The 72,089-nt window shown below is 40.5% G+C and overlaps 1 protein-coding gene and 1 pseudogene across 1 annotated transcript; one reads left to right on the forward strand and one right to left on the reverse strand.

The window, feature by feature from the left end:
* Positions 1 to 200: 200 nt before the first annotated feature.
* C7H4orf17 (chromosome 7 C4orf17 homolog) lies at positions 201 to 18,966 on the reverse strand. Its single transcript, XM_068975752.1, has 8 exons — positions 18,840 to 18,966; positions 17,217 to 17,417; positions 13,504 to 13,568; positions 7,939 to 8,082; positions 5,562 to 5,643; positions 3,787 to 3,976; positions 2,767 to 2,810; positions 201 to 397 (listed from the first exon to the last, which is right to left on the reverse strand). Exons 1-8 carry the CDS (start codon positions 18,964 to 18,966, stop codon positions 201 to 203), a joined length of 1,050 nt encoding a protein of 349 aa, XP_068831853.1.
* Positions 18,967 to 69,553: 50,587 nt separating this feature from the next.
* Positions 69,554 to 72,089, forward strand: part of LOC138082042 (all-trans-retinol dehydrogenase [NAD(+)] ADH7-like) — a 17,759-nt pseudogene continuing 15,223 nt past the window's right edge.

Genomic DNA, 72,089 nt, shown 5'->3' on the forward strand with positions numbered 1-72,089 from the left:
TTACACAAGGTACTAATTAACTACAAATAGAAATTTTTCCACTAATATTAGTAGCTTTATATACAGTTGCTATGAGATTTACATGTACCACCATATAGAGGAGCTGTTGATTCCTCCATACCAAAAATGTGTTTTTCATAATTGATGTCATAACAAAGTGAAACTTGTGTTTCTGAAAGGTTTAGCCCAGTCTAACATTTCTACCTTTGGTATGTTATAGGATAAAATGCTCTTTGGGCAGAGGGATTGTATCCTTGTTGTATACTCCTTGCTGACACTGGCTTTGTTAATGTGCTCTCCTGAGTTTTAGGCCTGGGAAGAGATTTTGGCTTGCTGAAATATTCTGCAACAGGTATTTTCGTCTGATTTCTTCTTATAAACAATGGAGGCTTGCCCTCTGAAATAGAAAAAGTCTCAATAAGACCATAATTGAGACATCCAAATATAGTAACTTCTGTCATATCTTAGTAGCAAATGACATACAAAAAAAAAATGAAGTTTAGGTGATTCAGATATACCCAAATTTCATAAAATTATTTATTCTCATCTTTATTACCACCTGCTCATCTTTAATGAGCTTTTTGTACTACAACATGCAGGATATGTTCTTTCAGTTAGAATCAAACATTATTTTGGTAGGAACCATTTAGAGCTGGTGATGGGCAAAGGATGGGGCCAGTGAGAGAAAGGTGAAGTATCTACAGTCCTGACAGACAAAAAGACAAAGCAGACAAGCAGGTTAAAACAACTGCACTGATAAGGCCTTCCCAAGGCCTACATCCAAGTAGAAAGGAGGGTTTGAGGAGACACTGAATACCAGATCGGGAAAGGAGTACGTCAAGGCCGTATATTGTCACCTTGCTTACTTAACTTATATGCGGAGTACATCATGAGAAACGCTGGACTAGATGAAGCACAAGCTGGAATCAAGATTGCTGGGAGAAATATCAATAACCTCAGATATGCAGATGACACCACCCTTATGGCAGACAGTGAAGAAGAATTAAAGAGCCTCTTGATGAAAGTGAAAGAGGAGAGTGAAAAAGTTGGCTTAAAACTCAACATTCAGAAAACTAAGGTCATGGCATCTGGACCCATCACTTCATGGCAAATAGATGCGGAAACAGTGGTGGAAATAGTGGCTGACGTTATTTTGGGGAGCTCCAAAATCACTGCAGATGGTGATTGCAGCCATGAAATTAAAAGACGTTTACTCCTTGGAAGAAAAGTTAGGACCAACCTAAACAGCTTATTAAAAAGCAGAGACATTACTTTGTCAACAAAGGTCCGTCTAGTCAAGGCTGTGGTTTTTCCAGTGGTCATGTATGGATGTGAGAGTTGGACTATAAAGAAAGCTGAGCACCAAAGAATTGATGCTTTTGAACTGTGGTGCTGGAGAAGACTCATGAGAGTCCCTTGGACTGCAGGGAGATCCACCAGTCCATCCTAGAGGAAATCACTCCTAAATATTCATTGGAAGTACTGAAGCTGAAACTCCAATACTTTGGCCACCTGATGTGAAAAGCTGACTTATTTGAAAAGACCATGATGCTGGGAAAGATTGAAGGCAAGAGGAGAAGGGGACAACATAGGAAGAGATGGTTGGATGGCATCACCATCAATGGACATGATCTCGGGTAAACTCCGGGATTTGGTGATGGACAGGGAGGCCTGGCATACTGCAGTTCATGGGGTTGCAAAGAATCAGACATGACTGAGCAACTGAACTGAATACCTATACCAAAGACTTTAAGGGGTATGATTTGGGGGGTTGTATATAAGTATCTAGACACGGTAAAATATATTTGAGACCTACACATAAGACATGAATAATAGAAGTCATCACTGTCAGGATTTTATGGTCCTAGGGTAAAGAATTTGTTAGGAAGAGTCAGATACAATAGACCATCCTTGGAGTGTCAGAGTAAGCAAATGTTTTCTAATTTCTAAACTATACTTATTATTGCCTCATATTAGCAAATAGCACTTTTTTGGGGGTTTGATTAACCCCAACAGAAACTGCTGGGGTCTAGAGTGACCTCTTGGATCTCTTAATAGATTGTTGTATCATTCCTGATGTAAGAGGGACTTCTTGTAAGACAATTTGAGGCTTGTAGACATGCTTCATAGCGGCTGCTCTGTAGTCACTGTTGCTATGTTTGTTTTAAAGCTAGGAGTTGGCGGAACCCACAGGGATATTTCGATTGGGCTGTTTGGGACCAAACTAGGGCTTTCCACAGTTCTTGATATGTCTTGGTCCTGACTCCAGGCTGGAGCTGGGCTTCTGACAGGGACACAAAGCTGCTGCTCTGCTGCTACTGTATTCAAGCTGTGTCTCAGGCACATGTTGTGGCTGGTTGCCAAAATGTTACTGTTTTCTCTGGCTGACTTTGTTTCAAGTGAAGATCATTTAGTTCAATGACAGTTAAGCTGTGAAAAACCCAAACTGATATCACTGTTTTTTTTTGTTAGGTCAGTGCAGGTCTTCTCCAGTCACTGGATTGAAATGACCAAACTGAGTTCCTGCTGTCTTGCTTCTCAAATAGTGTGATGAGGCACTTTGCCTTTCAAAACAAAGTCAAAAACAGGTCAGATTTACCTCTACGAGAAATTCAGCAGATGCTGTCCCTTAAGAGTAGCTGTAAATCACTATTGCATTATACTCCCTTTAAAACCATAGATCCATAATACCTGTGTCTCCCAACTAATTAGATACTCACTGGTTTCCTTATATCAATTCAGTAATTATCACAAACTGTACTTAACCTTTCAGTACTTCGTTATTTTCTTCAGATCCTTGACTTGACACTCTAAATCAATTGGAGAAACAAAATGAAATTCACAGATACAAATATTTTCTATAGACTGAACCATCATCATCAAGCTAAGAAATGTATGTTTCTTAAATAAACATCTCTGTTTTTTGATGCAGATAGCATTAAATGTACTTTCTGATGAAAAATTCTTCTGACTTGGAGTAAACATATGAACAGTACATCAGATATTACTCACTAAGGGTCAATTTCTCTACCCATCTCCCAGTCTCCAATGTAAAATTCTCCTCCATCTTAGTGCTTTTTAAAGAGACATATTACTTGTTTTGAATATTTATTTTCCCCAAATTTAAGATTTACCCAACTTTTGCTTTTAAAGCAAAATTATTTTCTCTCCCAGCTTAAATAACTTCTTACCACATTCTTTCACTATGATGTTACACATAAATATGTATTTTCTTCTGTCATTAAAATTATAAGGCTTGAGAAAAGTTCCCTGTAATAATTCCTAGTTCCCTAAATAGTTATTTTTCCCTCTGGTAGCCCCCAGGCATATGTCAGGGGAAATTAGTTTAAGCAATATATTTTAATCCTGCATTGTTCTAGACAGAAAGAAAAAGTGATACCTCTGTGATATGCATTCTTGCAATGTATACAGTAACAATGAAGTTTTGGTTTTCTTTATTACTTCTGTTTTCAGTAAACTGAGAACTACTACATTTTCTTAGATTTCTGGGTGGCTCGTCTGAGTGGAAAGGGAACTTTTCTCAAAAAGATAGATTGTTGAGTAAGGAAGACATGGCCTCTGCCAACATGCTCTAAATAGTAGAATTTAGAATGATTTCTTTCATTTTCATAAATGTAATATGAAAAAACAAGTACATTGTTGTCATTTACTGAATAAGGAGGATATTAAAACTTCAGCAATTTTAGTGTTTTGAAAGATAACCAAAAGGGAATTTAAAGTCTGTATGAACCACATGCCCCGTAACTGGCCATCAAGCCTGATTACCTCCTCTGTTGATGTCCTTCCCTAGAACTGGTTAGCACCTTTGATTTTGCTGATGAATTTGAGGGTGACTTGACTTTGGGTGGCCTCCCAGTCTCTGCTGCTGGTTCATCTGAGGTGTTTCTTCTGAGACGAGTTAACAAGTTTATCTCAGCCAGTTCAGCATGAATCAAAGCTGAGACCCACTCCTTTTCTGATTTAAAAAAGAGAGGGGTCATGAATGTTATACTTATCACGTTGGCTAGAAACACAGGATTAGTTCTTTTACCCAGCACTCCAAGGTAGCCTGTTTTCTGGGTAGGCACCTTTGTGTGAGTTAAGGTTTGTGTAGAAAAGGTGTTTTAGGGAGAGGGTGGGATGATTTGGGAGAATGGCATTCTATCATGTATACTATCATGTAAGAATTGAATCGCCAGTCTATGTCTGACGCAGGATACAGCATGCTTGGGGTTGGTGCATGGGGATGACCCACTGAGATGTTATGGGGAGGGAGGTGGGAGGGGGGTTCATGTTTGGGAACACATGTAAGAATTAAAGATTTTAAAATTTTAAAAAAATAAAAAAAAATAAAATTAAAAAAAAAAAAAAAAAGAAAAGGTGTTTTACATCAACCTAGTTTCTCTCCACCTGTGATATAACAGACTACTCAGAATAGTTAACTTAATGGGGGTACTTGTCCCTGAGTGGCAGTGGAATAGATTTTAAATACTGAGTACAGAATCCAGCCTTACAGGCCACTGCCAGATAAAAACAAAGATACCTATAAAAAATACTAAGTACAGGATGAGCTCATGAAAATTAAAACTAATATTTTAAATAATAGTTATAAGCATCTCTGAAAAGATACACATCAAAGCATTACTAAAATGGTGTCTGTGATAATTTTATTTTTCTTCTTTTTTTTGGTCTGGCTCACCTTTTTTTTTTTTTGCCCAACAGTAAGCACTCATTATTTGTATAAATTTTTAAAAGTTATATTCTTAAAAAGGAAAAAAAAAAAACCGTAAAAACTCCTTACCCCCAAATACTTCTCAGTTGCCTGCCAAGTAATCTTGAATTCCTGAGGTAAGGTATTCCAAATGCCTCTAATTCCATTTAAAATTATTAATCTGTCCCTAACACATGGGTATCTCCTAACTCTGATTACTACACTGATTTTCAAAGGGTGCTCCCCGGACCAGGCTTATCAGTATCACTTGGGAACTTGTTAGAAATGCATATTCTCAGTCCCCACCCACCTCAGAAGTTTTGCCTCAATCAGTCAGATGACTGGCTAGGTTTGAGGATAGCTGCTCTGTGTTATTTATGGTTATCCCACTTGGGACTGGCATATATTTTTCATGGAACAGGCCAGAAAGAGCCTAAAGGAGGCTGGGAGATGACTGACTTGATGGTTTTGGTGAGGAACTGGCAGAGGTGTTAGAATCTGGAACTTGAAAGGCTGTGCTCCTGCCATCCACATTGAAGAGGAGAAACAGGCTGTGTTGAGGGCTCCCAGCAGGCCAGAGATATGCTCAGGGAGAGCCTAGGTGCATGGGCCTGGGGGAGAAGCACAAACCAGCTCTGGACACAAGTGTTTCACGTCACCCACAGAAGTTCAGTTTGGGGCATGACCAGCTTGTGTGCAGTTGCATATACAGGACTCTGATGCTGAACACTAGGGAAATAAAATTGCAGCATTGTCTTTGCAAATCCAAGGTAGAAAACTTCAGACTTTGGCACATTTCCTAGTTTCTGGCCATAAATTGAGCTCAGTGTTCACAAATACATAATCTCACCTTTTGGACTTGCATGGAGCAGCCACTGAAGAACTTCTGCCAGAGAATCAGTGTGTAAACTGTTACAGAGCTTTTCCAGAATCTGACAGAGAATATTAGGGTTACATAGTGAGCAAAGTGTATAAGGTTTCCTTTACTCTCTCCACAATCTTGTCTTCCCAAATGTCACTCTGTACACAGTATTAAAGTCAATTGGGATTTTAACTTGGAAGCCAGATTTCAAATAGGAAAAAAAACATCTTCAGTACAAATACAGTTGACTCTTGAGCAAGGCAAGGTTAGTCTACTGCCAACCCTCCAGGCAGTCAAAAATCCAGCTCTAACTTAGAGTCAGCCCTCTATAGGTGGCTCCTCCATATTCTAAATTCCACATCCATAGATGCAACCAACCATGGATCATGTAGCACTGTCGTATTTACTACTGAAAAAAATCCATGTATAAGTGGACCCATGCAGTTCAACCTCATATTGTTCAAGGGTCAACTGCAATAGTTTAGGTTAAGCCATGCAGTTTTCTCTTGTTTTGTCTGTTCAGGACCAACATCTTATGGAGGAGTGATTCACTTTTCTTCTCTTTGGGAACTGACCCTTTACTACTGCACCATGGGATTCTCTGGTCACAGAACTGCCCCATCAGTTTTGCTCCTCTCTCTAGTGAGTGAACCTAGCTGGATTCATCATTGTTCCTCAGGCCCCAGAACACAGTGATTGGCCCAATCGGATAGGAATATAATTCTCTTTAGTCAATCAGAATCCTTCATTGACCTCTTTTTCATTTGGAAGCTAACTGCTGTGTTGGTGATAGAGGAAATAATAAAAATGGACTATAAAAAGTTCAAAATATTAAGCATATGTAATGTTTCCAGATTTACCCTAAATTGTATCTGCTTTTGGAATTTAGACATACCTGAAATTTAAACCTGTGTCCTGAACTTCAGTCCATCTGCAACCATAGACATACTATAGGTAATTTGAACCCCAAATACCTAAAACTCCACCCATCTTTTTCTTTATAAAACCTGCTCCAAACTTGCTGTCCCTTCTGGTTCCCCATCTCAGTGGATGGCACCTGCATACTTTGAATATATGTCTAAGAAAGACCCTGGGATTCACCCTAGATGACTCCCTTGTCCTTTTCTATGTCACACTGCCAAACAAGTTCAGTAAATTCTTTCTTGTAAATGTGTCTCAAATCTCCATTTCTCTTTATCCCCACAGCCTTGATTGACAGTGTAAACCATCAATTCTTGCTTGAGCTACTGAAACATTTTTTTCCTAGACTTTCTGCCTGAAAACTTTTATTAAAATACTATTAATTCAACAGATATCAATATTTGTGTCTATCATTGATTTAGGTGCTGGAAATACAGAATTTAAAGGGCAGAAAAATCCGCTGTCCTGTATTCAGCTTTGCTTTTTTATTAAGATTCCTGTCCTTGATGCCTTATCCTAGAAGAAAACAAGTTATATTTGTTTGTAATTTCATGGCAAATCAATGGAAATGGCAAAAGTAGAAGAATAGCCCTGTGGTATTCTCCAGGCCACTCTGCCTCTCACGGTTTTGTCATCAATATAGTGATTGGATGTCACCCCTGGCTTCTTCTAACTCATAGGTCATTTACTGATCAGCTCTGAAAGAATGTAATTAATCATTTCAGTGAAAGAAAATAGATGTCTTCCTCAGAACCCTGCTTTCTCTTCATTTTTATTCTGGAAAGCAGTTATAATAAGTGGTGATAAATAAAGTGGGTGAGTTTGATCTACTGAAATTTGATTTTAGGATTTGAGAGTGTAGATCTAGATTAGCCACAAATGTGGGCCAGAGCCCCCTATTCTTTTTCTAAGGTGTGACCTTTCTGGTGTCTCAGCTGTATCCTTGGTGTGTTGAGCAAGGTCTCTCCAGTCTAGCAGATCACAACTCCAGTATCTTTAAGCAGCACGTTCCCTCCCATTAGCTCTCTTCTGCCATGTCTCAGACTCCCATCCTATGCAGGTGCAGTCTGTATTGGGCTAAAGACTCAGGCAATCTTGTACAGATTTCTGAAGCTCATTCTTTGCACAGGTACTTCTTCAGTATCTTAATTTGCAAATTCCAGCCACTTCAGCATCCCCAAACTCAACTCTCTTTTCTCTATCTAGTGAAGCTCTTACTCCCTTTTTGGCCTCCACTTCTCTGTGCCATGATTTAGGAGTGTGTCCCAGGAAGAAATCTGCAAGTAAAAAAACAAGAGCCGACCTTGGATTTCAGGCTGAGTAGTTTTAACTCAATTCAGTTGTCAATGGGAACCATTAAAGAGTTTTAAGGATGCTAGTGATGTGATTTTCTTGTATATTCATGGTGTTCCCAAGTTATGGATTTAATAAACCTGCCTCTTACTTTGATTTCCTGATCCAGATAGTTTGGTATGCAGATGGTGTTCTCTTTGATGGCAGTCTTGGTACTCGTCACCTCTGAAGAAGAAGAACTAGCAATAGAACATGGCTTTGGAGTCAATGGTGGATTTTTTACCTTCATTTCATCCTAAAGCATAGGTATAATATAATCAGTATGCATCTGCATCCACTTATATTGTCTATGAAAATTGAATGTAAAATGAATGAGAAATGTTGTAACTGAGACACATACATGAAAGTAAGAAGAGGTTAGTTTTAATCCTCCCTTAAAAAGCTCGTTATCAAATATTTACATTTGAAGATGGAACAAATTAGTGATATGTTATTTACTTTTTATAAAACCATTTTAAACCTTTGGTTTAAAAGCTAATTCTGTAATGTTTAATATGCAACCATCATTTATCTTGCTGCTTCTGGTAACAGCCAACTCACGACACGAGATTTTCTATTGAGATTGTTCTTTTATGACTGGAAAAAGTCAGCCAAGAGTTTTTATGCTCTCTGTGAAGAAACTACATGGTATGAACCAGTGCTTCCTGGCTCTGCTAAATGACAGCTGAGAGCTAGAGAATTGGAGGAGTAAACTCAGTTATTTCCCTCGGTTAGGTGGAAAAGGAAATAGAAATGCTATTTTTTTTGTTCTGGGACGTGAATATATTGTTTGCAGTTTTTTTAAAAAACTGTATTGTCTATTCCAAGAGAGGCTTTTTCATCTTCAGAAGTGAGCAATACATAAAGGTACACAGAAGCTGGTAGCTGAATGTGTCAGCTAGGGACTGCAGTGATTACAATCTCTAGAGCAGTATTCAGTTGTTGATGTTTAATGAAAGTAAGGGCTTCCCAGGTGGCTCAGTGGTAAAGAATCTGTCTGCCAAGCAGGAGACATGGGTTTGATCCCTGAGTTGGGAAGATCCCTTGAAGAAGGAAATGGCAACCCATTCCAGTATTCTTGCCTGGGAATCCCATGGACAGAGGAACCTGGTTGGCTACAGTCCATGGGGTCACAAAAGAGTTGGACATGATTGAGCAAGTAAAAAACACAAGAGAAAATACAGCTATATTGTATATACATATTGTATATGCACTCTTCTGTTAAGGTTTATTACGCAGACTTCTTGTTTAGGGGAATAGAAACATTATATTTATATATGTATGTATGTATGTATATATACACACACATATTTACATAATATATATATGTGTGTATGTGCATGTATATATTTATGTTCAACCCTGCACTGAACACAGCTAAAATGGTAGATTAAAATATTTTTTAAGTTTAAACTGTTGAGGCATGAATAACTTAGGAATTAATGGGTCAAAAAATAAAATAGAAATGAGACACTTGAGGTGTAGGGTGTACAGTAGCCATTTTTTCCCTGAGATCATTGTCTAACTCCAGAAAATGAAAACTTTCCTTTTGACAGTCTTAAAGTTCCTGAAAGACAGGACCCAAATAAAGGCCAACAAAGGTATACACCCTCAAGGTCAAGGTGACCTAGAAATGCAAAATCCTTGAAGAAATATAGCGTTAGATCAAGGCTTGAACTTGGGTAAATTGGTTGAGGCTGGTAGGGCCTCAGGGTTCCTACAGAAGCAAACACCAATTCTCTGGAAGAAAGTGCATTTATCATAATCTTCAGATTCCTACAAATGATTTTTCATACATAATGTCTAATAATTAAATCATTAGTCAAAGAAGAAATTATAATGTGAATTAGAAAAAGGACTTGTCATCAAGATGGCTCCTTCTTACAAAAACACCAGAATCATAACTGCCAAACAACCATCAAAAAAAAAAAAAAAAGAAAGGGTATACCCCAAAAAATACCCTGTACACAAAGATAAAGAAGAAACCGCAACAAGACAGTAGGAGGGACATGTGTGATAAAATCAAATCTCATATCCACAAGGTGGATGATCCACAAACTGAAAAATAATTATACCATGGAAGTTCTCCCACAGGAGTGAAAGTCCTGAGCCCCACGTCAGTATTCCCAGCCTGGTGGTCTGGCAACAGTAGGAGAAGGCTCCAGAGAATCTGGCTTGGAAGGCCAGTGGTATTTGATTGCAAAAATTCCACAGGACTGGAGGAAACAGAAAATCTATTCTTGGAGGGTACATACAAGGTCTAGTGCGCACCAGGACCCAGGGAAAAAAGCAATAACTGATAGAAAAAGACAACCTAGGAGGGTGGGATTGTGTGTGGGGGGAAGTGAGGGGCTTGATGGGAGGAAGGGTTAAGAGGGTGAGGATATTATAGCTGATTCATGTTTTACAGCAGAAAATAACATTGTAAAGGAATTATACTCCAGTTAAGAAGTAAATTTAAAAAATGAAAACCATAATGTGATGGAAAAAAGAAAATCAGTAAGGTTATCGAAGACTTGAATGACATTATTAACCAACTTGACCTAATATTTATATAGCACTCTCCCAAGAACCAACGTGAACCTTCTTTTTATAGACATATGGAAAATTTATCAAGGTTGGGCAAAATTTATCAAGGTTGGGCATATAACATCTCAATAAATAAAAAGTTTCAAAGTAAAGGATGTTCTCTGACCATAATGGAGTTAAATTGGAAATCAGTCACATAAATATAACTTTAAAATCCCCAAATATTTGGAAATTAATGTAATTTTAAGTAACCCATGAGACAAGAGGTTTAAAAGAAAGTAGGTAGTATGTTGAGCAGAATGAAAAGGAAACCTCAGCAAGTAAAATTTGGAGGATGCAGCCAAAGCAGTGTTGTAGAAAAATTATAGGAAGACTCTGATGCTGGGAGGGATTGGGGGCAGGAGGAGAAGGGGACGACCGAGGATGAGATGGCTGGATGGCATCACGGACTCGATGGATGTGAGTCTGAGTGAACTCCGGGAGTTGGTGATGGACAGGGAGGCCTGGCGTGCTGCGATTCATGGGGTCGCAGAGTCAGACACGACTGAGCAACTGAACTGAACTGATGCCTATATTAGAAAGGGAAAATGTCTCAATTCAACACATAAGTTTTCACCTTATATAAAGACATGAATCAAGGTCAGTGAAATAGAAACAAAAAATAGAGATCATCAATGAAATGAAAAGCTGATTCTTTAAGAATCAATAAAACTAATAAACCTCTAACTAGGAGCATCAGGAAAAAAAGACAAGTTATATACCAATATCAAGAATTGAGAGACAGAACATCTGCAGATTATATAATAATTTAAAGAATATTTTATGAATGACTCATCAGTAAATTCAACAACTTAGATGAAATGGACACATTTTTTGAAAAACATAACCAAAATCTTGATTTAAAGGAAACTCCAGGTTCAGATGGTTTCACTGAAGAATTCTAAGTTTAAAAAAATAATAATACTAATTATACATAAAATTGCCTAACCTATTAAAAAAGAGTTTCCAACTGATTTTATGAAGCCATTTACCAAAACTAGGAAAGACATTCATTACCAGTAAACTACAAATATCCCTTACATAGACACAAAAATGCTAAACACTGTTTTATGAAATTAAATATATAAAAAGAATAATACATCATAATCAAGTGGAGTTTTCTCGCAGCAATGCAGTCTAGTTTAACATTTGGTTAACCAATGCAATTCATTATTAACAGACTAAAAAAGAAAAATCACATGATCGTTTCAAACAGATGCCGAAAAAGCATTTGGCAAAATCCTATCTCCATTTCTGGAAAAAACTCTCAGAACGCTAGAAATAGAAACTTCTTCAGCCATGTAAAGGGCACCTCTGGATGAAGTAAACTAATACCACAGTGGGAAAAGTCTGAATGTTTTCCCCCTGTGATTAGGTACTAGGCAAGAATGTCTGCTGTCCTCACTTTAATTCAACATTGTACTAGAGGTTAGCCATTGCGGTAAGGCACAAGAAACATAAACAGCATGTGAATTTGAAACCATAGGAGAAAGATTTTCAATTTGGGATTTATAAAAATTGCACATTTTGATTATTCAAAAGACACTATTACCAAAAAAAAAAAAAGTAAGCCTCAATTGGAAGAAAATATTTGCTAATTGTATGTGTGACAAAAAAATTATCTAGAATATATAACAAATGTTTAAAACTTCATGATAAAGAAACCAACACCCCAGTTAAAAAAAACTGACAAAATATTTGAACATATACTTTACATTAAAAAAATACATGGATGGCAAGTAAGAACATGAAAACATGTCATTGGACAAATGAAAATCAAGACCACACTGAGATACCGTTGCACACCCACTAGATTGGCCACATAAAAATATTGGTCATATTAAGTCCCTTGGACTGCAAGGAGATCCAACCAGTCCATTCTAAAGGAGATCAGCCCTGGGATTTCTTTGGAAGGAATGATGCTAAAGCTGAAACTCCAGTACTTCGGCCACCTCACGCGAAGAGTTGACTCATTGGAAAAGACTCTGATGCTGGGAGGGATTGGGGGCAGGAGGAGAAGGGGACGACCGAGGATGAGATGGCTGGATGGCATCACTGACTCGATGGACATGAATCTGAGTGAACTCCGGGAGTTGGTGAGGGACAGGGAGGCCTGGTGTGCTGCGATTCATGGGGTTGCAAAGAGTTGGACATGACTGAGCGACTGAACTGAACTGAACTGAACTGAAGTTTTAACAGGATATGCAGGAAAGGAAACCATTATATATAACTGGTGAGAATGTAAAATCCTACAACCACTTTGGAAACTTTGGCAGTTTCTTAAAAATTTAAACACATTTGCTGTAAGACCTGGCCTCCCTGGTGGTTCAGACAGTAAAGAATCTGCCTGCAATGCAGGAGACCCAGGTTTGATCCCTGGGTTGGGAAGATCCTCTGGAGGAGGAAATGGCAATCCACTCCAGTATTCTTGCCTGGAGAATCCTGTCGACAGAGGAGCCTGGCAGACTACAGTCCATGAGGTTGCAGAGTCAGACACGACTGAATGACTAACACACACACTACTGTGAGACCCAGTCATTCCACTCCTACTTATGTACCCAAGAGAAAAGAAAATATATATCCATACAAAGATTTGTACACAATGTTCATATCAGCTTTGTTAAAAACTGGAAACAACATAAGTCCATCAACAGGTGAACATATTAAAAAATTGTGAGATACCAATTTAATTGAATACTACTCAGCAATATAAAAAGGAATGATACATATAACAAGATGAGTCTTAAACATGCTGAGTTAAAGAAACCAGATTTTTTAAAAGATCACTGTAAATTCATTTACCTAAAATCCTAAAAAATGCATGATAATCTTTAGTGACAGCAGATAAATGTTTGCCTGTGGGAAGGCCAGGGTCATGAGAAAACTTCGGGGAGTTTTTATTTTCTTGATTTCAGTTTGTGAATATGTATGTCAAAATTCCTCAAGCTGAACTCTTTAAAAATGTGCATTTTATATCATGTTAATTATACTTAAAGCTGTAGAAAAAAATATTGTGAAAAACTCTTTTCCAGAAAGATATGTGAAGAAAAGGAGAGGAAATGATAGAAGTCAAAACCAAATAGGTAGCTATAAATAGTTGTTTCTTTACCTTTTTAATTACTAAGGGATTATCACTGGAGGTTTTGAAGCACTCCTTGACTTTTCGACAGGGCTCTGAAATGACAGGAAAAATATATTTATTTAGATCAAACTGAAAAATAATTTCTACCACATGATACATCCATCACTTGCTGAAATGAATGAGAGTACATCTGAATTTCAATTAAAGTCAACCCAGGGATCTGTTTATAAATACTAGAAAACCTGGAGGTAGAATTGTCAACAACATAATAAAAGTATATTTATAAAACAAATTCTAGACCCATGAAAAAGTGATAAATACTACAAGAACTTCCTTGATGTGGGTAAACTGGTTCTTAAAAAGTATGTATTTCAGTATAAGACATGTTTTCTGTCCATATGACTGTCACTTTCTCTAACTAAAGAGATTACATGTGTACTCTTTGCCCTGTAGACAAAAAGAGATGTGTTGAGTTATAATTACATTCTTTATTCTATGTACTTCATCTGTCTTGCAACCCTGCCAATTTCACATAGCCATCTAATTAAATTACACTTAAGTATTTGCTTAATTTCCCTTTGCATTCATTTAAAGATACATTCTGTGTGATGCTGTTTTTTTTTTTTACTGAAGCCATAGTTAACAAAACAATTTTTTAAAAGCTGAAAAGATTTTATGCATATACACAGTAGTAACAATTCATTAGTTCTAGCTGAGGAAAGATTTTTTTATTTCTAAATATAAAGTTACCTCTCTCCAAATAATGAGAAGGAAGTTATGGGTAGTGATTCTGCTTAGTGTCCACTTGTGGGAAACAGAAACTTCTCATCTATTTTAAGCAAAAATGTAAATAATACATAGAATTTAGCTCTTTGTAATATCATTAGAAGAGTTGGAGCAGTGAACTCTTTTTATATAGATTTTTCTTAATTGGTGGAAAATTGCTTTACAATGTTGTGTTGGTTTCTGCTGTACAACAATGTGAACTGTCATATGTATATAAATTATTACATATATAAAAATTATATATATCCCCTTTTATATAAATATATATATCCCCTGTATAGTCACAACAGCATGAATTGTCATTAATATATATACATTATTATAATATATATATAAATTATTATATATGTATATCCCCTTCCTGTTGAGCCTCCCTCCCCTCCCCTCTCCCCACCCCTCTAGGTCATCACAAAGCACCAGGCTGGGTTCCCTGTGTTATATAGCAACTTCTCACTATCTATTTTACACATGATAGTGTATATATGTCAATGCTAGTAGAGAATAGACTTATGGACATAGTGGGGGAAGGTGAGAGTGAACTCTGTCTTGATCTTCACAAATCATTTCAAGAACAACACCATGTGCCTGACCCACCTATGCTGGCACAGCCTTTATCACAATTGGAGGAAGGAGACTTGGGAGGCCATGGCCATGTCAATTGCTGTCACAATGTCCATGAGGCTAAATCTTAGGCATTGGATCACTGTTGCAATCAGAAGATCACCACATCTGCTGACTTTGCCTTTTAACACTCATAAATCCAGTATCTGAACACTGAGATGCTGTCTTAGGAAAACTCCATGTCTCCAGCCACACTTGATAGCAAACAGCAGCCAAAAAGATGACTAGCCCTACGTCTGCAGTATAAGTCTTCAGTTCAGTTCAGTTCAGTCACTCAGTCGTGTCTGACTCTCTGACCCCATGAATCGCAGCACGCCAGGCCTCTGTCCATCACCAACTCCCGGAGTTCACTCAAACTCACGTCCATCGAGTCAGTGATGCCATCCAGCCATCTCATCCTTGGTCCCCTTCTCCTCCTGCCCCCAATCCCTCCCAGCATCAAAGTCTTTTCTAATGAGTCAACTCTTCTCATGAGGTGGCCAAAGTACTGGAGTTTCAGCTTTAGCATCAGTCCTTCCAAAGAACACCCAGGGCTGATCTCCTTCAGAATGGACTGGTTGGATCTCCTTGCAGTCCAAGGGACTCTCAAGAGTCTTCTCCAACACCACACTTCAAAAGCATCAATTCTTTGGTGCTCAGCCTTCTTCACAGTCCAACTCTCACATCCATACGTGACTACTGGAAAAACCATAGACTTGACTAGACGGACCTTAGTCGGCAAAGTAATGTCTCTGCTTTTGAATATGCTATCTAGGTTGCTCATAGCTTTCCTTCCAAGGAGCAAGCGTCTTTTAATTTCATGGCTGCAATCCCCATCTGCAGTGATTTTGGAGCCCCCAAAAAATAAAGTCTGACACTGTTTCCACTGTTTCCCCATCTATTTCCCATGGAGTGATGGGACCGGATGCCATTATCTTTGTTTTCTGAATGTTGAGCTTTAAGCCAACTCTTTCACTCTCCTCTTTCACTTTCATCAGGAGGCTTTTTAGTTCCTCTTCACGTTCTGCCATAAGGGTGGTGTCATCTGCATATCTGAGGTTATTGATATTTCTCCTGGCAATCTTGATTCCAGCTTATGTTTCTTCCAGTCCAGCGTTTCTCATGATGTACTCTGCATAGAAGTTAAATAAGCAGGGTGACAATATACAGCCTTGACGTACTCCTTTTCCTATTTGGAACCAGTCTGTTGTTCCATGTCCAGTTCTAACTGTTGTTTCCTGGCCTGCATACAGATTTCTCAAGAGGCAGGTCAGGTGGTCTGGTATTCCCATCTCTTTCAGAATTTTCCAGTTTATTGAGGGTATAAGTCTTACCAGATGGCAACTCCTCATTCTCATCAAGGGACTCTTGCAAAAGTAATTTATAGGTTTCTAGGTTCTACAATATAAGAAGGGACACTAGAAAGATGGTGGAATAAGTGGGTTTTAATTCTTAATTACTGGTCAAAAGGATGAAATAACTCATGTGAAGACTCTAGAATAGAATCTATTCCTCTTACTGTTACCTTTTAGAAGATAGATGTGTTTTACCACATTATACCAAAAAAATTTTCATGTGCCCTGAAAGTGTTAGTAATAGTTTGTAATTATAAAGGGCAGAGGGAAAAGTACTGGATATACTTTCTACCATCTAGAACTCCTTGTATGACATAATGATTTAATATATGTATATTGTAAACTGATTATCAGTTTAGTTAACATCCATCACCAATTGTTCCATGTTTTTTCTTGTAATGAGAAATTTAAAAATCTACTGTGTTAACTTTCAAATATATGATATAGTATTACTAACTACAGTCATCATGCTGTAGTTTTGAGTAATCATTTTAAATTTAACTTAATAAGCATGAATTAATTGAATTAAATGTTTGCTAAAGATCAGGTCCTGTTCCAAGACCCGGGAGAACAGTAAAACTGGGCCCTGACTTTAAGGAGTGACCATCCAGTGAGGAAAAGGTAAACATGTCATTCCATCCTTACTGCATTTCCCTGACTCAGTTTTGGTCTGGAGTAGTTTCTCTACCAGTGTTGGCTAGCATTCGTTTTTGGTCTTTTTCAGCTACTTTTGTAGGGCTTAGAGACTAGAACCATGCCAAATTTGGCTTGGGCACAATTAATAATAATCATATTTTAAAATCATATTTATTAACAGTATTGAACTGAATTGAGATTAGGTGAGTGGAAATTTTTATAATGAATAACTATTTCACAGTGGGAAAATTTCATGACTGTTTAAAAATGACTGCAGCTATGTGAGCAATTATATAGATATTTTCCCTCCTGATAGTTGGCAGGAAGCCTCAGGAAAGATTTCATGAATTGAGAGGGACTCACCAGAATCAGGCCGTGGGGGCACTTTGACCCCATTAAGGGCTGGCGAGACAGGGCTCTCCGTGGCCACAGCACTGGGTGGGTAGCTGCATCTGGCATATGGTATCTCATCTTTCTGTGAGTGGTGGGACTGGCCAACACCCCACAATGTTCTGAATGAGTTCTCATCATCATTCACATTACAGATTGGAATGTTATTCAAACCTAAGTGAGTACGGATAAGAAGAACAAACCACCAGATTAGGTTTTTGGCAGGTTTTCTTTGAATGCCCAGCCGTTTTCCAACCAGATATTATAAAATGTATGTAAAGATGTCAGACTTCAGATTTTATGAACCAGTGCTGGGTGGACAATCTTTAAAAGTCAGTATATCAAATTAGGTTTGCAACACATCCCTTCTTAAAATGTCCTGCCATCTTGTCAGCTTTGAGAACCAAGGCCCACATCTTTGATCTTTGGTCTGGGAGTTAAGTGGAGTAGATTTGCTGCTATCCCAGACAGACCTCTCATTTCCCATGTCTTAATAATGACTAAGAGGGACTATGTTAGCCCTCTTCAGGAATATCAGATTTAGATTTCTGAAAGCATCCAGAACTTAACAAGGCCCCATAAAAGACATACATTGGCTCTTCTGTGCTGGCAGAAGAGAGTCATTAGAGTGAGGAACAGGAGGCAGGACAAGGTAAGTTGTGTGGGAAGGAGGGGAAGGAAAACCTGGAAAAAAAGGAACTTCCTTCCTCAGAGCCTTCTGGGTTCATTCATTCTCCTATAATAGCTATTTGCTCTTGGCTCAAATATTGAATTATATCCAGGCCCTCTTTTTAGTATCAATGCTGTGTTATATAAAACTGGGCAGCTTAGGAAGCGTACGTGTGCAGGACACAGCTCTGTTAATAAGTGAATTATGAGAGACAGTAATAGATGGCTGCTTTGTTTCCCAAGAAATTGCACAAGAAGCTTCTGGATAATGTTTTGCAGTGGGAATTAGTAAATTTGACTAGGATTATGGTATAGACTATAAAGAGAAAATGGCCAAGGACTTACCTGTGAAGGGATTCCAACATTTACTGCAGAATTAAAAAAAAAAAAATAGAAACTACAGGAATAGGCAAAAATTTTTAGGAGTATATGGTGTGACTGAAACTAAATTTTCAAAATGATGAAGAAAGAGAGGGAAAGGTGGAGAGAGGAAGGAAAGGGGGAAAGGGAGGGAGAGGAGAAAAAAGAAAGGATTGAGAGAAAATGAAAGAGTGAATGACATGCATGGTTCTCCAGGCTGGTATTTAACATGCAGACGTTATCATGACTGTACACGTCGTCAAAAATTGAGATGCTTTCATACCACTGGGTCAGTTGCTGCCCTGAGCTTCCTGAGTGGCCCCTTTGGCACCTCTCCAGGTCCCTTTCCTATCAACAAGTAATCCAGGGGTACGTGCCTGCACAGGAGTTATCTGCAGGCCTCTTCTGCCCTAGCTCCGGTGCTGGCCTCTGGTCCCAACAGTCAGTGCCTGTGCCTCACCAGTGGTTCAGTATTTTGAATAACACCCCCATGTTTACCCACTAGAATCATCAAGTAGTCCGAATGTAGAAGAGAGAGATACATTCTAGGACTCTGAATTACCTCACCTTTGATGTGGCAGACCCTTCTGGGATGAGGAGTGTGCCTGACTAGAAAACAGCTTCCATTTCTAGCTGAAATATGGCTGCCTTTGCTCTCAAACCGAGGAGCAGATATCGGGGATTTGAGGCTCATGTTCACAGAGTGTTGGTTTCCTCCTCTCCACTCTTTCCACACAAGGTCTTGGAGAGAACCTTGTTAACCTCACTTCCAGAGGTGCTCACACCCTGAAATCACAGCATGACAATCGTTCAGACCAGGGGTTCTAGACATTTTCTTGCACATCAAACATTTCTCCATCATCTTTGTTTGCCCTGAGTAGTCTCTCATGTCAGAAGAGAGACAACAAATAAGAATTTGTTAATGTGAGGCTAATTTTACTTTAAGACCAAATTTTTATAAACATTAAAATCAAGATAGACATAAGTGGAACAGATAAAAATTTTTCCCTGGAAAAATCGAAGCACTTGTGAGAAACGTAAAACATTACAAACATAAAATATATGGCATGGTTATCAATCAATTTTGATATAATAAAATGTTAGCTTTAAAATACAACACCCACAAATGTACTTTACATTCAGTTTACTGTAAATGAGGACTTTTCATATTTACTCTTAAGAAAACCAACATCATAAATTTGTATCTTCTGAAAGGATGGTAAAACTTGAAGGAGAAAAAACATCCAATAGCAAAAGAATGATATTGCATCTACAGATAATAAACTGGAGAGTTTTGTTATTTGCAGTGTTCAGTAATATTTAATGGTTTTTCTTCAGCCACTCAACAGTTGTTTATTAGACCCAGTGTCATAGGCCCATGGATGGAGGAGCCTGGTAGGCTGCAGTCCACGGGGTCGCACAGAGTCGGACACGACTGAAGCGACTTAGCAGTCATAGGCCTAAGAGGTAAAAGATAAAGAAATAGCCCAATTAAAAACTGGGCAAAAGATCTGAACACCTCATCAAAGAAGATTCTGCCCATGGGATTCTCCAGGCAAGGATACCGGAGTGGGTTGCCATTTCTTTCTTCAGGGGTCTTCCCGATCTGGGGATCAAACCTAGGTCTCCTTCACTGCATGCAGATTCTTTACCATCTGAGCCACCAGGGAAGCCCATCAAAGAAGATTATCAGATGGCAAATAAGCATTCATATGAAAAGACATTCAACATCATTTGTCATTAGAGAATTGCAAATTGAAACAACAATATGATACTGCTATACCTGTTAAAAATGGCTAGAATCCAAAACACTGACAACACCAAATTCTGGTGAGGATGTAGAGCAACAGGAATGCCCATTCATCACTGATGGGAATGCAAAATGATACAACCACTTTAGACAACAGTTTATAAGTTTCTTACAAAGCTAAATATACCCATCACAGGATCCAGCAACTGCATTCCAAGTTTACTCAAAGAGAGTTGAAAATACATCCACACAGAAACCTACAAATAATGTTTATTCATAATTGCCAAAAATTAGAAGTAATCAAGGTGTCCTTCAGTAGGAATGGATAAACAAAGTGTCTACCTCCATACACTGGAATACTGTTCAGTGCTAAAAAGAAATGAGTTTTCAAGCCCTGAAAAGACAGGTTTAAGGAAACTTAAACAGGCTTCCCAGGTAGCTCAGCTGGTAAAGAATCCACCTATAATGCAGGAAACCCCGGTTCAATTTCTGGATTGGGAAGTTCTCCTGGAGGAGGGCTAGCCTACCGACTCCAGTATTCTTTCCTGGAGAATCCCCATGGACAGAAGACCCTGGTGGACTACTGTCCATGGAGTCTCAGAGAGTTGGACATGACTGAGCTACTAAGCACAGCACAGCAAGCACATATTGCTAAGTGAGATCAATTTGAAAATGCTACATACTGTGTAACTTTAAATATGTTACATTCCAGAGAAAGGAGAACTAGAGATTATTAAAAGATCAGCAGTTCCCAGGGGTTTCAGAGGGGGAGTGGAGGAGTAATGAATAGGTAGAGCGTAGGGGATTTGAGGGGCAGTGAAACCTCTACACTGTTCAATACCATGATAATGGATACATGACATTATGCATTTTGTCAAAACCCATAGAACTATACAACAGAGAGTGAACTCTAATGTAAACTATAGACTTTAGTTAATAATGTATAGTATTGGTTCATCAGTTGTAACATGTACCACACTACTGCAAGATTAATAATAGGAGAAGCTGGGCAGAGGGATATGGAACTCCTTGTACTTTCTGCTCAGTTTTTCCATAAGCTTGAAAACTGCTCTAAAAATATTAGCATTGAAAAACAACTACCTCACTAGAGCTTCCCTGGTGGATCAGTCCATAAAGAATCTGCCTGCAGTGCAGGAGACCCCAGAGATGCAGGTTCAGTCCCTGAGTCAGGAAGGTCCCCTGAAGAAGGAAAAAGCAACCCACTCCAGTACGCTTGCCTGGAGATTTCCATGAACAGAGGAGCCTGGCAGGCTACAGGCCACAGGGTCGCTCACAATCAGACACGACTTAGTGACTAAACCACCACCACCTCAAACTAGCAACATTTTGTTGCTATTAATAATGGCCCGCATTTACTCTCCTTCCTATTGCCTATGTTGATTTCAGCACTTTTTAACTGACTGATAATTAATTGCTCAGTGATTTTAGTGGAAAGCTTTCAAGTCCATTAATTGGCTTGGAATAATATTTAGCTATTAAAGATTTCTCTTTATAACAAGAATTGATTTTGGACTGTAACTTTTTAAGACACAAATCCAGAAGAAATGAAATGATCATTCAATCTCATAAAGGGTGGATTTTTTTCCTCGCAAAACAAGAGAAAAAAGAGAACATATTACTAAAGTAAGGAATTAATAGAAGTAGAGACAAGGAAATATATAACTTACTTATTCTTTATTATCTTTATTAGAGAAACTGATTTTTTAATGAAGTGACTAAAAGTTTCCCTAAACCAATATTAGAGAAATCCATCAAGGGAAAACACATATATACGATGGACGGATTCAGTGGACTAAATCAGCTATAGTTACTTCTACAAATTTTCCATGGATTATTTACTAGGGACCAAACTCCTGCTGGAGAAGGGATAGGCTACCCTTCCAGTATTCTTGGGCTTCCCTTGTGGCTCAGCTGGTAAAGAATCTGCCTGCAATGCAGGAAACCAGGGGTTTGATCCCTGGGTTGGGAAGATCCCATGGAGAAGGGAAAGGCTACCCACTCCAGTATTCTGGCCTGGAGAATTCCATGGACTGTATAGTCCATGGGGTTGCAGAGAGTCAGACACAACTGAGTGACTTTCACTTTCAAATACAGTTATATGATAAATAGTAGACATATTTTAAAAGCCAAAACAGTTTAAAAAACAACACAAGATGGGGGTGGGGGAAACACACTTTCTAGTAGTCTAGCTTCATAGGTATTTGCTATATAATAGACAGTAGGAGTTGTCAGCCTCTTCCCCACCATGCTACACGTGACAGTAATGTTCACATGGAAGACACATTCCCATCACATGTTCAGATTTTAAAGACCACATCCCAAAATTGTGGGAAACGAAGTACTAGAAACATGTTTTACTCACCTAACTGTGGGTGTCAGTAACTGCTGCTCAGCAGAGCTGTATAAATAGGCTCGAACTCCAAGCTTTCCACTCAGGTAAGAATAGGACATTGCAACTAAATGCCAGCGATAGTGGTAGGAAACTTACCCTTCTTTATATTAATCTCTTTTAAAAACTAAACAATTTGCAAATGTGAACATTTTAACTATTGTTACTAAATATCTTGGGTCTTGCCTGACTCAGTTCAGTTCAGTCACTTTGCTCAGTCATGTCTGACTCTTTGTGACCCCATGGACTGCAGCATGCCAGGCCTCCCTGTCAATCACCAACTCCCGGAAGTTACTCAAACTCATGTCCATTGAGTAGGTGATGCCACCCAACCATCTCATCCTTTGTCGTCCCCTTCTCCTTCCATCTTCAATCGTTCCCAGCATCAGGGTCTTTTCAAACGGGTCAGTTCTTCACATCAGGTAGCCAAAGTACTGGAATTTGAGATTCAGCATCAGTCCTTCCAATGAATATTTAGGACTGATTTCCTTTAGGATGGACTGGTTGGATCTTCCTGCAGTCCAAGGGACTCTCAAGAGTCTTCTGCAACACCACAGTTCAAAAGCATCAATTCTTCGGTGCTCAGCTTTCTTTATAGTCCAACTCTCACATCCATACAGGACTACTGGAAAAACCATAGCCTTGACTAGACAGACCTTTGTTGGCAAAGTGTGTCTCTGCTTTAATATGCTGTCTAGTTTGGTCATAACTTTCCTTCCAGGGAGTAAGCATCTTTTAATTTCACGGCTGCAGTCACCATCTGCAGTGATTTTGGAGCCCAAAAAAATAAAGTCTGTCACTGCTTCCACAGTTTCCCCATCTATTTGCCATGAAGTGATGGGACCAGATGCCATGCTCTTCATTTTCTGAATGTTGAGTTTTTAAGCCAACTTTTTCACTCTCCTCTTTCACTTCCATCAAGAGGTTCTTTAGTTCTTCTTTAATTTCTGCCATGAGTGGTGTCATCTGCATATCAGAGGTTATTGCTATTTCTCCCGGCAATCTTGATTCCAGCTTGTGCTTCACCCAGTCCAGCATTTCTCATGATGTACTCTGCATATAAGTTAAATAAGCAGGGTGACAATATATAGCCTTGACATACTCCTTTCCCGACTTTGAACCAGTCTGTTGTTCCATGTCCAGTTCTAACTGTTGCTTCCTGACCTGCATACACATTTCTCAAGATGCAGGTAAGGTGGTATGGTATCCCCATCTCTTTAAGAATTTTCCACAGTTTATTGTGATCCACACAGTCAATGGGTTTGGCATAGTCAATAGAGCAGAAGTAGATGTTTTTCTGGAACTCTCTTGCTTTTTCAATGATCCAGTGGATGTTGGCAATTTTATCTCTGGTTCCTCTGCCTTTTCTAAAACCAGCTTGAACATCTGGAAGTTCATGGTTCACATACTGTTGAAGTCTGGCTTGGAGAATTTTGAGCATTACTTTACTAGTGTGTGCCAATCAGGAAGCAACAGTTAGAACTGGGCATGGAACAACAGACTGGTTCCAAATAGGAAAAGGAGTATGTCAAGGCTGTATATTGTCACCCTGCTTATTTAACTTATATGCATAGTACATCATGAGAAATGCTGGGCTGGAAGAAGCACAAGCTGGAATCAAGATTGCTGGGAGAAATAGCAATAATCTCAGATATGCAGATAACACCACTCTGATGGCAGAAAGTGAAGAGGAACTAAAAAGCCTCCTGATGAAAGTGAAAGAGGAGAGTGAAAAAGTTGGCTTAAAAACTCTACATTCAGAAAACGAAGATCATGGCATCTGGTCCCATCACTTCATGGCAAATAGATGGGGAAACAGTGGAAACAGTGGCAGACTTTATTTTTTTGGGCTCCAAAATCACTGCAGATGGTGATTGCAGCCATGAAATTAAAAGACACTTACTCCTTGGAAGGAAAGTTATGACCAACCTAGATAATGTATTCAAAAGCAGAGACGTTACTTTGCCAACAAAGGTCCATCTAATCAAGGCTATGGTTTTTCCAGTAGTCCTGTATGGATGTGAGAGTTGGACTGTGAAGAAAGCTGAGTGCCGAATAATTGATGCTTTTGAACTGTGGTGTTGGAGAAGACTCTTGAGAGTCCCTTGGACTGCAAGGAGATCCAACCAGTCCATTCTGAAGGAGATCAGTCCTGGGTGTTCATTGGAAGGACTGGTGCTAAAGCTGAAACTCCAATACTTTGGCGACTTCATGTGAAGAGTTGACTCATTGGAAAAGACCCTGATGCTGGGAAGGATTGAGGGCAGGAGATGAAGGGGACGACAGAGGATGAGATGGTTGGATGGCATGACTGACTCGATGGGCATGAGTTTCGGTGAACTCCGGGAGTTGGTGATGGACAGGGAGGCCTGGCATGCTGTGGTTCATGGAGTCGTGGAAAGTTGGACACAACTGAGCGACTGAACTGAACCGAAGTGAAGTTACTAGTGTGTGAGATGAGTGCAGTTGTGCAGTAGTTTGAGCGTTCTTTGGCATTGCCTTTCTTTGGGACTGGAATGAAAACTGACCTTTTCCAGTCCTGTGGCAACTGCTGAGTTTTCCAAGTTTGCTGGCATATTGAGTGCAGCACTTTGACAGCATCATCATTTAGGATTTGAAACAGCTCAACTGGACTTCCTTCACTTCAACTGGAATTCCATCACCACTAGCCTGACTGCCTTACTATAAAACCTAGGCTAAAATGTCTTAAGAGGATACATCCAAAAGATTTGCTGAGTCAAAGTAGCCAAGTTCTGTTTATAATTCCATTTTAATTGTGATGCTAAAACTGTGCCTTCATCCTGAAGAACAGAAGAAAAACCTGTATACAGGTAACTCTGTGGGAAAATCTAATTAAAATTACCATTCACCACTCAGAATCATGTAAGTACTGGTAAAAATATTTCCTTTTCTAAAGCCTCTAAAATCTACCTATATATTAGTAAATTATTGAATTTTATCTAGACCACATGACACAAAATCCTCAGAATAGGTAGTTTTAAAAACATTATTAAATAATCTAGTCCTGGCCATTTACTTGGAAAATACCATGCAGATGTGTATTAAATACAGATTTAATTTAGTCCAAAATAGCACATATGCAAAATGCATGCTTACAAAAGCAGACACTAGCTGATTAATGAGCAGCTACGTTGCTCTGAATTCCTTGAGATGTGAAGACTGTTATTTAGGTGATGAATGCAGAACCATTTTACATTCTCAGAGCCCCTGGCCACCCAGGTCTTCCCATCGCTTCCTCCCTCACCTTGTTCATGGCTTTGTCTGGATAAGACTTTCTCCAAAAGGCTTTCTGTGTATGTCTGTGTGCTCAGTCATGTCCAGCTCTTTGCAACCCTATGGACTGCAGCCCATCAGGCTCCTTTGTCCATGCAATTTTCCAGGCAAGAATACTGGAGTGGGTTGCCATTTCCTTCTCCGAGGGCTTCCTACCCCTCTCCAAAGTCGTTTCTACCATTATCCCATTCTCTTTCCCTCAACCCTCTTTAAACTGTCTTCATAACTCATAATGTATGTCACCCTGACTTTTTTTTTTTTACATTTCTGTGTTTATTTTTTGCTTCTCTCAGTAGGATGTATCAAGCAGGCAGTGATCTAGTCCAATTTTCCACCTGTCACATAGTTTATGCTCAATAAATATTTATTAAGTAAACCTTTTCAAAGAATAAATGTTCTTATCCCACAAATTCAGCATTTTTATTTGTTGATCTCTCAAAAATAGGTGGTTTACTTTAAAAGGTAATGGCCCATTTCCTCAAAACAGACTTAACTGGCTTTTATGTAGTCTTGAAAAGGTCAGGTCAACTGTGGTCCATCAACTAAATCAAACCTAAAACTTTAAAAAATTATTTTAATGATGAATTTAAAATTATACCTGAGGTCAATTTTAAAGGAAGGTGATCTGGCTGACAGGAACTCAAGGCTTGTGATACCCTTCAAGCCTTGTAATGGGTCTATCTTGAGTTGTCATTGATTTCCTGAAATCTTTGTACTTGAGCTGGGAATCCTTTATTGGCAGAGACAGCCTAATGTCCAAGGCATCCAAATGAATGTCACTGTCTCCCTCTGGTTTCTCCCACTCTTGCTCCAAGGAGCCCTATGTGGCTCCCTGGTTGTTAAGATACTCTATATAGCTTAGCAACCTGGTAGGTAACATTCCTTGGGGAAATCTGAGTTCCAGAACCTCTCCACTTATCATTCTTCTTAGAGTTCTACCTGCCCACAGCTTGACAGAGCCACTTGGCAGCAGTGACTTTTCTCATCTTTGAATGTAAAATAGAGCTGAATCAAATGCAAGAGAAAGAACAACAGAGAGTGGGGGAAGAATTTCAATCATGTAGATAATTCTCTGCAGAATTTTGCTTAAAGAACTCATACCATGCAGATGTAATCAAACTTAGCTCATCAAAAACCATGTAGGGAGAAAGTCTGAATGACTAAAGAATCCCAGTCATCCTGCTCGAATAATCAGGATGACCATGCTGATGACTGTTCAACAGCCTTGAAAAAGAATTGATATGTTAATTAAAAATCATAAAGATATATTAAGTAATACAGTTAAAGTCATAAAGTTCTCTATGAAAATTAAAGACGGAATTACTATGCACACACACAAATGTACAAACATATATGTTGCTGTCAACTGTCGGGATTATATATACTGGTGCTTCCCAGTATTTTTCTTTTCAGACCACACATGACTTTTGATAGCTGAATTACTGTCTCTGAAAGCAATGTAGCTAATTCCTGAAGGACAAACACTTAATTTACAACAATACAAGGATAGAATTTAATACAATCTTGTTTTCTTGACTGGCCCCAAGAACTAAAGGCTCAGCATCTCTCTGCACCTATAACCCATTCAGGATTTACATATTATTTATGGGGGGTTTAAAGGATTTTCCAAGGTAATTTTTTCATTTTGAGACTTACTTTCTACCAGTTAGGAATTGGCTTTATGCAGCTAGTAGCAGAGATTATTTCTCCCTCATGTGAAAGGGTTCCGTGGTTGATAACAGCAGTTCTATAGTGTTATTATGGACCTAGACTTGTTCCACATTTAGGTCCATCTTGCTTATCGTGAGGCTTCTCTTCTGGAGTTTAACTCTTATCCCAGATGGTGCCTGAAGTTCTAACCATCCAAATGGCTACTCTGTTGCCAGACATCACATCAATAATCCAGGAAGAAAAGAGGAAAGGCAGAGGGTGGGGAAGGACAGACAGGGGCATGAGCTAGCCATGTGCCCCTCCTGTAAGAGCCTTTCCATGAATCCCAGGCAATAATCTGGATGTGCTGATCACTTGTAGCTGGAGCAGGGGGGGGGGGGGGGCACAGAAAATGTAGCTTCCTCACAGAGTACATTCCCACCCCTTTCTAAAACAGAGGCTTAGAAAACATACTTTAGGTTTATAAGCAGTAATCTCTACCACAGAGCCTGCCATACCTAACCCATGTGTGAGAGGTGTTTATATTCTTGTGGTTTACACCTTTCCTTAGGGAGAGACAAGCATCATCCATTAGAAGACATACTTCTGGCATGTAACCATAATTCTGCTGTATTCCCTTTATGAGGACCTCTCTTCTCTCATTACCAGAAAAAATGATACATCTCACTGGGTTGGGCACAGTTTGCAGTAATTCTGTCAGAACCATGGACTGAGATGGCTCTGAGGCACTGTTCAGGGCAGCTTGTGTTTCCTCGTTGCCTTGGTAACAGACGACCAGTCCAAGACACTGTTATTTTCAGCAAAGGTAGAAAACAGATGGAGAGATTTCTTGGGATATATGCATGAATCTATGAATGGTGAATAGTAATTTCTAAAACACAGGTAATCAACAGCAGGAAACTCCACAGGTTGTTCATTGTCCACGGATACTTTTGAGTATTGCCGTGGTGTGTGGCCCCCAGATTCCTGTGTTGAAGCACTCACCCCCAGCATGACTGTGTGTGGAGACAGGACCTAGAAGGAGGTAAAGTTACATGAGGTCATAAGAGTGGGTCCTAAACAGCTAGGACTGACATCCTTAGAAAAGAAGAAAGAAGCACCAGAGCACTCTCTCTTTTTCTCTCTGCACATACAGAAGAAAAGTCATGTGAGGACACAGCAAGGAGGCATCCATCTACTCATCAGGAAGCGTGGTTTAACCAGGAACCAACCCAGCCGGCAACCTAATCTTAGACTTCCAGCCACTACAATGCTGAAAAAATAAACTTCTGTTGTTTAAGCCACATAATGTCAGTGGCATTATGTTATGGCAGCCATAGCAGATTCACACAGGTGTGAATATGTAGGTAACTCTTAGGTCCATTTTCTCCATGCGCAAGTTCCAAGTGGCCGCATCTTGGAGCTATGAATGGATCAGGCCTATTCATTTTTATCCTCATTTTGCATTTACTATAAAAATGTCATCAGTGTCTGATTAACTTATAAGAAGGTAATGCAAATAATTTATGAAAGGCAAAAATGCTCATTTAAAACAATACAAAAATAAAAATTTCATCTGGTGTCTTACCCATCCAGTACTCTCTTCTGTCCATTTTGAAAGCACTGATTCAACACAATCTGCATCAAGTATCTGCAATCCCAGAAAATAGTACATATGCAAGTGTCTATAAACTGGCCCCCAAATTCTCTCTCCCTGGTGTCCATACCCTGTGGAATCTCCTTTGCTTGACTGTGGGAGCACCTGTGAATAGAATGAAGGTCACTCCTGTGATTATATTCTATGAGCCAGATGAGATTTAGAAGAAATAATTAAGATCTAAAATCAGAATTGCTAAGTTGCTTCAGTCATGTCCAACTCTGTGTGACCCCATAGACGGCAGCCCACCGTCCCTGGGATTCTCCAGGCAAGAACACTGGAGTGGGTTGCCATTTCCTTCTCCAAAATCAAAATTACTTAGAGTTTATTAAAGTCTGTTCATCAAAAGGAGATTATTTGGGATGGTTCTGACCTAATCAGGTGAGCCCTTTAAAAGAGATTTAGGTTGAGGTACAGAGAAGGCAATGGCACCCTACTCCAGTACTCTTGCCTAGAAAATCCCTTGGGCGGAGGAGCCTGGTAGGCTGCAGTCCATGGGGTCGCTGAGGGTTGGACATGACTCAGCAACTTCCCTTTCACTTTTCACTTTCATGCATTGGAGAAGGAAATGGCAACCCACTCCAGTGTTCTTGCCTGGAGAATCCCAGGGACGGGGGAGCCTGGTGGGCTGCTGTCTATGGGGTCACACAGAGTCGGATACGACTGAAGTGACTTAGCAGGTTGAGGTAGCTCAGCTGGTAAAGAATCCGCCTGCAACACAGGAGACCCTGGTTCGACTCCTAGGTCAAGAAGATTCCCTGGAGGAGGGCATGGCAACCCACTCCAGTATTCTTGTCTGGAGAATCCCCGTGGACAGAGGAGCCTGGCAGGCTGCAGTCCATGGGGTCACAAAGAGTTGGACATGACTGAGCGACTAAGCATGTACACACAAGAACAGACAGCTCACCTGCTGGCCTTAAAGAAGCAAGCAGTCATGAGGTCTACAGCTGCCAGGAAGTAAGTCAGCCAACAACCACAAGAGCTTGAAGAGGACCCCAAGCCACAGATGAAAGCCCAGCCCCAGCTGGCCCCTGGGTTGCAGTCTTATGAGACCCTGATCTGGAGATCCAGCTCAAGTTAAGCCATGCCCACACTCCCCACCCACTGTGAGGTAACAAGAAATGTGTTAAACCAATGTCTGTCAGACCCTGAATCCAGGGCTTTTACCTGTGACTAGTGAACACTGAGTTGCTGGCAGGCCAGGGGTCTGGACTCTTCTCAGGCTGTAAGAATCACAAGTACAAGTTCTTTTGATAAGAATGCATTTGCTAAAACACAAAAGACCCCAAATAACCAGAGCAATCTTGAGAAAGAAGAATAGAGCTGGAGGAATCAACCTTCCTGAATTCAGACTATACTACAAAGCTACCATTAGCAAGACAGTATATGATATTGGCATGAAAACAGACATAAAGACCAATGGAACAAGATAGAAAGCCCATAAATAAACCCATGGGTACCTTATTTTTGACAAAGGAGGTAAGAATATACAACAGAGCAAAGATAGCCTCTTCAATAAGTGGTGCTGGGAAAACTGGACAGCTACTTGTTAAAAAATGAGATTAGAACCCTTGCTAACACCATACACAAAGATAAACTCAAAATGGATTAAAGACCTAAATGTAAGACCAGAAACTATAAAACTCTTAGAGGAAAACATAGGCAGAACTCTCAATGACATATATCAAAACAAGATCTTCTATGACCCACCTTCTAGAATAATGGAAATAAAAATGAAAATAAACAAGTGGGACCTAATAAAACTTAAAAGCTTTTGCATAGCAAAGGAAACTATAAACAAGGTGAAAAGACAACCCTCCAATGGAGAAAATAATAGCAAGTGAAACAACTGACATAGGATTAATTTCAAAAACATACAAGCAGTTCATATGACTCAATAGCAGAAAGACAATCAGTGCAATCAAAAGTGGGAAAAAGACCTAAACAGAAATTTCTCCAAAGAAAATATACAGATGGCTAACAAACATGAAAAGATGCTCAACATTGTTCACTATTAGAGAAATGCAAATCGAAACTACAGTGAAATATAATCCCACACCAGTCAGAATGGCTATCATCAAAAAGTCTACAAACAGTAAATGCTGGAGAGGGTATGGAGAAAAAGGAACCCTCTTGCACTGTTGGTGGGAATGTAAATTGATACAGCTACAATGGAAGACAATATGGAGATTCCTTTAAAAACTAGGATTAAACCACCATATGACCCAGCAATCCCACTCCTAGGCATATACCCTGAGGAAACCAAAATTGAAAAAGACACATGTACCCCAGTGTTCATTGCAGCACTATTTACAATAGCTAGAACATGGAAGCAAACTAGATGTCCATCGACAGATGAATGGATAAAGAAGCTGTGGTACATATACACAATGGACTATTACACAGCCATAAAAAGGAACACATCTCTCAGTTTTAATGAGGTGGATGAACCTGAAACCTATTATACAGAGTGAAGTAAGTCAAAAAGGGAAAGAAAAATATTGTATGCTCACACATATATATGGAATCTATACAGATGGTACTGGTGAAATTTTCAGGGCAGCACTGGAGACACAGACATAGAGAACAGATTTATGGACATGACTGGCAAGGGAGGAAGGAGAGGGTGAGGTGTATGGAGAGAGTAACGTGAAAACTTACATTACCATATGTAAAACAGATAGCCTATGGGAATTTGCTGTATGACTTAGGGAGGTCAAATAGGGGCTCTGTAACAACCTAGAGGGGTGGGATGGGGAGGGAGATGGGAGGGGAGGTTCAAGAGGGAGAGGGTATATATGTATATCTGTGGCTGATTCATGTTGATGTTTGGAAGAAAACAACAAAATTCTGTAAAGCAATTATCCTTCAATTAAAAAATAAAAAAAAATTTAAGGGATGTATTTGCTAGCATTTGACTTTGCCGCTTACTAACTCACCACCTTCTAGCCTATACTGGGACTCAGCTCTGTCTTAACCATGCACTCTCTACCCATTGTTTACCTACCAGTGTTTTCCTTATTGAAAAGACGTGGGAAAATTCAAGTAATTCTGCTTTCTTTATCTGCTCTTTCCCTCTAGTCTTGTTTAAGGCATACCATTAAAAAAAAGCCTTATTATTTGCTCTTAGCACTTTTTTTCAGAAAACAAGTCTGACATTATTATTTTCCCCTTTAGCTTTAAGGCACTATTCTTTTTTTTTTTTTTTTTTTTACTTTATTTTACTTCACAATACTGTATTGGTTTTGCCATACATTGACATGAATCCACCATGGGTGTACATGCATTCCCAAACATGAACCCCCCTCCCACCTCCCTCCCCATAACATCTCTCTGGGTCATCACCGTGCACCAGCCCCAAGCATGCTGTATCCTGCATCGGACATAGACAGGCGATTCGTTTCTTACATGATAGTATACATGTTTCAATGCCATTCTCCCAAATCATCCCACCCTCTCCCTCTCCCTCTGAGTCCAAAAGTTCGCTCTACACATCTGTGTCTCTTTTGCTGTCTTGCATACAGGGTCATCATTGCCATCTTTCTAAATTTCATAAGGCACTATTCTTATAGGTCCTGAGACTTTCTTTTATGAACTTTGATTACAGGGCTTCCCTTTCCCTGGTTGTTCAAGCAGCAGTGTTTACAGCAGGACCAGTTTAATAGCCCAATGGGAAGCGACCCAAATGCCCAACAAAAATCAAGTGAATACATAAATTGGGGTGTAGCCACACAATGGAATACCACGTGGCAGTGAGAATGAATGATCTGATTACACACAACAATACTGACGAACCTCATAAACATAGTGTTGAGTGAGAGAAGACAGAATCGAAGAGTGTCAAGTGCACAATCCTGTTTCCATGAAATACAGAAACAGACGAAACGAACCTCTGGAGTCCTAGTGCGCATCATGTCCTCCTTGTGACGGGAGAGTGAGAGGACAGAGCACCGGAAGGCTCTGGGTGCCAGGAGATTCTGTTTCTGGAACTGGGTGCTGGCTACATGTGTGGGTTCAGTTTGTGAGAAGTCACTGAGCTCCACACCAATGATGTGGACACCCTGCTGATGGAATATTCAGTTCAGTTCAGTCGCTCAGTCGTGTCCGACTCTGCAACCCCATGAACCACAGCACGCCAGGCCTCCCTGTCCATCACCAACTCACACTCTATTAAAAGTTTTTTAACATGTAGTTTCCTGGTTCCACCCCTTAGACTTATTGAGTTAAAATTCCTGGGAAGAGAACTTAGATATTGACTTTTAGGCAGTATCCCCAATCCCAGGCAATTTTAACGCCTTGTGACACCTGAGAGCCACCTGTCTAGAAACCTTTAAAACAAAGGCAGAAATGTAATTCAAATTATTTTTCTAACTTAAGTGTTTATAAAATTAAGAACATCTTATTAATAGCCTTGCTAGTAACTAGTCTTCCTGGTAACATAAAAAATGTAACCCAACAAAAAGTCCCAGATTGTGGCACATGTTTTGATTTCATTTGTTTCAGGTTTCAGGAGCAGAGATATGGCTTTAAATTTGTGTCTGATTTTATGGCCAAAAAATGATTAATATGGATCATTAATAACTCATGTGTTGCACAGAGAACAAATTCAGGAAGGAATTGACTTGCATCATTCAGGAAAGAGCTGAGTGTTAATATAATGCTCTCCACCAACAAAGAAAGGGGGGCTTCAATTTGAACTAAAATTGAAGTAACAATATATATCAGTGTTACTTTCTTAGATGACTTCTATTATAAATTATCACAATAGCTTGTTTTATTCCCATTTTATACAAAAATAAAACATTTTTCTTTCCTATAGATTTATGTATTCCTGATACAGAATGTTCAAATGAGGGGGTCCAGACTAATAAATCTTCAGGTGAATATATATGTCTTCACCACATGCACCATAAAATTATATAAGCAGTGATTGCACTCTTCTAATCACTCACTTCTTTGGTGCCTTCAGATGTTCCCTTCATAGTTCTCTTAACCAGACAGAAAAAAAAATAATTAGAATGCAGATAAGTTCTCATGTCTAGGCAAATCTTCTGAACCATAGCTCCAAAGATTTTTAATCTGCATTTAAACTTAAGAGAACCCATTTTGAAAATTTCCATAGCTGATCTGACATGTAAGAACACCTTCAAAGCTCTTTTGAGTGATGAGTGCTGGGAGAGGAGGAGGGTCAAAGACGAGGAGTCAGTACCCATTTCAGTTCTTAAACACAGGAACTATTAGTTTTGCAATTACTGTAATAGTCTTGGGGCTTCCCTAGTGGCTCAGAAAGTAAAGAATTTGCCTGCAAAGGTGGAGACCCTGGTTTGATCTCTGGGTCAGGAACATCCCCTGGAAAAGGAAGTGACAACCCACTCCAGTATTCTTGCCTGGGAAATTCCATGGACAGAAGAGCCTGGCAGGTTACAGTCCATGGGTCACAAAGAATCGTAGCAGCCAAGAAAAGTATTATAAAGTAAGACATGGAAAATCTGTATTTATTTCTACCTTGAGATTTTTCCGCTTATTCTGACTTGGTTGCAGTTACATGGGAGGACGACATGCAGTGAAGACAGACAAGCAGATCCGGGATGCATATCTCAGTATGAAAGCTAGAGAGTTACAAGGTTCAGCTCAGTTCAGTTCAGTTGCTCAGTCGTGTCTGACTCTACAACCCCATGAATTGCAGTGCGTCAGGCCTCCCTGTCCATCACCATCTCGTGGAGTTCACTCAGACTCACATCCATTGAGTCAGTGATGCCATCCAGACATCTCATCCTCTGTAATCCCCTTCTCCTCCTGCCCCAGTACCCCCCCCCCCCAGCATCAGAGTCTTTTCCAATGAGGCAACTGTTCGCATGAAGTGGCCAAAGTACTAAGAGTTTTAGCTTTAGCATCAGTCCTTTCAAAGAACACCCAGGACTGATCTCCTTTAGAATGGACTGGTTGGATCTCCTTGCAGTCCAAGGGACTCTCAAGAGTCTTCTCCAACACCACAGTTCAAAAGCATCAATTATTCGGCACTCAGCTTTCTTCACAGTCCAACTCTCACATCCATACATGACCTTTGACTAGAGGGACCTTTGTTGGCAAAGTAATGCCTCTGCTTTTGAATATGCTATCTAGGTTGGTCATAACTTTCCTTCCAAGGAGTAAGTGTCTTTTAATTTCATGGCAGCAATCACCATCTGCAGTGATTTTGGAGCCCAGAAAAATAAAATCTGACACTGTTTCCACTGTTTCCCCATCTATTTGCCATGAAGGGATGGGACCGGATGCCATGATCTTCATTTTCTGAATGTTGAGCTTTAAGCCAACTTTTTCACTCTCCTCTTTCACTTTCGTCAAGAGACTTTTTAGTTCCTCTTCACTTTCTACCATAAGGGTGGTGTCATCTGCATATCTGAGGTTATTGATATTTCTCCTGGCAATCTTGATTCCAGCTTGTATTTCTTCCAGCCCAGTGTTTCTCATGATGTACTCTGCATATAAGTTAAATAAGCAGGATGACAATATACAGCCTTGATGTACTCCTTTTCCTATTTGGAACAGGTCTGTTGTTCCATGTCCAGTTCTAACTGCTGCTTCCTGACCTGCATATAGTTTTCTCAAGAGGCAGGTCAGGTGGTCTGGTATTCCCATCTCTCTCAGAATTTTCCACAGTTTATTGTGATCCACACAGTCAAAGGCTTTGGCATAGTCAATAAAGCAGAAATAGATGTTCTTTTGGAACTCTCTTGCTTTTTCAATGATCCAACTGATGTTGTCAATTTGATCTCTGGTTCCTCTGCCTTTTCTAAAACCAGCTTGAGCATCTGGAAGTTTACGGTTCACGTATTGCTGAAGCCTGGCTTGGAGAATTTTGAGCATTACTTTACTAGCGTGTGAGATGAGTGCAATTGTACAGAAGTTTGCGCATTCTTTGGCACTGCCTTTCTTTGGGATGGGAATGAAAACTGACCTTTTCCAGTCCTGTGGCCACTGCTGAGTTTTCCAAATTTGCTGGCATATTGAGTGCAGCACTTTCACAGCATCATCTTTCAGGATTTGAAATAGCTCAACTGGAATTCCATCACCTCCACTAGCTTTATTCATAGCGATGCTTTCTAAGGCCCACTTGACTTCACACTCCAGGATGTCTGGCTCTAGGTGAGTGATCACACCATCGTGATTATCTTGGTTGTGAAGATCTTTTTTGTACAGTTCTTCTGGGTATTCTTGCCACCTCTTAATATCTTCTGCTTCTGTTAGGTCCATACCATTTCTGTCCTTTATCGAGCCCATCTTTGCATGAAATGTTCCCTTGGTATCTCTAATTTTCTTGAAGAGATCTCTAGTCTTTCCCATTCTGTTGTTTTCCTCTATTTCTTTGCATTGGTTGCTGAAGAAGGCTTTCTTATCTCTTCTTGCTATTCTCTGGAACTCTGCATTCAGATGCGTATATCTTTCCTTTTCTCCTCTGATTTTCTCGTCTCTTCTTTTCAAAGCTATTTGTAAGGCCTCCCCATATAGCCATTTTGCTTTTTTGCATTTCTTTTCCATGAGGATGGTCTTGATCCCTGTCTCCTGTACAATGTCATGAACCTCATTCCATAGTTCATCAGGCACTCTATCTATCAGATCTAGGCCCTTAAATCTATTTCTCACTTCCACTGTATAATCATAAGGGATTTGATTTAGGTCATACCTGAATGGTCTAGCTGTTTTCCCTACTTTCTTCAATTTAAGTCTGAATTTGGCAATAAGGAGTTCGTGATCTGAGCCACAGTCAGCTCCTGGTCTTGTTTTTGTTGACTGTCTAGAGCTTCTCCATCTTTGGCTGCAAAGAATATAATCAATCTGATTTCAGTGTTGACCATCTGGTGATGTCCATATGTAGGGTCTTCTCTTGTGTTGTTGGAAGAGGGTGTTTGCTATGACGAGTGCATTCTCTTGGCAAAATTCTATTAGCTTTTGCCCTGCTTCCTTCCCTATTCCAAGGCCAAATTTGCCTATTACTCCAGGTGTTTCTTGACTTCCTACTTTTGCATTCCAATCCCTATAATGAAAAGGACATCTTTTTGGGTCTTAGTTCTAAAAGGTCTTGTAGGTCTTCATAGAATCGTTCAACTTCAGCTTCTTCAGTGTTACTGGCTGGGGCATAGACTTGGATTACTGTGATATTGAATGGTTTGCTTTGGAAATGAACAGAGATCATTCTGTCATTTTTGAGATTGCATCCAAGTACTGCATTTCAGACTCTTTTGTTGACCATGATGGCTACTCCATTTTTTCTAAGGGATTCTTGCCCACAGTAGTAGATATAATGGTCATCTGAGTTAAATTCACCCATTTCAGTCTATTTTAGTTTGCTGATTCTTAGAATGTCGATGTTCACTCTTGCTATCTCCTGTTTGACCACTTCCAATTTGCCTTGACTCATGGACCTAACATTCCAGGTTCCTATGCAATATTGCTCTTTACAGTATCGGACCTTGCTTCTATCACCAGTCACATCCACAACTGGGTATTGTTTTTGCTTTGGCTCCATCCCTTCATTCTTTCTGGAGTTATTTTCCCACTGATCTCCAGGAGCATATTGGGCACCTAATGACCTGGGGAGTTCCTCTTTCGGTATCCTCATTTTGCCTTTTCATACTGTTCATGGGGTTCTCAAGGCAAGAATACTGAAGTGGCTTGCCATTCCCTTCTCCAGTGGACCACATTCTGTTAGACCTCTCCACCATGACCCGCCCATCTTGGGTGGACCCACAGGGGCCCAAGTTACAAGGTACTCACGTTCAAACAGCCAGTGACTGCATCTCTGAATTGAAGAGACTCATGGAAATAACAGAAGCCAGAATTCTCCTTTGGTCCTGCTCCAATGCATAAATAATGATCAATTAATTATGTGTGTTGGGGGATAGGTATATGTATGTGTATATGACCCAGAGACATACAAATATAAACATTTAAAAATGCTATGAAAAGATAAAGTGATCAAGAACAATAAATGTTCAGTTCAGTTCAGTCGCTCAGTCATGTCTGACTCTTTGCGACCCCTTGAATCGCAGCACACCAGGCCTCCCTGTCCATCAGGAACTCCCGGAGTTGACTCAGATTCACGTCCATCGAGTCTGTGATGCCATTAGCCATCTCATCCTCTGTCGTTCCCTTCTCCTCCTGCCTCCAATCCCTCCCATCAGAGTCTTTTCTAATGAGTCAACTCTTCACATGAGATGGCCAAAGTACTGGAGTTTCAGCTTTAGCATCATTCCCTCCAAAGAAATCCCAGGGTTGATATCCTTCAAAATGGACTGGATGATTTTATAAGTATCTGAAATTTTAATTAAATTTAATTAAATTTAATCTTATTAAATTTATTTTAATAAGGTCTGTCTAGTCAAGGCTATGGTTTTCAGTGGTCTTGTATGGATGTGAGAGTTGGACTATGAAGAAAGCTGAGAACTGAAGAATTGATGCTTTTGAACTGTGGTGTTGGAGAAGACTCTTGAGAGTCCCTTGGACTGCAAGGAGATCCAACCAGTCCATCCTAAAGGAAATCAGTCCTGAATATTCATTGGAAGGACTGATGCTAGAGCTGAAACTCCAATTCTTTGGCCACATGATGTGAAGAACTGCCTCATTAGAAAAGACCCTGATGCTGAGAAAGATTGAAAGCGGGAGGAGAAGGGGACGACAGAGGATGAGATGGTTGGATGGCATCACCGACTCAATGGACATGGGTTTGGGTGGACTCCGGGAGTTGGTGATGGACAGGGAGGCCTGGTGTGCTGCCGCCCATGGGGTCACAAAGAGTCAGACAGAACTGAGCGACTGAACTGAACTAAGCAGCAGGAGGAAACAAACTACAAGTGTCTGATCTTTTTCTCTTAAAATTCTGTGTTGCTATGACAACACCTGGTTCCACCTGAACTTAACTTTTCTCAAACCTTGAGCTGACCAATTCGTTTTTTTAATGGAAATAGTTTTCTTAAGCTATGTTAATGAAATTATATATTTGCTTTGGAACTTACCTTTCTTCAAAATGGTTCCACCTAAGACTAACTTTTGGCTGATAGTCGCTCAACAAACCAGTATTCATATCAATTGTTTTATGGTTGGGGGATGACACACCTCCTGCCACCCTATCTCAAAAATGCATTTTGTGGGTGAGGGCCTGGTGAAACTCCCTCAGCCTGGAGGTGTCGCTCTTATCTGATCAATAACGGTCTAACAGACATAAAATAGCTTGCTAAAGACTAGCAAGGAGGCATTCTCCATTCCCCTTCTGATGTCTATGTCAGAATCTTTCTCTGTCCCTTTTCACTTTAATGAAACTCTGCTACACAAAAGCTCTTGAGTGATCAAGTCTTTGGTCCTGAAGCTAAATCTTCTTCCTTACAGATCACGAATCCAACACCTTTCACCATAAGCTATCATGGTGATGGTTGTGTGATGTGAACTATTTAATGCCACTAAATTGTATATTTCAAAATGGTTAAGGTAGTAAATTTTGTTATATGTATTTTATCACAATTAAAAAATGTTTTACAATAATGACTAGAAAATGCTTTCATTGTGGTATACATAGAAAGTGCCCCCCAAATAATAAACTTTATGCCTGCTATGTCATTAAATTTCCTGACTGGAGGCCCATAATGGTCCCATTATGTCATGAGTTCCTTTCTGGGGAAAAGAAAGCATGTGGTGATATGAAATCGTCACAATTTTTACAAAAGGAAAAATCTGGAATGTTTGAATCATTGTGGCTTTGTTTTCCAACTATAATTTTTTTCTCTATTCTTCCATTTAACCAAATCTGAACTATTCTCAGTAGGAGTCAAGACAACTCAAATTGTTAGCTGCATCCTGACCTTACAAACTTTCTACTTAATCTGAGCCCATGTGTAGCCACATCCCTCAATGCCATATTTACCACATCCAAAAATTTTCTCCAATCACTGGCAGCTTCAGACTGCAATATTTCTCCAAACTTGATCACCCTTAGATTTTTTTCTCTGTATGACATCTCTAGCTAGTGTTTACCTCTGAAAAATAATATATTTTAATTGAGTTCACTAAATAAAATGATTTGTTGAATTGTATCATGCTATTAATACCTGTGGTTGTACATTACACATTTCTTTGCAGCATTCAGAAAATGACAATAAAAGTGAAAATTTGTGAAGAGAGGAAAGATGGAAAAAAGAAATGTATCTCACAGATTAAGCATATTCATTTTGGCTGTCTATAATTTATTTTCTACATGGCTTCTGATCTCTGTCTTAAGAGTAGAGTTCTTTATAAGTCATTAAGGAAGAATTCTAAAATCTGGAGATGTAAAATTATTAATATGCAGCTGAAGTTTTCAGCTATATCACACTGCAAGATATGCAATTATAAACTAATTATTCATTAATTCAACAAACATTTATTGAGTGTGTACTGTGCCTCCTCTGAACCAAGTTACTTCTTTCTTATAAGGTAGCACATAGGGACAGCACATTCTTGGTTTAAAAGCAAGTAGCTTTCTATAAAAGATTTCTTAGGTGCTAATTTATGCAGCAGACAGATTGTAAAACCAAATGATTTTGAGCCTGGGTCAAAATAGGCTTATGTTTCAGCTTCAATACTCCCTGTGTGATTCCGGGTCAGTTTACTTCACTGCCCAGGCTTCAGTCTCCTTATCTGTTCATTGTACACAATAAAACTCTCAGCCTCAGAAATCTTTAGAATGGAATGTGACCATGCACAACGTCTGGAACATGGCAAACATGCTAGAATTGTTTTTTGTGTTTTTTTTGTAAACACTTAAGAGTACTTTCAGTTCAGTTCAGTCCCTCAGTCGTGTTCGACTCTTTGCGACCCCATGAACTGCAGCATTCCAGGCTTCTCTATCCATCACCAACACCCGGAGTTCACTCAGACTCACGCCCATCGAGTCAGTGATGCCATCCAGCCATCTCATCTTCTGTCATCCCCTTTTCCTCCTGCCCCTAACCGCCACCCCCCCCGCCAGCATCAGAGTTTTTTCCAATGAGTCAACTGTTCGCATGAAGTGGCCAAAGTACTGGAGTTTCAGCTTTAGCATCAGTCCTTCCAAAGAACACCCAGGGCTGATCTCCTTTAGAATGGACTGGTTGGATCTCCTTGCAGTCCAAAGGATTCTCAAGAGTCTTCTCCAACACCACAGTTCAAAAACATCAATTTTTTGGCACTCAGCTTTCTTCACAGTCCAACTCTCACATCCATACATGACTATTGGAAAAACCATAGCCTTGACTAGACGGACCTTTGTTGGCAAAGTAATGTCTCTGCTTTTGAATATGCTATCTAGGTTGGTCATAACTTTCCTTCCAAGGAGTAAGTGTCTTTTAATTTCATGGCTGCAATCACCATCTGCAGTGATTTTGGAGCCCCCAAAAATAAAGTCTGCCACTGTTTCCACTGTTTCCCCATCTATTTGCCATGAAGTGAAGTGATGGGACCAGATGCCATGATCTTCATTTTCTGTTGTTGAGCTTTACGCCAACTTTTTCACTCTCCTCTTTCACTTTCATCAAGAGGCTTTTTAGTTCCTCTTCACTTTCTGCCATAAGGGTGGTGTCATCTGCATATCTGAGGTTATCGATATTTCTCCCAGTAATCTTGATTCCAGCTTGTGCTTCCTCCAGCCCAGTGTTTCTCATGATGTACTCCGCATATAAGTTAAATAAGCAGGGTGACAATATATAGCCTTGACGTACTTCTTTTCCTATTTGGAACCAGTCTGTTATTCCATGTCCAGTTCTAACTGTTGCTTCCTAACCTGCATACAGGTTTCTCAAGAGGCTTTGCTCAAAGCACAAAGTGCCGTGCACAAGCTCTGAACGTGCTGGTCATGGCTGGGAGAGGAGAGCTTAGCGCCAGCCCTGAAATCCAGTTCCCTACCCTGCTCTGAGGCTCATCCATTTCAAACAGCCAAAAGATACTGCAGGGACATGTTGGACCTGGAGGGTATTATGTCAAGTGAAATACATCAGGCAGAGAAAGAAAAGTACTGCATGTTACCACTTATATGTGGAATTTAGAAGATAAAGCAAGCAAATGAATTTTTAAATAAGTAATAAAGTAATAAAATTAAAAATAAGCCTAAGGATCTCACAGTGATTCTGTTCTGGATTCCAGACTTCCCATCTCACCCCCAATATAATTACCTGGAAAACATTCTTCCTCTAGTGTGTCCAGCTGAAATGCAGCTGATATGCACAAGTTCCCCAGGATCACACAGACAGCCGGCGGCAAAACCAGTACCACATTGAGAAGAACTGAGCGAAGAGCCGCATCAGCCTGAGAATGCTGACAGCGCCACAAAAGTCAGACTTAAATGCGTGAGTGATTTCTCTCTCACACTTCTAGTCCCTCATCTGAGTAAGGGAGAAAAAAAATGAGAAATGTTTTCTGAGTTCCTTGGGGAAATTCAGGATGGACGAGCTTACATCAGATCACCAACCAACAAAATAGCAAAGGGGAGGTGATACCATGACTTCTTCCAGTTTGTAAATCTAATTACTATCAATTCCTATCAAGTGATCTCTCTGAAGGTGATTCATCTCTGTTAGAACTCAAAACCAAGTGCTTCTCAACTGCTCTCCTGGCTCTGAGAAGAGACATTTCATTCATCAGAAGTGCTATGCATTTGATATTTAAGTGTTCATTAAAAAGGTTGAAAGAGCATTGTCTGTCACTGGTATATCCGCATTAGATATTTTACAAATATTAAGAAGTTAGGGTGATAGTTTATTTCTTATTTTTTTAATTAAGGAAAAATTACTATAGTGTGTGAATAGAGAAAAGAGGGGAAATGATTATAGCTTTTTTTTTTTAAAGACAGCTAGTTATAGAATATCTAAATTTGTCAAAGGGATATATTGGGTGGGTTTTATTTATTTACTGGAAGGTAATAGAGGATTCAACATTGTTTTAAAAATGATGTTGCTAATCCAGCTCTCCCAATTCTCTCCTAAAAAGAGAAGTGAAATGAAGTGAAAGTTGCTCAGTCTTACAAACTCTTTGCGACCCCATATAGTCCATGGAATTCTTCAGGCCAGAATACTGGAGAGGGTAGCCTTTCCCTTCTCCAGGGGATCTTCCCAACCCAGGAATCAAACCCAGGTCTCCCACATCGCAGGCGGATTCTTTACCAGCTGAGCCACCCAGGAAACCCAATTTTCCTCTGAAGAGATTTTTATTCCCGTCACAAAGTTAAAGTGCCACATTCACCACTAGGTGGCGGCAACATGCTATTCACAGACTTGCCCATGCTCCGGTCAGCTAGGGCAGGAAGAGCTGGAATGGAAGCCTTCAGAAAGAGGAACTGCTGTGGCCATTCTATTTCCTAAACTAATAAACCATTTAGAAGGGTAAAACTCAGTGAAGACTTATGTATAGCCCTTTTGATAAGATACTCTTGATAAATTGGAACATTTGCAATAGATTGCTTCCACTAGCAAAACTGACCTTCTACATCTTGGCCTAACTGACCATGTCAGAAGTCAGTAGGCTGAAAAAACACATTCAAAAAAAGAAGTCAGTAGGCTGAGACTCCCCTCTCCCCCACCAGAGAATACTGAGTTTATTAATATCTGGCACTAGGACTCTATATCGGAATTGAAGAAACAACTCCCACTTATAGTCTATGGCTGGTTCGGTTCAGTTCAGCTCATTTCAGTTCAGTGGCTCAGTCGTGTCCGACTCTTTGCGACCCCATGAATTGCAGCACACCAAGCCTCCCTGTCCATCACCATCTCCCGGAGTTCACTCAGACTCACGTCCGTCGAGTCCGTGATGCCATCCAGCCATCTCATCCTCTGTCGTCCCCTTCTCTTCCTGTCCCCAATCCCTCCCAGCATCAGAGTCTTTTCCAATGAGTCAACTCTTCACATGAGGTGGCCAGAGTACTGGAGTTACAGCTTTAGCATCATTCCTTCCAAAGAAATCCCAGGGCTGATCTCCTTCAGAAATCCTAGGGTAAATCCTAGCCCTAAAATTGTCTAATTATTTGCTTTCTTTGAAGACTGATACGATTGGTCCCTGTGTGGCTATGGAGCAGAGGAGAGTCACAGAGTAGAGTACAGCAGGGGGGGACCTCTACTCATGGTAATACCTTGCTCCTTGAGGTGAGGCTGATAGCCCAGGCTGAATATCAGAAGCACTTGAGTAGCTTTGTGAAAATTCTAAAGCTCTGTAATACAGCCTACAGTTTGTTTTAAAAAACCTTTCCTGGTAGGTTGATGCACAGTCTGGGTTGGAAAAAAAAAAAAAAATAGCAGTGGAGCCAGGCTTCCTACAAGATTTGTTCTGTAGCCAGAGGGTGCTAACTGTTCTTCCAGCCATCTGGTTCCTGTTCACACTGGGTTCACACAAGTCCTGAGTTTTACACACCTCCACCTTGGCCTGAAATGTTACAGTATTGAAGACAGACTTGACAGCTCCACTGCTGATTCATGACCAGCTGGATATTCTTTTCTTATTTTTGGCATAATAATAGTAACATAACACTTGACATTAATTGAACAGTTACATGTATTCTAACCATCCCATGAGATAGGAACTACTATTATCCCTATTTCACAGATGAAAGAACTGAGGCTTAGACAGAAGTCTGGGATACACTACAGAGTTCAGAAATGCAGAATCATGACCGGAACCCAGTTGTTTAAAACCAAAGCTTCTGTCCAGCCAAACCTTCATAATGCGTTTCTGTTAACTATGATGGAAGGCCTCATGGAAGAACCTGATTGATGACTATAACTATACACACACATTAAACAAAATCTAATGAAATTTGGAAGTAATAATAGTGGGAGTGTAATAACCCTTGTATTATTTCTAGCTCTAGCAGGAAATGAGCTTCCCAGGTGGCACTAATGGTAAACAACCTGCTACAAATGCAGGAGACATAAGAGATGTGGGTTTGATCCCTGGATCAGAAGATCCCCCGGAGGATCTTGGATCATGGCAACCCACTCCAGTATTCTTGCCTAGAGAATCCTGTGGAGAGCAACAGTCCGTGCGGTCACAAAGAATCAGAGACTGCAAAATCAAGTTAGCATGCACATATGCACACTAGCAGGAAACAGATGCTACCTCCAAGCTGAATTACTGAGAAGACTTCATAGATTATAAAGTTGTGGACAGCAATTTTTTTTTTTTTTTAAGCAGCCAACAAGAAGTGGTCTAGTACTCTGGAGTTAGTAGGGGGAAGAGATGGGGAGTGTTTATGGAACTGAGAAAGAGAGAGGGGTGGCTACACAGAGGGGCTTCCCAACGGTAGCTCTGGCCTTTGGTAGCAGGACCCATAGGGAGGCACCTGGGGGATCAACCCTCAACCTGGCTCTGCCTTTCTTCTGCTTATGATCCCCACTTGGCCAAATCCCAACCAGAGGGCAAGAGAGTCCTTCAACTAAACCAGCTAGTGAGCCTTCCCTGAGGACAGAGCAGGAGGAGGGGGAACCTTGGAGAGTAAACAGTTTATACCTGGAAGATTTGTATGCACTTAAACTATGTCTGTAGGCAGTCGGTTGACAAATAAGTATTACACTCCAAAATAATGATTAGCAATCAAAAATAAACAGAACTACCCTAATAACTACCTATTACAAGGTACATATTAATTGCATTATCTTTAAAACACTCCTTCAAGACATGCCTCATTTCCTGGAGCTCAGAAAACTGTGGTAACTAGGTCAAGGTTTATGGCTAGTGCCCAGCCAAGCTCAGTCACTAATCCCAAAGCTATGATTTGCTTTTCCCTCTAAAACACTGAAAATGAACCAAACTGAAAATGGAGAAGGCAATGGCAAACCACTTCAGTATTCTTGCCTTTAGACTCCCATGAACAGTATGAAAAGGCAAAAAGATAAGACACAAAAGATGAACTCTCCAGATCAGTAAGTGCCCAGCATGCTACTGGAGAAGACTGGAGAAATAACACCAGAAAGAATGAAGAGATGAAACCAAAGTGAATACAATGCCCAGTTGTTGATGTGACTGCTGATGGAAGTAAAGTCTGATGCTGTAAAGAACATCGCACAGGAACCTGGAATGTTAGGTCCACGAATCAAAGTAAATAGGAAGTGGTCAAACAGGAGAAGGCAAAAGTGAACATTGACATTTTAGGAATCAGGGAACTAAAATGGACTGGAATGGGTGAATTTAACTCAGATGACCATTATATCTACTACTGTGGGCAAGAATCCCTTAGAAGAAATGGAGTAGCCATCATGGTCAACAAGAGAGTCCAAAATTCAGTACTTAGGTGCAGTCTCAAAAACAACAGAATGATCTCTGTTCGATTCCAAGGCAAACCATTCAATATCACAGTAATTCAAGTCTATGCCCCAATCAGTAATGCTGAAGGAGCTGAAGTTGAATGGTTCTATGAGTCCCTACAAGACCTTCTAGAACTAACACCCCAAAAAGATGTCCTTTTCACTATAGGGAACTGGAATGCAAAAGTAGGAAGTCAAGAGATACCTGGAATAACAGGCAAATTTGGCCTTGGAATATGGAATGAAGCAGGGCAAAGGCTAACAGAGTTTTGCCAAGAGAATGCACTGGTCATAACTAACACTCTCTTCCAACAACACAAGAGAAGACTCTACACATGGACATCACCAGATAGTCAATACCAAAATCAGAATGATTATATTTTTTGCAGTCAAAGATGGAGAAGCTCTGTATAGTCACAAAAACAAGACCAGGAGCTGACTGTGGCTCAGGCCATGAACACCTTATTGCAAAATTCAGCTTAAATTACAGAAAGAAAGGAAAACCACTAGACCATTCAGGTATGACCTAAATCAAATCCCTTATGATTATACAGTGGAAGTAACAAATAGATTCAAGGGATTAGATCTGACAGACAGAGTGACTGAAGAACTATGGATGGAGGTTCGTAACATTGTACAGCAGGTAGAGATCAAAACCATCCCCAAGAAAAAGAAATGCAAAAAGGCAAAATGATTGTCTGAGGAGGCCTTACAAATAGCTGAGAAAAGAAGAGAAGCAAAAGGTAAAGGAGAAAAGAAAAGATATATCCATTTGAATGCAGAGTTCCAAAGACTAGCAAGGAGAGATAAGAAAGCCTTCCTCAGTGATCAATGCAAAGAAACAGAGGGAAAGAATAGAATGAGAAAGACTAGAGATCTTGTCAAGAAAATTAGCGATACCAAGGAAACATTTCATGAAAGATGGGCACAATAAAGGACAGAAATGGTATGGACCCAACAGAAGCAGAAGATATCAGGAAGAGGTGGCAAGAATACACAGAAGAACCATATAAAAAAGATCTTCATGACCCAGAAAACCATAATGGTGTGATCACTCACCTAGAGCCAGACATCCTGGAATGTGAGGTAAAGTGGGCCTTAGGAAGCATCACTGCAAATAAAACTAGTGGAGGTGATGGAATTCCAGTTGAGCTATTTCAAATCCTAAAAGATGATGCTGTGAAAGTGCTGCACTCAATATGTCAGAAAATTTGGAAAACTCAGGAATGGCCACAGGGCTGGAAAAGGTCAGTTTTCATTGCAATGCCAAAGGATGTTCAAACTACTGCACAATTGCACTCTTCTCACATGCTAGCAAAGTAATGCTCAAAATTCTCCAAGCAAGGCTTCAACAGTACATGAACCATGAACTTCCAGATGTTCAAGCTGGATTTAGAAAAGGCAGAGGAACCAGAGATCAAATTGCCAGCATCCACTGAATCATTGATAAAGCAAGAGAGTTCCAGAAAAACGTCTATTTCTGCTTTATTGACTATGTCAAAGGCTTTGACTGTGTGGATCACAACAAACTGTAGAAAATTCTTCAAGAGATGAGAATACCAGACTACTTTACCTGCCTCCTGAGAAATCTGTACGCACTTAAGAAGCAGCAGTTAGAACTGGACATGGAACAACAGACTGCTTCCAAATAGGGAAAGGAGTACATCAAGGCTGTATATTGTCACCCTGCTTGTTTAACTTATATGCAGAGTATATCTTCTGAAACACTGGGCTGGATGAAGCACAAGCTGGAATCAAGATTGATGAGAGAAATATCAATCACCTCAGATATGCAGATGACACCACCCTTATGGCAGAAAGCTAAGAACTAAACAGCCTCTTGATGAAAGAGAAGAGTGAAAAAGTTGGCTTAAAACTCAACATTCAGAAGACTAAGATCATGGTATCTGGTCCCATAACTTCATGGCAAATAGACGGGGAAACCATGGAAACAGTGTCAGACTTTATTTTGGGGGGCTCCAAAATCACTGAGGATGGTGACTGCAGCCATGAAATTAAAAGATGCTTACTCCTTGGAAGAAAAGCTATGACCAACCTAGACAGTATATTAAAAAGCAGAGACATCGCTTTGCCAACAAAGGACCATCTAGTCAAGGCTATGGTTTTTCTATTAGTCATGTATGGATGTGAGAGTTGGACTATAAAGAAAGCTGAACACCAAAGAATTGATGCTTTTGAACTGTGGTTTTGGAGAAGACTCTTGAATGTCCCTTGGACTCCAAGGAGATCCAACCAGTCAATCCTAAAGGAAATCAGTACTCAGTATTCATTGGAAGGACTGATGCTGAAGCGGAAGCTCCAATAATTTGGCCTCCTGATGTGAAGAACTGACTCATTGGAAAAGACCTTAATGCTAAGAAAGAGAGAAGGCAAGAGGAGAAGGAGACAAGAGAAGATGAGATGGTTCAATGGACATGAGTTTTTGCAAACTCATAGAGAGGGTGAAGGACAGGGAAGCCTGTTGTGCTGCAGTCCATGGGATCACAAAGTCAGACATAACTGAGCAACTGAACAACAAAAAGGATAGGAGGAAGGAAATATAGTTAATATTTTCAGATGAATTCTTAAGTTTTTAGAATGGATCATTGAAATATATGACTTCCCATGTGGCACTAGGGGTAAAGAACTCACCTGCCAATGGGGGAGACCTAAGATACACAGGTTTGATCCCCAGGTTGGGAAGATTTCCCTGGAAGAGAGCATGGCAACCCACTCCAGTATTCTTACCTGGAGAATCCCATGGACAGAGGAGTCTGGCAGGCTACAGTCCATAGGGTTGCAGAGTCAGACACGACTGAAGCGACTTAGCACATGTGCATTCAAATATAAAATTAATTTATGTTGCTTAGTCTAATTCCATTTTTCTCTTTAAAAGGAACTATTCCAACTTCATGGTGCACTTGAAAAAGTTGATAATTTGTTTATCCTGATGAATAATTTTATATCACCTAATTTGTTTTGTTGACTTTCACATTTCTAGTGGGGTGCATGGAGAGGGGAGGAGCAGAATCTGCATTTCCATGGTGGCTGTGCTCAGTTCAGTTCAGTCACTCAGTCGTGTCCGACTCTTTGGGACCCCTTGAATCGCAGCACGCCAGGCCTCCCTATCCATCACCAACTCCTGGAGTTCACTCAGACTCACATCCATCGAGTCAGTGATGCCATCCAGCCATCTCATCCTCGGTCGTCCCCTTCTCCTCCTGCCCCCAATCCTTCCCAGCATCACAATCTTTTCCAATGAGTCAACTCTTTACATGAGGTGGCCAAAGCACTGGAGTTTCAGCTTTAGCATCATTCCTTCCAAAGAAATCCCAGGGCTGATCTCCTTCAGAATGGACTGATTGGAGATCTCCTTGCAGTCCAAGGGACTCTCAAGAGTCTTCTCCAATACCACAGTTCAAAAGCATCAATTCTTCGGTGCTCAGCCTTCTTCACAGTCCAAATCTCACATCCATACATGACCACAGGAAAAACCATAGCCTTGACTAGATGGACTTTAGTCGGCAAAGTAATGTCTCTGCTTTTTAATATACTATCTAGGTTGGTCATAACTTTTCTTCCAAGGAGTAAGTGTCTTTTAATTTCATGGCTGCAGTCACCATCTGCAGTGATTTTGGAGCCCCCAAAAATAAAGTGTGCCACTGTTTCCACTGTTTCCTCATCTATTTCCCATGAAGTGATGGGACTGGATGCCATGATCTTCGTTTTCTGAAGGTTTAGCTTTACACCAACTTTTTCACTCTCCTCTTTCACTTTCGTCAAGAGGCTTTTTAGTTCCTCTTCACTTTCTGCCATAAGGGTGGTGTCATCTGCATATCTGAGGTTATTGATATTTCTCTCGGCAATCTTGAGTCCAGCTTGTGTTTCTTCCAGTCCAGCGTTTCTCATGATGTACTCTGCATAGAAGTTAAATAAGCAGGGTGACAATATACAGCCTTGACGTACTCCTTTTCCTATTTGGAACCAGTCTGTTGTTCCATGTCCAGTTCTAACTGTTGCTTCCTGACCTGCATACATATTTCTCAAGAGTCAGGTCAGGTGGTCTGGTATTCCCATCTCTTTCAGAATTTTCCACAGTTTCTTGTGATCCACACAGTCAAAGGCTTTGGCATAGTCAATAAAGGAGAAATAGATGTTTTTCTGGAACTCTCTTGCTTTTTCCATGATCCAGCGGATGTTGTCAATTTTATCTCTGGTTCCTCTGCCTTTTCTAAAACCAGCTTGAACATCTGAAAGTTCATGGTTCACATATTGCTGAAGCCTGGCTTGGAGAATTTTGAGCATTACTTTACTAGCATGTGAGATGAGTGCAACTGTGCGGTAGTTTGAGCATTCTTTGGCATTGCCTTTCTTTGGGATTGGAATGAAAACCGACATTTTCCAGTCCTGTGGCCACTGCTGAGTTTTCCAAATTTGCTGGCATATTGAGTGCAGCACTTTCACAGCATCATCTTTCAGGATTTGAAACAGCTCAACTGGAATTCCATCACCTCCACTAGCTTTGTTCATAGTGATGCTTTCTAAGGCCCACTTGACTTCACATTCCAGGATGTCTGGCTCTAGATTAGTGATGACATCATCATGATTATCTGGGTTGTGAAGATCTTTTGTGTACAGTTCTTCTGTGTATTCTTGCCACCTCTTCTTAATATCTTCTGCTTCTGTTAGGTCCATACCATTTCTGTCCTTTATCAAGCCCATCTTTGCATGAAATGTTCCCTTGGTATCTCTAATTTTCTTGACGAGATCTCTCGTCTTTCCCATTCTGTTGTTTTCCTCTATTTCTTTGCATTGATCGCTGAGGAAGGCTTTCTTACCTCTTCTTGCTATTCTTTGGAACTCTGCATTCAGATGCTTATATCTTTCCTTTTCTCCTTTGCTTTTTGCCTCTCTTCTTGTCACAGCTATTTGTAAGGCCTCCCCAGACAGCCATTTTGCTTTTTGGCATTTCTTTTCCATGGGGATGATCTTGATCCCTGTCTCCTGTACAATGTCATGAATCTCATTCCATAGTTCATCAGGCACTCTATCTATCAGATCTAGGCCCTTAGATCTATTTCTCACTTTCACTGTATAATCATAAGGGATTTGATGTAGGTCATACCTGAATGGTCTAGCAGTTTTCCCTATTTTCTTCAATTTGAATCTGAATTTGGTAATAAGGAGTTCATGATCTGAGCCACAGTCAGCTCCTGGTCATGTTTTTGTTGACTGTATAGAGCTTCTCCATCTGTGGCTGCAAAGAATATAATCAATCTGATTTTGGTGTTGACCATCTGGTGATGTCCATGTGTAGAGTCTTCTCTTCTGTTGTTGGAAGAGGGTGTTTGCTATGACCAGTGCATTTTCTTGACAAAACTCTATTAGCCTTTGCCCTGCTTCATTCCGTATTCCAAGGCCAAATCTGCCTGTTACTCCAGGTGTTTCTTGACTTCCTACTTTTGCATGTCAGTCCCCTATAATGAAAAGGACATCTCTTTTGGGTGTTAGTTCTAAAAGGTCTTGTAGGTCTTCATAAAACTGTTCAACTTCAGTTTCTTTAGCGTTACTGGTGGGGGCATAGACTTGGATAACTGTGATATTGAATGGTTTGCCTTGGAAACGAACAGAGATTATTCTGTCATTTTTGAGATTGCATCCAAGTACTGCATTTCAGACTCTTTTGTTGACCATGATGGCTACTCCATTTCTTCTGAGGGATTCCTGCCCGCAGTAGTAGATATAATGGTCATCTGAGTTAAATTCACCCATTCCAGTCCATTTTAGTTCGCTGATTCCTAGAATGTCGACGTTCACCCTTGCCATCTCTTGTTTGACCACTTCCAATTTGCCTTGATTCATGGACCTGACATTCCAAGTTCCTATGCAATATTGCTCTTTACAGTATTGGACCTTGCTTCTATCACCAGTCACATCCACAACTGGGTATTGTTTTTGCTTTGGCTCCATCCCTTCATTCTTTCTGGAGTTATTTCTCCACTGATCTCCAGTAGCATACTGGGTACCTAATGACCTGGGGAGTTCCTCTTTTGGTATCCTATCATTTTGCCTTTTCATACTGTTCATGGGGTTCTCAAGGCAAGAATACTGAAGTGGCTTGCCATTCCCTTCTCCAGTGGACCACATAGAGTGTGAACTCAGGTTGGGCTTCTGGAAGCCAAGATTTAAAACAAAAACAAAAAACAAAATCAGCAGAATATGGTGTGACTATGGCATGATTGAGGCTATCCCCAAACTTGATTACCTTTTTGAAAGGTATCAAGTAGTAGAAGAAATCTGGAGCCAGCACATTTCCTTTAATTCCTGCACCTAAATTCATTTCTTAGATGGGTTGGTGAGTCCTGTCCTTGCACAGAACAAAGACAGGCAGGAAGGAAGAGAATTTTTCTGGGGAGTTAGATGTAGGAAAGCCTCAGACCCCAAAACATGTAAAGAAGGGAACTCTACTTGGGGGACCCAAGTTGTATGATGCAATTAATGTGGAGACAAGGCAAAGACTGATGAAATGGAGGAGATGTGTGAATAAATCCGAATAATTGTATCTGGGAGTAGCCATAGGCAAAAGCCATTCTGTGGGATTGCTTGTCTCTGAGGCTGTGTTAAACTGTGCCCCTGTCCCCTGAATTAATGCAAAACTCCTTGTTTAACATTCTTAGTACATTTTTTATGTGACTATGCCTTTTTTTTTTGACCATACTTAACATGTGTCTTTTATTTTGCATGTAGTGTGATGAGAATGAATATCTAAATGAATGAGTGCAATGAAGGGATGATGAAGCATCTTTGCAGACAAGGGCAGAGTGGGAAGAGGTGTGAAGGGGAGTCTGAAGCAGTGATCATGTTTCACTTCACAGCATGATTGTTCATCAGCCAACTCCAGCTTTCTGGTTTTCTTCTTCTGGCTTAAATGCATGTAACTCTTCTCTCAGAGCCTGCTCCTTGGAAGAAATTCCTCTTCCTCAATCACTGTCCTTTATCCCAAGGCTCTCCTCTTCCCTGGTTGTCATGCCAACACTGCCCCAAGTCTCTCATACTTTATTTTTCTAACTCTGCAGAAACATTATTTTTTATGAGACGTGATAATTGAGAAGCAAATGGGAAATTAGATTAAATGCTTAGGAAGTTTCTTAGTGTGTTTATTATTACTTCAATTACTTACTGGGTTGGAAAAAAACAGAAATCATATTTTATTTCCAAGAAAGGATTTTTATATTTAAATCTCATAAGAACAAGAGTTTGTAGGGTATTTGGAGTCCAGATTCATGATGATTATAGAAGAGAAGGTTAGATTCATGGCTTTCAAACTTTCTTTAGCCATTGAACCCTCCCCACTCTTCTCTTCCGCTGAGAACTTAATAAAAAACATTTTAAATCTGCTTTTAGATTATTAGAAAAGGTAGCACTCCAGACATACTGCCAGTTAGTGGGGTAGGTTGCAACCAGGCTGAAGGAGATACTATGGGATCACTGGCTATCTGATTTTAAGTGAATATTATAATATACATTGATGGGAGATAATCCACTGATGGTTAGAAATGGTGGTCTGGAGAAAGTTTGGATTTAAATTCCACTGCTTCCTAGCTGTGTGACATTAGGTCAGTTCCTAACCTCTCAACACCTCAATTGACTCGTTTCTAATATGGGGATAATAATGTCAGCCACTACATAAAGTTATTTTACTAAAGTAATATAATGCATGCAAAGCACTTAGCACTATATCTGGCATACGGTGAGCATTCAGTAAATGTTAGCTAATATTTTTATAATTGTATCTATTAACAGCCTGAATTGATTTTTGTCCATGCACAGTACCAGAAGTTTGCTGCCCGGTACAGCGCCACACTATTGTGACACCTTTAGTCCAAGTCCACCAGGAATGCACTGTAACAAAGGTTTGGATTTATCTGCCTGTTGTGGTAAGAGATAGTGTGTCATCAGGAACATGAGCCATCTTAACAAGAGGATGTTAGAAAAAATTTCTAAGATTTTGGCTTCTGTTAGGTGAGTCTCAGGAGGGTGTCAGAAAGTGGAGCTTTGTCCTGGATTGGATGCTGTCAGGAAACAGAAACAATTCTGACTGAGCATTTCAAAAACATTTATCAGGAATAACATCTATCAAGACAACACTCATCAAGGAGGCAACAGGAATGAATCTGCTGTAATTGGTAAGGAAGCAGTATTCACTTCAACCAGCTGCTTTAGTTATCTTTCCTGTGCAACAAATCGTCCCCAATTTTAGCAGCTTAAAGAACAACGCTTTATGACCTCACACGAAAGAATCCGCCTGCCAACACATGAGACGTGAATTCAGTCCCTAGGTTGGTAAGATCCCCTGGAGTTAGTAAAGGGAGGAGAAAGAAAATGGAGAAGGAAATGGCAGCCCACTCCAGTATTCTTGCCTGCAAAATCCCATGGACAGAGGAGCCTGGCAGGCTACAGTACATGGGGTTGTAAAACAGTTGGACACAAATTAGTGACTAAACAATGACAGCAGTTTCTGAGGATCTGGAATCCAGGAAGGCTTAGCTTGGTGGTTCTGGCTCAGGGTCTCTCTTGGGGTCTTCTTCAAACTGTCAGCTGGGGTTGCAGTCCCTGAAGACTTGACCAGGGTCAAAGTCCAGCTTCCAGTCTCACACACACGGCTTCTGGCAGGGAGCTTCAGGTCCTCTCCATGGGGCTGTTCAGTACAGGGCTTCCCTTGTGACCCAAGACAGAGAGCGTGGAAGGAATATATTCCAATGACTTTTATGGTTTAGTCTCAGAACTACACTTCATCACCTCCACCTTAGCCTATTCCTTAGAATCAAGTCACTGACTTACGTGCTTGTCACTCAGTCGTGTCCGGCTCTTGCGACTCCATAGACTGTAGCCTGGCAGGCTCCTCTGTCCATGGGATTTTGCAGGCAAGAATGGTGGAGTGGGTTGCCATTTCCTTCTCCAGGGGATCTTCCTGACCCAGGGATCGAACCCAGGTCTCCTGCATTGCAGGCAGACTCTTCACTGACTGAGTTATGGGGGAAGCCCAATCAAGTCACTATGTCCAACTTATTCAGGGAGAGGGGAAGCTGCACCTCCTCAAGGGAAGAGTATCCAAAAATGTGTGGACATGCTTTTTAAATCGCCAAAGTCGGAAAGTAGAATGTTTGGTCATTTTTGTGATTTGAGCAATGTTCTTAGTATGTGTATACACATATGCATGTGTACATCTGCTGGAGTGGCTGTGCTTTGTCACCCTATTTATTCTTTAAAAAAATTTAGGGTTATTTAGATGAGACAAAAAAAATTATTGATAACCTATTCTATTCTAAGTTTCTTGGAACAGAGAGTACCTTTTAATCACTTCAGTACCCTCCACCAATATCCCAGCACCTATACCGTAGTAGAAACCAACAAAACCTCACTGGATGTGTGGAAGATTCACTGAGTGCTGGGATAATTGAATGGCCATTTATACTGGTAACATTTGCGACTTAAAAAGGAGATTTGGCTGAACTGAGTTTCCCAGACTCCGATTTGATTTAGTTCTTCCCTTTCTCAGCTGCCCAGTCAAGCCATCCTGATTGTAAAACTAGTCAAGCACTTACATCTTTTGTGTTCTTCTAGCTGCTGGAGGGAGGTTCCACTCTTACCATGACTTAGCTCTTTCTGAATGCTTGTTTGATTTGCTACTTTTTGAATAGGTTCCCCTGTCTGAATTTGGCAAGAAAGGTTTCTTAGGAGGTGTTAAAATGAAGTCTTGGTAAGACAACTCAGGACAGTCCCCATCCTGAGCCCTGGGATATCTAAAGCAGAAAAAGTTTTCATTAAAACAATTCTTTTTTTAGTTGTTTTGTTAACAGGCTATCTCTGGGTTAAAATTTGTTAGCATTAAATTTAAAACTGGCTGATAGAACTTGTTTTAATACAGTAGTTGAATGTCAGTGCTGTTGTTGCAGCATAAGAAGGTAGTCAGCTTTCGGCTTTATACTTAAAAGGATTCATTTGTGAGTGAGTGTTTCCTAGTGTGTCGCAGCCCCCGAATCTGTGTGGTGGGTCACCCTGGAGAACTTCAGTGGCCCAATTTCAGCTCATCTGTCCCTTTCAGTGTGATCGTAATTCACTGCCCCTTCCTGCCTGGCGCTCAGCTCCTCGTGCCACAACACTACCCCCAGACACCCAACAGGCCACTGAGAGAACACACACCTGCCCTCTGGTCGTTGTTGTTGTTCAGTCGCTCAGTCGTGTTCAGCTCTCTGTGAGCCCATGGACTGAGGCACGCCAGGCTCCTCTGGCCTCCACCATCTCCCAGAGTTTGCTCAAAGTCATGTCCATTGAGTCAGTGACGGCATCCAACCGTCTCATCCTCTGTTGTCCCCTTCTCCTTTTGCTGTCAATCTTTCCCAGCATCGGGGTCTTTTCCAATGAGTCAGCTCTTTGCACCTGCCTTTACTGGGACCCATTTTTTGGTGTGCCATTCAGGACCCCACACGTGCCCCTTCACTCCTCCTTGCTGGAGAAGAGAGGTACTGTGATACTTACTCGCTCTTTTGGATGGAGATCCCTCATGTATCAGTTCCTAGGGCTATGCTAACAAATCACACAGACTTGGTGGGTTAGAGCAGTAGGCATTTGTTCTCTCACAGTGCCTGGAGGCCAGAAATTCAGAATCAAACTCTCCACTGGGTTGGATTCTTCTAGAGTCATTGAGAGAGTTCAGTTCAGTAGCTCAGTCACGTCCGACTCTTTGCAACCCCATGAATCGCAGCGCACCAGGCCTCCCTGTCCACTACCAACTCCTGGAGCCTACCCAAACCCATGTCCATTGAGTCAGTGATGCCATCCAACCATCTCATCCTCTGTCATCCCCTTCTCCTCCTGCCCTCAATCTTTCCCAGCATCAGGGTCTTTTCCAATGAGTCAGCTCTTCACATCATGTGGCCAAAGTATTGGAAATTCAGCTTCAACATTGGTCCAGGCCTGATCTCCTTTAGGATGGACTGGTTGGATCTCCTTACAGTCCAAGGGACTCTCAAGAGTCTTCTCCAGCACCACAGTTCTAAAGCATCAACTCTTCAGCGCTCAGCTTTCTTTGAATTCCAGCTCTCACATCCACACATGACCACTGGGAACACCGCAGCCCTGCCTGCTGGGCCGTTGCCCCAACCTCCCCTCTAGATCTCGGCGGCCGCCAGCACTGCCTGGCACCCTTGGCTTGTACTTGCATGCTCTGATCTCTGTTGCTGTAGTCACAGCTCATTCTTGGCTGCATCTCCCTCTTTGTATCTTCACATGGCCTTTTTATGGCCTTAGATTTGGAGAAGGCAATGACAACCCACTCCAGTGTTCTTGCCTGGAGAATCTTGGGGACGGGGGAGCCTGATGGGCTTCCGTCTCTGGGGTCGCACAGAGTCGGACACGACTGAAGCGACTTAGCAGCAGCAGCAGCAGCATTAGATTTGGGCTTCCCAGGTGGTGATAGTGGTAAAGAACCCACCAGCCAGGGTATGGAAGACCCCCTGGAAGAGGGCAGCACAACCCACTCCAGTATTCTTGCCTGGAGAACCCCATGGACAGATGAGCCTGATGGGCTACAGTCCAAAGTGTTGCAAAGAGTTGGACATGACTGAGCGACTTAGCACACATAGCATGACCTCAATTATTTACATCACAAAGACCCTACTTTCAGACAAGATTGTATTCTGAGGTTCTGGTGGACATGAATGTTAAGAGAATATTCAACCCACTGCTATCTTCCGAGCTAGACCTCCCAGGTGTATAGAGCAGTATTCAAGCTTGCTGAAGACTTTCCCCACACCTTGAGCCTATATCTGTGTGAAGGCTTACATATCTAAAGAGAAGAGATCTAGAAAACCAGCCTTTCATCATCAAATACACCATGTATTAACAAGAATGGCAGTTCAGAGAAAATAACGTGCATAAAAATCACTCAAAGCTAAGACTTCCCTGGTGGTCTGACAGTTAAGCAGTTAAGACTCTGAGCTCCCAATGCAGTGGGCCCAGGTTCGATCCCTGGTCAGGGAACTCGAGCCCACAAGCTGCAACTAAAGATCCAGCACTCTGCAACAAAGATCCTGAATGCTGCGATCAAGATCTAATGCAGCCAAAAAAGAAAACTCAAATCTCACCATGTGCATCCTATTAAGGGTAGTTATCATGCATTGGACAGATCTAAACTGTGTGTGGTCTTCAGTAATAATGATAAAGGCTAATACGCATTGATCATTAACCATTTCTCAGGGAATGTGTAAAGTATATGGTATCTCATGCAATTCTCATAACCATTCTGTGAAATAGGTGCTTTTAGTGTTATTCTTATTTTATAGATGAAGAAATTAAGGCTTAAAGAAATCAGGTAATTTATCAAAGGTAGAGGCATTCTCAAATGGATGTCAGAGACCAGAGACCGAGCTCTTAAGCACTGTTCAATGCAGTCTCCCTAGAAGAAAGACATTAGCTCCTCCATTTAGCAGATAAGCAAAATGTCGGTATAAGAAATTACATCAACTGCCTGAAGTTTCCTAGCCAGTAAGTCTGAAACGCAAACCTGCTGAAATCTGTTTTGCTTGCATCTAAATTCTTTATACAGCACTTGACTAGCTATTTAGGCTCTATAGTGCCCAGTGATGAAAGCAATGGGGAAAAGAGGGTGGCTAACTCTTTGAGAATAGAGATGATTTTTAAAAACTGAGGTAGAACCACAGATGATGACCTGGGTGTGTTTACCCTAGCCTGGGTGTGCCTGGTAGTTTGTATTCAAGAGCGCTTCCTTCCTTCTTGAGGCTGACTCTGCATGTGGGTGAGCAAGCCAACAAGGGCTTCATGCTGCTCTCTGGTCCTCAGATTTAGGGCCACTCAGACTATTGCACAGGGTTCTTCATGCTGTGAATGACGGCTCAATGTAGAACTTGATTTTAGAACTCAGACTACTTGTCTTCCAGCTCTTTTTCTTTCCCTTTTCTCCCCCTCATCTTCTTACCTTTGTTCAGCTGTCCTAGAAACACTTCCATAACCCACACTTAGTTTTCATGTCACTCAAATAGTACATCGTTTCCCCTTTGAGATTACCTTCGAGGTTTATTTAACTTATATTCCTCATCTCTAAAACGGGTTTAGTAATCCCACACATCTATGGTCAATTAATCTTTAACTAAGGAGGCACAAATATACAATGGAGAAAAGCCTCCGCAGCAAGTGGTATTGAGGAAGCTGGACAGAGCTACATGCAAGTCACTGAAGTCAGAACACTCTGTCACACCATACACAAAACTCAACTCAAAATGGCTTAAAGACTTAAACATAAGACAAGACAGACGGCACCACAAAACTCCTAGAAGAGAACACAGGCAAAACATTTCTGACATAAATCATAGCAATTTTTCTTAAGTCAGGCTCCCTGGGCACTATAAATAAAAGCAAAAATAAATTGGACCTCATCAAACTTACAAGCTTCTGTACAGCAAATGAAACCATAAACAAAATGAAAAGATAATCTATGGAATGGAAGAAAATATTTGCAAATAATGCAACCAACAGGGCTTAATCTCTAAATATACAAACAGCTCATACAACTCAATGTCAACAACAACAGAAAAAAAACCTGATCGAAAAATAGGCAGAAAAACTAAGTAGACATTTCTCTAAAGAAAAGATAGAGATGGCCAATAGACATATTAAAAGATGCTCCATGTTGCTAATTATTAGAGAAATATGAATCAAAACCACAATGAGGTATTACTTCCCGCCTGTTAGAATGGCCATCATCAGAAAGTCTACAAATAATAAATGCTGGAGAGGGTGTGGAGAAAAGGGAACCTTCCTAAACTGTTAGTGGGAATATAAACTGGTGCAGCCACTATGGGAAAATAGTATGGAGCTCTCTTAAAAAACTAAAAAGTTGCATATGATCTACCAATCCCAGTCCTGGGCATAATTCTGGAAAAGACAAAAATTAATTTGAAAAGATATATGCACCCCAATGTTCACAGCAACACTATTTCAGCAGCCAAGACACAGAAGCAATCCAAATTTCCATCAACAGATGAATAAAGAAGACGTGATATATATATACACATACAATGGAATGTTACCCATCCACAAAAAAGAATGAAATAATGCCATTTGCAGCAACATGGATGGACCTAGAGATTATCATACCAAGTGCAGTAAGTTAGACAAAGATAAACATCATATGATATCACTTATAAGTAGAATCTAAACAAATGATAGAAATGAACTTATTTACAAAACAAATAGACTCACAGACATAGAAAACAAACTTACAGTTACCAAAGGAGAAAGAGTTTGGGGGGTAGGGGGTGGGGTGGGGATCAACTTGGAATTTGGGATTAACAGATATACACTACTATGTATAAAACTGATAAACAACATAGTAATACCATTTTCCTTGGAGGGAGTTTATGAATATTAAATGAGATAATGAATTAATGAGATAATAAATATTCACTACCATTAATTGAAAGAATATTCAGTTAAAAAGAGAAAGAAACAGATGTGACTGAAGTTGTTGTTCAGTCACTAAGTCATGTCCGACTCTTTGCAACCCCATGGACTGCAGCACACCAAGCTTTCCTGTCTTTCACTATCTCCCAGAGTCTGCTCAAACTCATGTCCATTGAGTCAGTGATGCCATCAAACCACCAGATCCTCTGTCATCCCCTTCTCCTCCTACCTTTAATCTTTCCCAGCATCGGGGTCCTTTCCAGTAAGTTGGCTCTTCCCATCAGGTGGCCAAAGTATTGGAGCTTCACTCTCAGCATCAGTCCTTCCAATGAATATTCAGGACTGATTTCCTTGAGGATTGACTGGTTTGATCTCCTTGCAGTCCAAGGGACTCTCAGGAGTCTTCTCCAACACCACAGCTCAATAGCATCAATTCTTCGGCTCTCAGCCTTCTTTATGGTCCATCTCTCACATCTATACAAGACTACTGGAAAAACCATAGCTTTGAATGTTCAAACCACTGCACAATTGCACTCATTTCACACGCTAGCAAAGTAATACTACAAATTCTCCAAGCGAGGCTTCAACAGCACATGAACCAAGAACTTCCAGATGTTCAAGCTAGATTAAGAAAAGGCAGAGGAATCAGAGATCATGTTGGCAGAAATGTGACCATATCTCTTATTTTCAAGCATATTCTGATACAAAATACTCTCTTTTCCTGTTCTTCCTTAGTGCTTTATGCATTAAAATGTCTCAGAAAATTATTATGTGTGTCCAAATTATACTTCCAAGATGAGATCTCAAGGATTAAAGGAAGTGATATCTTGCTTGCTTGCTACGTTGCTCCAACTCTTTGTGACCCTATGGATGATAGCCTGCCAGAATCCTTGGTCCATGGGATTTCTCAGGCAAGAATACTGGAGTGGGTTGCCATTTCCTCCTCCAGGGTATCTTCCTGACCCAGGGATTAAACCCATGTCTCTTATGTCTCCTGCATTGGCAGGTGGATTCTTTACAAGTGGGGCCACCTGGGAGGCCCCAACATCAAAACCAAACCCTTAATTAGACTGTTTTGATTTTTTTATATTAAGAACAATTATTTGTTATTATTATTTTTTTAATTTTTATTTGTTGCTCTGAGTCTTTGTTGCTGTGTGTGGGCTTTCTCTAGCTGTGATGAGCAGAGGCTACTCTTTGTAGTGGGGCTTGTGCTTCTCACTGCAGCAGCTTCTCTTCTTGCAGAGCACAGGCTCAAGGCACATGGGCCTCAGTAGCTGCAGCATTCAGGCTCAGCAACTGTGGGCCATGGGCTTAGCTGCTCCGCAGCATGTGGACTCTTCACAGACCGAGGATTGAACCCATGTCCCTTGTACTGGCAGGTGGATTCATATCCACTGCACCACCAGGGAAGTCCTAGACTCTGTTGATTTTTTTAATTAGGAAAAGAAAATTCACTATATTGGGGGCATAATTAAAACTTTTATTTTTAAGTCAGAAGTTTCTTGATTTGAAATGATCCAGGACAAGCGGCAGAGTTATTCACAGTTTAGTCCTCCCCTACAGGATGGCTCAGACCTCATTCAGCCACTGACTCTCCTATGTTATGCAACCCTGGGTCTTGTCCTCAGTGAGAACTGCTGTACGGCTCCATCCCGTCACATACCATCATTCCTCAGACCAGAAAAGAAAAGCATGACCGTGATTCTGCCTGATCATAGATCGTCAGCAATGCCCCGGGCTCTTCCCCCCAGAAGTGCAGCTGGCTGAGGAGCCTCCAAGTCATCCTTAGACACCCAGGCCCCCACTGCTAATCTCCAAGCACAACTGAGCCCTGCCTTTTTCTTTTACCACTTGGTGGAGATTCATGTTTTATACTTATATATTGCCATTTTTTCCAGGTATATTATAGAAGTGAAAGAGTGCTGCAACCGTGTCCTCTGAGAAAAACTGGCAAAGATAAGCCAACCCTTGAGGATGTTACGTTTGACCCCAATAATGACACCAAAGATGGTAAAGGATCCAGTGACAGCCTCAGAAGGGCAGCAGGTACAGGCAGAATCTCCCTCCAAGGGTGGCCTTTAGCATGACGCAAGGTAATCCAAGGGCCTCCCTGGTGGCTCAGACAGTAAAGAAGCTGCCTGCAATGCAGGAGGCCTGGGTTTGATCCCCAGGTCAGGAAGACCCCCTGGAGAAAGGAACAGCTACTCACTCCAGTATTCTTGCCTGGAGAATTCCATGGACAGAGGAGCCTGGTGGGCTACAGTCCATGGGTCACAGAGTCGTATATGACTGAGCAATTAATACATACCCAAGGTTATCCGAAGAGATGGTTTCGAGCTATGCTTTCCAAACCATCTATGGTGAAAAACCCTTACCTTCCCTCCCCCACTCCATCATGGACTGATCCTCTTGTACAGTATAATATAAAAGAATTACCAGAAAAATTAAATAAAAAAACAAAGATATAAAAATACTAGCCTGTATGTTTTTAATTATTAGATTCAATAGATATATACTTATTCTGTCAAGTTGCTATAAAGTTTTCTAAATACTCTCAGCATTGGTACTTAGCCCATTGCTCCAGAGTTAAATGCTTCACTTTTATTTTAGCTTCATTCTTGCCAAGCATGGACACACAGTCAACTCTGTCCTATGCAGGATAACCATGCAGGTCCAGAGAGGTTAGCTTTTCTAACCCAACCGAGCCAAAATAAAATAAGTCTTTTTTTTTTTTTTTTTTTGAGACAATCTTGGCATTCTTAAGGAAAACCTTAAGAATTTAAAGAATTCCTTTAATCCCTTTCCTCTCATAATAACAACACTAGCTGACCATATGATCTAAATTTGCTTCTAGCATGAATGTACTAGGGGGATGGGGTGAGGTGGATTTACTTTTGCAGTATGATACACACGCTGCTGCTGCTGCTAAGTCACTTCAGTCGTGTCCAACTCTTGCGACCCCAGAGACGGCAGCCCAGCAGGCACCTGCATGTAAACCCAGATTATCTAACTACCTGTGGGACCAAGGACAGATTGTCTGAAACCTTCTATAGTCAGTTTTTTAATGCCTTCCTCAAACGATTATTGTAAGGTTTTGATTTTAAAAATCTGAGTGAATTGATCACATATTAGTATCTAGCAGGTAGTGGGTTACTTGAATATTAACTCTTGCCTCTATTTCCAGGGCCAGCTGGCATCTATTATAATGGATTGTGGACCCATTCTGATTAATTGGCGCTCATGCCTTTCAGGTCTGATAAATATTTTGAATATTACATCTGTCTATTATGTTCCTTGTGCAGAATCTGTTCAAAGTTATAGTGGTTAGTATTATAAATTAATAAATGATGAATTGGTATATAGTTTATCAATTCGTCAGGAATGTGGTTCATGTGAATCAGCATTCAGAATCTAATCAAACAGGCATACTAATAGAATCAAGTTGTTGAAGTTGCAAAGCTGAGAAGTTCCTAGGCCACAGAACCCATAGAGATGGGATTCAACATTCCCCTGGATCTACCCTCTAACCATCTTAATGATAATTTAATACACAAGGAGAGCCTGGGTGGAACTGCAGAAAAAGCTGATTGACTATGAGAGCCAAATTCTTCTTGTGCCAGGCAGAGTTCCTTCTGAATATGGAGTGGGCTTTTGTAATAGAGGAGTGGTCTGTGGGTACTTCTGGTGCTAATATTCTGGACTCTTACTCCGTGTTTTATCCAGACAAGTGCTGAAAGGAACTCTAGAAATAGAAGCAATCTGTAGGCCATGTCCGTAATGAAGCACTGCCAGGCCTTGGTGCTCTAGAATTATTTTCAACTAGTCCTCAGCCTGACACATAGCAAAACCAATTTCCCTGTCTGCTTTGTTTTATTTTTAAGGGAAGCTCAACAGGAGGACAAAACAACTTGGATTTATACCTTTCCCACAATTCCTGACCTCTTTAAATGGAAATTCTCATCAACCAGCACACTGGGCTGGCGAGCTGAGCACAATGGAGATGTGCTGGAGTGATGTGAAGCCCTGGCATTATTATGAAATATCTTCTCAGGATTCTTTCCCTGCTCAGGTTCTGCGTGCAGAAGAAAATTTTCTGAAACTGCCAAGCATAATCTCACACTGCAGTTCTGAGAGCTGTCACTGTGTACCTGAAAAAGGATTAGCAAAATCTTCACCTGTCAGGGCAAAGCTGCAGAAAGCCCATCTCAACCCCGCTTTCCAGCTTTTCCTCATCCTCTCCTGGCTTGGCATAGCTCAAGGATTAAAGGATAATTTCAGCTTGCAGCTGGTTGTTTGACTTACCACCTGAGTTTGGAGTGTTTGAAAATTTTAGCCGCAGAGGCCACAGTGAAATTCCACCTTCAGGTTTGGCTTGCTAAGGCAGAACACAAGTCACTGTGGCTCAAGTTACTAGCAGATTTTTTAATGCCTTGGAATATTCCAATTGTGTAACTATTTCTGCTTATTAAGAATGATTCAGCAATAAACAGAAGTCCGTTTCCCTGTGGACACGAAGGCCTCTTTCCTACTTTTTTAACCTTAGGGGTATCATTTAGTGTACTTTTCATACACTGAGTGTTCCACAGTTTGATGGGCACTTCCACACACAGTACCTCACTTCAGCTTCATGACAAGCCCTGAAGTCAGATAATTTCCTTTCACTGGGAAGTTCAGAGCATTTAGCGTCTTGTCACGAGCACTTACAAGTCACTGCTAGAGCTGATAGTCAGACTTAGTTCTCCTGACCCCACTAACTAGTATGACTCCCCTGCTGTCAATGTGAGACTAGGTGATCCGACTCCTGACTGAGGTCCACGACGGAGGATGGAGGGGAAGAACCAGGACTCAGAGAGGACAGCTGACACCCTGAAGCTCACGTGACTCTGCCCACCACATACACAGACTGTGTGATGATGCCGGTGCACAGGGGTGACCAACTCAGCTGCCTGGGACTGTCCTGGCTTTAACACTAAGACTCCAGTGTCCTGGGAACCCCCTCAATCCTGGAAACCAGGATGACTCGCCAAGAGCTGGACATGACTGAGCGAACTTCACATGAGGGAGTTTACCAAGTGAGGACTTCCATATTTGTGCTGGCACCTCGCATATTGGTACTCTTTCGTCTTTGTTCATAAGTAAACAACTTTTTGTTGCTGACATAAACTTTGCCATCTTTGATTTGAAGATGAAGACTCAGAATAGATGTTTGGTTCACTTAACTCTTAACTCTGTCTGGTAATACCTGTGAGGCATGCTGGGTTTCTTCAGTGTTTGGCTGCTAAGAAAATGGTGCTCCCAGTCAAGGCTGATTGACTGGTAATGCTTTTATCTGTGGATTTAATTTGGCCAGTGAGTTAGTATGACTAATTCTAATTAATAATTTTTTTTTTCTTTCCTGTACTTTCTTCTTCTTCTTCTTTTTTTAAATATATTAGCAATCTCATTCCTGGGCATATTCTGGACAAAACTATAATTCAAAAAGATACATGCAACCCTGTATTCACAGCAGCACTATTCACAATCACCAAGACATGGAAGCAACCTAAAGGTATATTGGCAGATGAATGGACAAAGGTGTGGTGCCGGGGTCCAGCCCCGGTGGATCCAGGGTGATTCGAAGGTGGGGACGGAGTCGGCGTCCTGGAAAACACTTATTTAATTACAGATATAGAGGGAGATTAGAAACAGATAGTGTAGTAGGAGAATTAGTGGAGAAAAGAGGCTGAATAACTGGTTTACATGGAATACCAATCACCACCTACGTAGGCCACAGGCGTCTTTCCATTCTCCCAAAGGAGAGGAGGCACTGAGGCCTCCCGCAGTCCAATCTCAGAAGCCCAGGCAGAATTAGCAGGCTTGGTGAGTACCCACATTTCAGATGGGAATTCAGCCAGGAAAGCGGAGAGCGAGAAAGAAATGACATGGGGGAATCAGTCTTTCCAGACACTGATCCGATTTATTTTTCAGGTTTGTTTATATACCTTTTTGTTATACATAGGGATGAATACAGAGTCACGTGGGGGTCAGCAGACCTGACCCTTGTCACAATCAGGTGCTTCATATAAAATTATACAAAGGTCTTATGAGTTTCATCATCTTTTAGCCATGAGGTCTGCTGACATTTTATGGCCCTTTCTGATACCGGTCAGTTAACCAGAAAACTTATTTTTCCAGGGGTGATTTTTTCTTAAATCAGGCGCCACCCTCCAAATAAAGTTGCATTTCTATAGGGTGAGGGTGTAGTGAGTTACGATCAAGAAAGGAATTTACTTAACCTAAGGTTTAACATGATTAATCTTAAAGGTTAATACTTATTTCTCCTATATGCTAGTTATATTCATTATAAGGACAAGAATATGGAGATTTAGCAGCAAGTATTGGCTCAACAAATGTAAACCCTTCACCAATGTTCCCCTTAAGATATATTTTGTCTTAAGATAGTGATAATGTTACATAGCATAGTGATTTATAGTGATTTATAACAAAGCACAGTGATCTATAACAAAAGAGAAGATTCATTAACTCAAAAGTCTAGTATTGCTAACATCAAAAACTACTATATTCCCTTTTCTATATTCCAAATACATTGATTAATATATTCCCAGGTGCCTAAGGATATGGAGGCCTGATGGCAATCATTGACTCATCAATGAAAAAAGCCCTCTGCTAATACTCCAAACTCTCTGTGCTGTTTATGGTTGAGAGGTTGTCACACAAGCTAGTCTGTCAGCAGAGAGGTTTGACCTGAGACATCCTTGTCACACCCAGGGCAGGGAATTAGCAGTAATTATTGGCAGGACAAATGAAAAAACCCTTCACCAATATAATTCCTAATCATCCTACTAATACTATACTAATGATCTTCTAACTTCTCAAAAGAGTCTGTATTTAGAAAGTTTTAAAACATCCCGTGCCTCTCACAGTTGGGAGGCTGTAAACAATCACATGCGGCCAGACGAGCCTGATCAGGCAGGCCAGAGAAACTTCAGAGTTCGTAAGTTGAAACACTCTTATCACGCCCAGGAATTTTTATTAACTGGAGCTGCAAGTTAACTCCTTCTCTGAGAGAAATGGTTATGGGGGAGAGCTCCCCGTAAAGTACTCTGGTTTGGGGGGTAGATGCTCGGGAACAGGGGGTTTCCTGAGGCTTGATCACGCCTTTGCGTATGCCAAGCTTCCTTCCTCATGGCCTTTGCCATGGGCGGAGTTCCTCACGCTGGCTCCCAACAGTGTGGTACATATATACAATGGAATACTACTCAGACATAAAAAAGGGCAAACTAATGATGCTTGCAGCAACATGGATACATCTAGAGATTATCGTACTAAGTGAAGTAAAACGAAAGAGAATACCATATCACTTCTATGTGAAACCATAAATTGCCACAAATGAATCTAACTACAAAATGGAAACAGACCCACAGACATGGAGAACAGACTCGTGATTGCTGACTGGGACAAAGGTTGAGGGTCGAAGTGGGAGACAGGAGTTAGCAGACGTAAGTGCTACATATAGGATGGATAAACAAGGTCCTTCTAGTTCCTAATCCGGAATTAGGTATGTAGATTTTAAGGTGGACCTACAACATTTACTATATTACACTGAGAGAGGTATCTGTGGGCAAAGCTTATGCCAGATTTTTAAAAGAAAATTTTGCTCATATCTGTTGTCTAAACGTGTATTTCATGATCTGAACAGCTTTATAGACTTGGAAAACTTGCCCTACTGACTGATTCCACAAGAGCAAAATCTCCTTTGTGTAAAATGAATTTACTTGGAAGTGAATTTGCCAGTGCACTCCCAAATAGTGTGAAAAATAAAATCCATCCTGCCTATTCTCCTATCAATAGTCAGGAAATCCCAAAGATTCCAGCTCCATTGTATCTTATCTTCAGAAAAAGTCCCTTGAAGTAGTTAAACAACTACTTCAGAAGAGTGAAACACTTGCCAAGGAAATGAAAACCCTTAACATTTGAGAGCCAGATACAGGCTGGACTTCAGCTCCCTTTCTCCTCTGCACTGTATGCCTCTGTGCCATGCACAACTTATACAACTGTACGAGACAGCTGTGTGTAATGGTGATTTGGGTTCAGTCCATAATCCGTGCACATGCAGAGCTAACAAATTTTACACATCTTTCATTCCCTCAAATATCTAGAAACCACAGTTATCCATACCCATGTTCTATATATCCTTGACTCCTCTTCTCTAATTTTGACCTTTTATTCCAATCTTTTACATTTTCTTGGCCTTGTTTTCATTTATGTTTAATTACATGTTTTCCACAAACTACATCAAGTCTCTGTGTTGTGAAGTATTACTAGAACATCAATAAATACAATATACATCAATAAATACACACACATCCCTAAACTCAGCTGTGCCTTGCAGAGCAGCTAAAGAAGCAGGCAATCCATTTTTTACTGAGTTATGTTGAGCTGAACTAACCTGATATGTTTTTATATCCCCAGAAATAAGATGGATAAGAAAGCTTTCAGTCATTTTCAATAGGATTGACCATCTTGTCTTTGTTAGAGCTCTACTCATGGTTTGATCATTGCAGGTTACCATATTTCTTTTCAAAATTGACTGCCAAGGGTGAGGGTTATGGCCCATTGGAAGTCTTGAAGACATGAGTCATATCACTCAAGGCAGAACTTTTGAGCCAGACCATTTATCTGAGGGCACAAGATGCTGTTATTTACAGCAAACTGAGCTAAACAACAGGCAGAAAAAGTCTGTTTACTGAAACACAGCACAAAAAGAATGACAGAATGGGCACCGCTGGGAATGTGAGCAGAACATTTCTGTATCCTCATGATCTAATAATGTGGGTCTGGTTGTTAGAACTTGAATATCTTAACATAATTGAATACTTGGGGATATTTCTTGGGGAATTAAATGCCTGTTGATCAAGCATACCCTGGGGTATGAGGGAGAGCAATGGGTTAGGATTTCAGAGAATGCCAGTAGAAACAGGATAAAACAGCATATGGGAGTTTTTTCAGCAAGAAAAATGGAAAAATGTGGCTTCTATTGACATTATTAATAACTGAATTTCAGGATAGCTGGGCAATTGTTCTGGTAAGCAAAATGTTTCCATAAATTTACTTTCAATGACACATATTGGTATTTACTACTTCTCAAGACACAAAATGTTCATTCTTAGATGTTTCCAGTATGACTTTTTTCTGTCATTCTCAAGCACAAAAACTCCTCAATGCTCCACATAGTTTATATTTATAGTTTGACTTTAAATCTCAACTATTAATCCAGCAGGAATTAGTGTGGAATTGTGATGTGAAATTTCTAGCATCAAGATTGGACCACATTGCACTGTAACCCTTTCTATATGGGGTCATCACTGCAGATGGTGACTGGAGCCGTGAAATTAAGACAGTTGCTCCTTAGAAGAAAAACTATGACAAACCTAGACAGTGTATTAAAAAGCAGAGACATTACTTGCTGACAGAGGTAGAAAAGATAGAAGGCAGATGGAGAAGGGGATGACAGAGAATGAGATAGTTGGATGGCATCACTGACTCAATGGACATGAGTTTGAGCAAGCCCCAGGAGATGGTGAAGGACAGGGAAGCCTGGTGTGCTGCAGTCCATGGGGTCACAAAGAGTCAGCCATGACTGAGTGACTGAACAACGGCAACAAAGAGGACAGGAATAAAACAATAGAGTCAGCAACACTGTGCCCCATGACATTTGCCTCAGAGAGGCAGAGGGTGAATGTTAAAATCACTGATGGCTTTCGGCGTCCCAACTGTTTCCAGCATATCATTTCTCAAAATCTCTTGTAGTAACTATCCATCTAAAGCAGATCTTAGAAATGGTGTATTAGTTGACAAGAAAGATGAAAGATAACTGATAACTCATTTGGTGTCTGAACAAACAAATTGGATCCTTAAACAGATTTGAGGATGGGAAATCAAGAAACCAATCTCTCTCCCCCCCCTTCTCTGATTTCAATAATGTCAGCAAAATTCTTTAATTAAATAACTACCCAGACCAGTTGAACAGCTGAAGGCTCTTCATTGAGATGCTCCACTCTTTAATTTTCACTTCTGGGAGGGGAGGAGCCTGGTGGGCTGATGTCCATGGGGTCGCACAGGGTTGAACACGACTGAAGCAACTTAGCAGCAGCAGAGATGAGAAGCTTTACCTCACCTATCTAGACCCATGAGATGCAAGATCTGGGCTGGGTACATCAAGGGATTAGGAGATGCAAAGACACAGTCATCCAGGAATTCGCAGTCCATATGCATCATGATGTTCATGGTTCCCTTCATCTCTAAACAAGCTAATTTTCTAATGTCCTCACCATTGCTACATGATTATACAGCTATTAAATACTGGCTTAGATTCTTGAAGATATATCAGCAACATTTTCTGTTTTATAAATCTGCTCTTGTGAATAAGTGATACACAGGTGACATTTTGTTACTTTGAAATGGTAGTAAAAGAACCTAGTTTAGTAAAATATTATGTGAGCACAGGCAGAGAAAAGGCAAAGGGCTGGAAAGGGTGCACCTCAGAATCTGGTCCAGCCCTGCTTCCCACACGCTCTGTGAGCACAGATCCAGTTGTTAGTACCTCTGGGCTGCACTCCTCATATATCACAGGTGTACATAAGATGATCTCTAAGGATTACAAAGTGATCTGTCCAGATTTGTATCATTTGGAGAGTCTGTAACTGTAAAGACAAACTTGCAGCCTGTTTATAACTCTCACCAATTTCTTAGGTTATTAAACGTAAAGTGGCTGTGCTATGGGAACAGAAGAAACTTCCACTGAGGAGATAGAAGTTGCTCCACCAAAGGCGAAAGAAGTCTGTATTAAAGTAACCTGAAAGTGCATATAAGCCTAAAATTTTATCACCCCTACTTTGAGTATATATTATTGTGAGGTTGGATCCTTAAATAAGGAAATGATTCCCAATTTTCAGTTATTAACTCTCATTCTGTTTTTTTTTAAATTGATAAGGCCATAGTGGGTATAAAATTAATGACTTAGTTATTGATTAAAAAACAGTTCTACTAATCTGCTCTGTATAACTTTCACTTGTTGAATTTTTATTGACACAGTGATAAAAATGGTTAATCATTATGACTAAAGAATATTTTGTAAATCTTCTGGTTATCAAATAACATTGAGATTACTTTTCACAAAAAATAAGGAACTCATTTGCGCCTGGAGAATTGACAGCTTCCTGGAACATTCCCCCTACTCCTTTGGACAGAGCCTAACCATTGTTTTTATCACCAGATTATT

Source organism: Capricornis sumatraensis, chromosome 7 (assembly GCF_032405125.1).
Source record: "Capricornis sumatraensis isolate serow.1 chromosome 7, serow.2, whole genome shotgun sequence".
Classification (NCBI taxonomy): domain Eukaryota; kingdom Metazoa; phylum Chordata; class Mammalia; order Artiodactyla; family Bovidae; genus Capricornis; species Capricornis sumatraensis.

Bases quoted from the DNA above. Each gene is read 5' to 3' on its own strand.
- C7H4orf17 (XM_068975752.1), bottom strand. From the start codon at position 18,966: ATGAGCCTCAAATCCCCGATATCTGCTCCTCGGTTTGAGAGCAAAGGC. The intron at 8,083-13,503 runs GTAAAGAAACAA...CCTATGCTTTAG, and splicing joins ATCCCTTAGTAATTAAAAAG to GATGAAATGAAGGTAAAAAA. The intron at 2,811-3,786 runs GTAATCAGGCTT...CAATTGATTTAG, and splicing joins GAAGGACATCAACAGAGGAG to AGTGTCAAGTCAAGGATCTG.